General features: G+C 32.6%; 4 protein-coding genes and 1 long non-coding RNA gene across 7 annotated transcripts in view; 1 reads left to right on the forward strand and 4 right to left on the reverse strand.

The window, feature by feature from the left end:
* The window catches only part of LOC106110270 (tyrosine-protein kinase PR2), a 15,988-nt gene extending 14,638 nt beyond the window's left edge, over nt 1-1,350 (reverse strand). The window contains exons 1-4 of the mRNA XM_013292035.1: nt 1,207-1,350; nt 1,059-1,137; nt 285-465; nt 24-200 (exon numbers count right to left, since the gene is read on the reverse strand). Of these exons, the coding sequence (XP_013147489.1) occupies nt 24-200; nt 285-465; nt 1,059-1,137; nt 1,207-1,210 (441 nt within the window). The 5' untranslated portion in view covers nt 1,211-1,350. The remainder of the gene's footprint in view (nt 1-23; nt 201-284; nt 466-1,058; nt 1,138-1,206) is intronic.
* A 1,409-nt stretch (nt 1,351-2,759) lies between these two features.
* On the reverse strand, nt 2,760-8,526 carry LOC106110243 (probable ATP-dependent RNA helicase DDX53). Its single transcript, XM_013291993.1, has one exon. The coding sequence runs from the start codon at nt 4,834-4,836 to the stop codon at nt 3,145-3,147; it is 1,692 nt and encodes a 563-aa protein (XP_013147447.1). The 5' UTR covers nt 4,837-8,526; the 3' UTR covers nt 2,760-3,144.
* Nucleotides 8,527-9,544: 1,018 nt separating this feature from the next.
* Nucleotides 9,545-31,574, reverse strand: LOC106110244 (neurocalcin homolog). Of its 3 annotated transcripts, XM_013291995.1 has the most exons (6): nt 31,006-31,144; nt 18,574-18,656; nt 16,357-16,514; nt 15,876-15,994; nt 14,643-14,831; nt 9,545-11,978 (listed from the first exon to the last, which is right to left on the reverse strand). In XM_013291995.1, exons 3-6 carry the CDS (start codon nt 16,424-16,426, stop codon nt 11,784-11,786), a joined length of 573 nt encoding a protein of 190 aa, XP_013147449.1. In that variant the 5' UTR covers nt 16,427-16,514; nt 18,574-18,656; nt 31,006-31,144; the 3' UTR covers nt 9,545-11,783. The 3 variants fall into 3 exon arrangements, with proteins under 3 accessions (XP_013147449.1, XP_013147448.1, XP_013147450.1); XM_013291994.1 differs by lacking the exons at nt 18,574-18,656; nt 31,006-31,144 and adding an exon at nt 31,415-31,574; XM_013291996.1 differs by lacking the exon at nt 18,574-18,656.
* Nucleotides 31,575-33,506: 1,932 nt separating this feature from the next.
* Nucleotides 33,507-34,928, reverse strand: LOC106110233. Its single transcript, XR_001226068.1, has 3 exons — nt 34,642-34,928; nt 33,920-34,534; nt 33,507-33,779 (listed from the first exon to the last, which is right to left on the reverse strand). It is a non-coding gene; the product is annotated as an uncharacterized LOC106110233 (long non-coding RNA).
* Nucleotides 34,929-59,832: 24,904 nt separating this feature from the next.
* Nucleotides 59,833-72,089, forward strand: part of LOC106110280 (neuronal calcium sensor 2) — a 48,128-nt gene continuing 35,871 nt past the window's right edge. The window contains exon 1 of the mRNA XM_013292044.1: nt 59,833-60,480. The gene's annotated coding sequence lies outside the window, so the exon portion shown is untranslated. The remainder of the gene's footprint in view (nt 60,481-72,089) is intronic.

The raw sequence follows: 72,089 nt of genomic DNA on the forward strand, positions 1-72,089 counted from the left end.
TTTAATAGAAATATGAAACTTACTCTTTGATTATTGGTGGTCCAAGTACCCTGTTGCACCACTCCAAACTGGCCCATACCTAGTTCTTTACTGATATTTATATCTTCAATGGATATTATGTGTTTGGTTGGTACTTTAACATTTTCTGGGAATGATTGAAAGTCACTCGTATTGGAACTTTGGCCATGACCAAGGCTCATCTGTAACATAAAAGGAAATCTTCTGTTCATAATTGCTGTTAAACAAATTGCTGTCTCATCTAATAAAAACACATCAAAACTTACTGGCTCACTTATTCCGAGGGCTGCTAAAATTTGTTTAATTTTTTTTAAATATGGATTTGGAAAATATAGGGAATACAGTTCCCTATATCGCCTCAGCTCCGGTTTCGAAAGTCCAAGTTGATGCAAGTCACCATTTAAGACAAACTTTAACTGTGAAACTTTGGTCACCTTAAGTACATCTCTAAAAAGAAAATTAGAAGTTTAACAATAATTACGGACAAGATGAGTCATGAAGCATTGATTGTTTTCTACAATAAATGTATGCAGTTATAATGTCTGTGGCTCAATAACTAAATTAGCAGCTAATAACATAATGGATTATGGGAGCTGACAAGCCCTTACCGTTGGGAAAATGTAGAAACTAATACATTAATTTTTAATGTAAGTTATTTTATTAACCAAAACATTTTTAACACAACAATATAGTGTTTTTACTTAGTTGATTTACCTTCTATGTAAACATTTTCAATCTTATGACAACACTTTATTCCAAAATAAAGGCCCCTGAGGGCTTTCAAATTCACCTTACTTTGTTGTCTTAATATCCCCATTATATTTACATTAGCAAGGTTTTCATTTCGAACAAGGGATAGTGATCTCTCTTTGAATTGTATCAATATGTATAAGTTAAAGGATTCTTACACTAATTATTATTAGATAGAATATATTTCAAAAGTATAAGACCTGTACAACAAAATACGAAAAAATTGCCATGACACTCATAACTAAAATTAGAAATGCATGCAGAAAAATGGGTTTTTAGAGTTTGTCTACCTGAACTTCTCATAGTAGTGTTGAAGTTCTGCCTGTCGGAGAAATATTTTTAAATTCTCTTGATCTTCCACTGTGTTTTCTAAAATGGAAACGTACTGTTTAAGTATATTTAAAAAGTCTTGCTTAATATTTGTTTCGAATAACTCACCCATAATCAGAACTTTCAGATTAAGCAACGTACTAAACACAATTTGTTTCAATATTTTTTAAATAACAAACATTACACATACAAATTAAGCTATGTTTATGGTTTAGACAATTTATAAAGGCAAATCTGGATGTACGTCAACCACCAAACTACCAACAAAACAATAAAAAAGGCACTAAAGCGTGATACCAACACTGTAGCATGGAACCAACTAGGGTTGTACGGAACTCAGCTTCCGCAACCGCAAGTTCGGATCTTCCGCAAGAAATTATAACTCAGATTCCGCTTCCGTTATTTCTTATGCGGAGTTTTAACGTAGGTTAATTCACGTCTTTAACGCAAGGGGGCGACTAGTTGTGCGAATCGTTTAAAAAAAGAAAAAAACTACATGCATATTCCCTTTTCATGTTTTATTGTTGACCTCCGCTTCCTTCCAACCCTAGTCCCAACACTATAGCATGGTACCAACACTGTACTCAATCCATAGATAATTCATAATAACTAGAGATAGAGACTTAACCAAACTACTGTACCAACCTACCTATTTAAGTTTTATGGATTGTATGCATCGACATGTTTTGGTTTATTTTTTACTTAACACATATTTTACACTTTTCGAGTTTTTAAGGGGGGATGCCGACTCCTTCCCCCAGTTGAAGCCTATGCCTCAGTACCATACTCAAGGTTTTGTTCGGGTTTGTGAGGAATTCAAGGACTCTCCGCATTTCGGGCATTTACAGTAACATATACTTATATACTAAAAGTCAACCTTAATAGCTTGAGATTTGGGTTAATTTTACTATGTTAAATCACTGATCGCTATTGTATTAGAGGTCAGTGGGTCAATGTGTTCAAAGTCCTTGCGGTTTATACACTGTGCTGTGTCGGTGACGCCAACAGATGTGCATATTTGTAATCTGTGCGTATGTAACATGAATATAAAAGTAAGGGATGTTTTGAAGGCATGCCGTATTTAATTCACGGAAGCTCGTCGCATGGTCTGAACCGTGGTGGCTTGTAATGGAATTGCTGAATGCAGCAAGAAATGCAAGAGTTTTAAGCAACAGGATCGAAACTTGAAAACAGGATAACCTTATTTCGCGTTAGTTTGATTCATTATTATGTAATGCAGTGTATCATTAAGCTTAAATTAGTTTTAAGTCCGTTGTAGTTGTAATTGTAACTTGAATAAAAAAAAGTTATTGATATCTTTTAATATTTTAATGATTATTTGTGTTACATCTAAAAAAAAGAAAAAACATACAAGCGAATTGAGTACCTCCTTCTTTTGGGAAGTCGGTCAAAAAAGGAGATTCAAAATTGTATTATCAAAGTTTATGAAATAAAATGATTTATTGATATCTACTTATTTTTATAGAAATCCATTTTAAGATGTCATAAAAAATAAAAGTTTAGAAACACTTTCGATTTCAATTAAAAAATAGTTATGTTATTAAATTCATTTAGCAATGAAATAAAAGTCTCCATCAGGTCGTTTTTTTAAACATTTTCAATTACAAATATGAATAACTTACTTATTAAAATGCAATATATTACATTATATTTATACATATTCAACTTAGTGTACACAGGCTCATTCACAAGTATTATAAATTATTAGTTACATTTTAAACTTTTCTTCACAACATGGCTTCAAATTTTTATTGTAATTCTCGATTTATAAATGTCATCTTAGTTTGCTTCTTAGAATTTATTTATAAGTTTATGCATGTAGTTTAATATTACTCAAGTCTATGAAACTATTTTAATGCAACAATTACATCAAACCTTTTTGAGGCATGCACAAATACTTTAATAGATATCAATGATATTTGCATAAGAACATTTTAAACAAGAAGCACAGTAAACTTATGCAAAGTATTAGTGGATATGGTTAATAAGTTTATTATTTATTTATTTATTACAATTACAAGGAATCTATTCCCTATACTCGATATAACAAATTTCAAATTCATAGTCATTGGAACTTTCATTTCCTTCCTGCATCATTAGTTCAAATCTTTCGGCATACTTTTCCAATTGCTTCGCAACTTCTTGGTTTGCTTCTTTCAATATTTTTATTAAGCCATTGGCATGTTTCCAATCATATTGTGTCATATAGGTTATTGCAGTTCCTCGTTTTTCAGCTCTACCTGTCCTGCCAATTCTCTGTACATAATCTTCAAGGGTACGCGGAAAGCTATAATTTATGACATGTGTCAAGTCTTTTAAGTCAATCCCTCTGGAGGCTATATCTGTAGCCAGTAATATCTTAGTAGGACCTTGTAATATTGTGTTGAAGGCAGCTTCACGTTGTTTTTGGGCTAATCCACTATGCAAAGTGAGGTGTTTTATCCTTCTCGCTGCTAATTCTTTGGTGACATGTGAGATAGCATTTTTATTTTTACAAAAGACAATAACTTTGTCAGTTGGACTCATATTACTTATGAAAGTTAACAGGGCTTTGTCTTTTTCACCATCTCCAACAAACCTAATTGTCTGCCTTACGGTACGGACAGTAGCCAGCTCCAAGGAACCTACAGTGATTTCTGTTGTGTTCCTAATAAAATCATGTATGTAGGTCCTAACCCTTGGTAGCCATGTAGCAGAAAGCAATACCCGTTGATGATCCGGTCGGGCACTGTACAATGACGAACATACTACTCCCGCAAGCTTGGTATCAAACAATCTGTCTGCTTCATCAAAAACAATATAGGTAAAGTTGTTAGCATACAAATACCCTGAACAAATTAAGGTTTTGAAACGACCAGGAGTGGCTACAACTATATCAACTCCTTTATTAATAACTTGTATTTGTCCATATCGGTTTATTCCACCATACAGACATACAGATTTAATATCTTTATCTTTAAAGTTACAAATAATTCTGTGGGTTTGAATGGCAAGTTCTTTTCCAGGTACTAAAATGAGTACAAGAGGAACTCGCCTCTCTTCTTTTGGCCTGATTTGGACTCCAATGTGGATCAAAGCGGGTAATAAGTAAGCCAGTGTTTTACCTGTACCATTCGGTGCAGTTGCTATCAAATCTTCTCCTCCTAAAAGGATTGGCCAGGCTTGACTTTGAATTGGTGTAGGTTTTTTAAAACCAAGCTTTTCTATTTTTTCCATTATTTCTGGATAGTTCTTAAAGACATGTTCAAAAGATAACACTGGGTTAGGTATTGGTTTTAAATCTGGTTGTTGTTCTGGTGTTAAATTAGACTTGTTATCAATGGTTCTCCACACTTGCATATCAAAGTTTTCTCGTCTCCATTCTGCCGCCTGGCTAGTCGACATATTGCTCACTTGTGGATCTTCCATGTAAACACATTTCACAATTGGTGGTAATTGTGCCCATTTTCTTGGGTCTTTGGTATAACTGTCATCTAATGTTTTGTGCCGGTCATCGAGTTTACAACTTGCTTCATTTTTTGACATAGAACTGGTTGTTGCTACTTGGTCGTTATCCGACTTTTTATGAGTGCTTTCTCTTTTGACTGTGCTATCCACTTCTGACGATTCAGCCTTACTTTCTTGATCTTGATTGTTTCCTGATCTTCCTGATCTGATACCTGATTGAATCAAGGCAGATTCTGGATCTTTTTCCCATTGATGTTTAGAGTCAGACATTTTTTCAGAATTCAGTGGGTAATATTTTTAATTATAGAAAATTGAACTATTATTAGTTTTTAATATTCTCCAAACACAACAATTCTCAAACAACAACTACTAAACCAGGCAGTTATTATTACTGTTTTAACATTTCACCTTTTGATTTTGTGATTTCAAATATACAAGAGTAAAGAACTATTAATCAATATGACGCAGGTGCGTTTAAAATTTATCGCGTCGGCGCCCTCATCACGTATGTATTGATTTTTGCAAGAGTTGCCTGATCACTACAGTTCGAAAACATCTTGTGATACTAGGATATTGACATAAAAACAAACAGAGCCACAACAATGTCTATTTCAACAGGTGGATGAAAGATGGTAAATTAAAAATCTCGCCCTTACATAGACATTTTCGTCTGGTTTTTTGATTGAATTCGCTTTTTATGACTATTAAGTAAAAAAAAAAAACATAATGAAAGTTTAGATGAATGGATGGATGTAATTTATTAGAATTAGTAGCCTTATCGGCTGAACGGAACTTGATGATATTTAGCATAGCTGTAGGGTCTATAGTCTCCTTTCATCCCAGAAATAGTTGCGGCCCCAGAGGGCTACATTAATTTTGTTTTTTCACGTTTACTTGATAATTCTGCAACGGTTCAACATGTATGGCCCATATATAAAACAAAGTTTGGAGTAACACATATGATACGGTTCATCCCCGACAAATGTGTTTTCTCACGGATACTTAGGTATTTGTTTTTCAAAGTTCGAATGTTATTTTTTATTACGTGGCGACGAAATCGGAGAAGAATGAATAAAGTTTTTTGTTACTAAGATTGGCACCCACAAATATACAGATAAAAAGCAGCAACGGGTTACTAATGTTATACTACGATGACGAAGGTGTACGTAAAAAAAATAAACAGATATAAAAGTATTGAAGAATCTATCGCAAGATATTTCGCCTATGGGTATTTCATATGTCAAATTTAGTTTTTGGTTCGCCACTGCCCTTAACCATAAACAAACTACAAGTTATAGTCGTGAATTCTAAAACATTTGCAACATTTTTTGTCATACTTGCGCTCGTGGAGATCCTTTTAAGTGTGAGTAAATTATTAAAGGTCTATACGCGCCTCACGCCGATCTCACGTATGGGCGGGAAGGTGTCTCTTGGTTTTGAAACTAGTCGGTACTTGCATGGGACTACACGTGAGCTAAGTAGTGATTTTTAGTTAGTGTAGCACCACACCTTATTCAGAAAACTTGGTATGTAAAAAAGGTAAACTAAAACAGTAAAATGTTTGAGAGAAGAAAGATTTAATAAATAGATACAATAATTGTTTTCTTAAACAGTATCTGAACCTTAAGATCGATTATTAAGAAAATTATAATAGACAGGAATTACAAATTGACGAAACAATCAAATTGTCAAGTCAAAATCTACATTTCAAACATGCAATTTTTCTGTTGCACAAAACTTAAAGGGGTGCTATTTTATCATTGAAGTTACTTATTCGGAACAATTTGATATTGAAATATGTAGCGAAGCAAATTTTAATTACACAATATAAACTATAAAATAAAGCGACATGATATGTTTCACACAACAATATTTTTTCAATAACACTAATGTAAGGAGCATTGCAACGATTTCGATGTTTTCATAAATGTATAATTAACATTGTTTAATACAATTTAGGTTTCACTATTTTTGTAAAATGGATTCTACAAAACTTTGTATAAATGGTAAGTCGGGCTTCTGGTGTTCGATATTTGTTACAGGGAGGTAGAGGTAGGGCATTGCCTTATGTCTGAAATTATTAAGATGGCCTTATTAGGCCATCCATCTTATTAGATCTTAATCTAATTGACAAATAGTTGTCTTATAATGCTTTGAATTTTCAATCTAACAACCAACACTTACACATTTTTTTTTTTAAATATAATTTAACATGATTTCTTGAATTAATGCTACACATAAGCACATTTTATGATGATTTGTAATCAAGTTACATCAACGGAAAATCAATTTTAAAATCGTATCGATTTTCAGTTGATCGAAAGTAACAGCATAGTCAAATATGAACATATCGGAAGTTAATAAAAGTATGCAGGGAGAGGTGAATATCCTTTTCGGTGTAAATAGCACCCTGGTGTTTATGACAATATAAAACAATAGAGCACTTATACATGGCATATTCATTAACAAATAATGTAAACCATAAGGTGTTACAAAATTTAAAACATAATATATAAGAATCCTTTTAATGCGAGAAGACCTTAGGCACCATATAAGATTCAAGTGTTGATAAAGTAGAGTGAGGAAAGTTACAGAAGGTATCACAAGCAAGTGGGAAGATCAAAACTGTGTACAACTAGATGTAACAATATCCGTTAACCTGGATTGAAAAAGGGATAAATTTACAGATTATAATAGATGAATCTAGTCACCAACATTAGAACAAGTATTTGAAAGCTTTCTAAGTATAATGTTTGTAAAAATTAGCACCCATATAATGCTAGCAATAAACTAGTGGTGGTGCTTCTAAATATTCTAGTACACTTTTAAACAATATGAAAACTGGTATCATTTCTTCATATATTGTGTTCAGTATTCTTGTTACATTTTTAGTGGTGCAAGCCTGGTAATTTGTTGATAGCGGCTGTGTTACATATTCTGAAGCACAATCCAGTTTTCATTGAACAGCGGGCATGTTATATAGTATACACGTACATACAAATGTTTACAAATATACAAATATATATACGCGTACGTTTAAGGCACTAGGTGATTCGCTTTTACAATACTCGATGTTTTTTATTAAAATTTACCATCATTCCTCCACTTTATTGTATAAATGAAGTGGTCTGAGGTAGTGACAATTTAAAAAGCCTGACTATTTACTATCACGTTTATGGCTACAACTTTATGGAGAGAGGTATTTAAGGTATGTGTCGCTAAGATTTTTACGACGGTTTTCCGTATCAGCCGACGATAAATTCGCAGGCGAGATAGTATTTGCTATTCGCCAGACGAGTCGAAGCACTGAACGTTTTAAGCATTGCGTTAAAACGAATCACCCTAAGCTGTCGAACTGTTCGATTTAATAATCTCTATATTTATCATAAATTGTACAGGTACATATGGCTTACAATTACCAAAACTTGTTCTAATTGAATATCATGGTCAACAAGAACAATGCGCAGGGCATCTGGTCTTAAATTCTTTGAGGTATTTACTTCGTTGGTGAGTAGTTGGTATACATTGACTAATCCCCTAAAATTCATAAAATTTTTCATTTGAACATTTAACAATTTTTACGCTGTTTAAAATTATCTATTAAAATATTAATATCTTTTACATTACAACAGTACATTGAGATAAAACATATTGCTATCCTAAAAGCAATGTTTATATATAACGCATATGGGATTGGGCATACGCCCAATAAATACATCATGCTTAAAATATTTCATCCATTCCCATACATTAGCTATTTAACAGTTTCTCTATCAAAAAGAAAGCATTGTATAATTTAGAACAGATGTACATTTTAACAACTTCTTTAATTAGCCTCACACTTTTACAATATCATTACATGTCGTTGAATTAATTGTGCGGAAAAAAAAAAGGATTGTGCATCAATTACGTTGTATATAACAAAAACAGAGTCGTTTACAGATCCATTTTTGTACAAATGATATTTTTGTTTTAAATACTTATTGTCAGATTTTATAACACTATATATATTAAAAAAGCCGTGGATACTTAAAAATTAAAATTGATCCGTAATACATAGAACCTAATCACAGCATAACTATTGCTTTCCAGATGATACATACAAAACCTTTCAGAACTCTGACTAGGGCTTTACAATCATCTTGTAAATCGTATTAAAATTTAATAAAAACTGCCTGCGTAAGATAGGGTTTAAAAATGTAATTACATACTAAAAGGTTAAATAATATTAAACGAACTATTCCTAAACTACATGTAAATATGTAAGAAGTAAATGATAGTTAAACTAATTCTCACATTTAGATATCATAATAAAATTCACTGATTTTGTTTGATAGCGAAGAACCGGTAGAACTGACAAGCTTAGTGTTAAGTATTAGTTTTAATATGCAGTATATGAGGAAAATTTATTTGAATATATTAGAAGAACCCTTATTAAGTTAACGATATATAATATTTCCATAGTTAACAGCAAGGGAAGGCTATTAACTTCGATCAAAATTCATATTACATATTCCAAAGGTTTAAATACTCGGAGAGGATTTTACAAAGTAACACACAAAATACACGTTAAGCACTCATTTTATGACGGATTTTTTTAGCAAGTACACAAGATGCTATGAGTTTTTAAGATAGTTCTTTTTAAATATGGCAAGTGATGAATTTTGAGTTAGTACAAAATAATCGCTACTATTTTCTCTTGTATAGATTTTATGCATGAACGTTGTCGTTACATATTCATATAAAGCGTACACCTATGTTTTTAAACCTTTAAAATATTACACTTAAAATTAATAGCTACGCCTTAGATATGGTACACTCAGATATGCAATCTTACAATTTAGAATATAATCCATTAATGAAATTCCTAGCGAAACTAGACACTCGAGAAGACAACGTTTTCAAATGCGACATAAAATAACTCGAGAATTCGCTGTCTCTCAAAAGCATAGGTATATATTTCGCATGAGCCTCCTTATTTTTTTACTTACATATTATGTATATTCGATGTTTGAAAGCTAGCTACCTGAAAACAGCCACATTAAGGCGTCCCATAGTCACGTTACCAACTTTCTAGTTCAATATGTTTTGGGCTTAAACATGAAGTCAGATTTGTACAAAAATACCAGAAAAAGTTAAAGACTTGATCAATAAATATTTGCAAGAGATTAGTTTCGTGAAATAATAGTGACATTGAGATAATATTATTAAATAGATTAAGATTTTAAAGAAATTATATTTTATCTTATAATATTGTACAATATTGTTGGTAAGCACACCAATACCTTTTGTTTATGTGGTACATTCAAGCATGAATACTATGTGGTTAATAAAATTATATAGTTGCCAAAATCCAGAAAGAATAGGTGCATTTTTATGCTTTTATAGTAACATAGTTAACTTCGAATAGGACAGATTACAAAACTTATATCCAAAAAGAAAAAAAAAGTGTCAAAGTTCTTAAATCTTATGCAGAAACGACCTAGGTAATTATTTTGCTGGTGTTTTGTCCACATGACTTATTTCTGTTATACATTCTCAAACAAAAAGGGCTAATTGTACATATTAGTGTTATTTATATTACATGTACTTTTGTAATAAATTAAACTCGCTTAGTTCTTTTCGCTCCGAGATTCCGACGGACTTGGTCCGTTGATATTCAGCACTACACTATACAAGGAATTTATAATATACGCTTCTCCTATCTTGTCTTTTACAATTACAAAGAAAACGATTCCAATACTTTTGTACTTTTCCATTGAATCTACGTTTAACTTTATATTTAGCCCATTTTATGTTCTAACGTCACACATTTACGTCAAATAACAGCTTTTCATATTGATTATTAAAATATTGAATTACTTAATTTTAACAGATTACTCTTTTGTACGTAGGTAATCTAAAACATTATTTCTAATCGTAATTGTAATCAGATCTTTATGTTCTAAATGTGATTTAGAGAGTTTTAATTATTAACATATCGATGAAGCTATGTATTTGTAACCTATAGCATTGATGTTTATTTAATAATGTCTAGATACAATAAATTGAATAACAGAGATAGGTATAGGTGAAAATATGTTATCGCAACGACCGTAATAAGAGAGGTTATCAATAAATTTTAAGGTTCACTTATTTGATTGATAAACTCGATTTTACAATCATTTATAAGAGCTAGTAGCGAATTTATGATTTGAGGACAAGACGATTAAGGATTGCAACTATGTACTTAATAATAGTGAAAAATTAAATGTACCATAGTAATGAAAAACTAGTAGCGTTGTTATTGTCCTGATGTCTGGTTGTACAAGCGTAAAGCATAACATTTGTTTTCTACGTCATTAGAGGTGCGTTAAGATGTAAAGTTTTTTTTTATAAATATAAATAACCGAGAAGACAAGGAATACAGCTTTTCTTAGTGTTAAGGCACAACACGGAAGAAAGACAAATGGGAGAGATAATCTTAATTCTACAAATTTGAGGAAAGACTAAGTTGTGAGAATTAATTACTCAAGTAATGTGAGATTTTCCGGACTAAACTTTGGCAAATTCGAGTGAAAATATTAATGGAAAGGGTGCTTTTAAAGAACCTATGAGGAAGAACAGTGAAAAGGATTTGCTACTTCTTTACTTTCGAATGTATCTGCCTTACAACACTAAACTCAGTATGTAAACTAAAACTATGTTACTGGAACGCTAGTTTCACACGAGGGCATAATCGTGATGCAGAGCAGTAGACAGTGCAGTATTGCTATTTTATCTGTGTCTTGTCTTCGTGTGAAACTCATGTAAGATTCTTGGGGAGAGGCAATTTATCACATATTCGATTGTTAACCCAAGAAATGGTTACAAATTACAAAAATTGATTCTTAATCATCCATTCTAAATATTTTTCTGTAACATCTAAAACAATTAAATGAACCTATCAAATATTGTCAATTTTAAATACAATTTAACTATCTATAAATAGCCCTTGCGTTTTGAATAACAATACAATAAGACAACGGGTATATTGTAAAAGGTATAACTACAACACATATTGAATAAACTGGTATAGACAGCCAAGCAACAGGACAAGTCCCGTACAAGTCACATGCGGGGAAACTCTTAGCCGGGCACTAGCTTATAGAAGCATGATAAGTGATAATGTACAGATTAGGTACTATTTATAAGGTCAAATGTCCGTGTTTGTGACCGCGATATTAATATCTGGCGTATCACTCTGATTGTGGATCGCATTGCAGTAACCGGACAATAGAGGGGTCACTCTTAGCCCCCTCTATGAACTCCTCGAGGGAAAGCTTCCCGTCGTTGTTTGTGTCCATCTGACGGAAGATTTTGTCCGTCCTCTTCTCCGGTGTTGATTCGTCCTCTGGCATCTTCATAACTGATCCCACCATTTTATAAATTGCCTGGAATGTATTAAATATAATTTTAATAATAGTACTAATAAATCGTCTAACTTCGTCTATAATTAACAATGGTATTACTTTTTCTTTTAATAAAACTGTTCAATGATTATCTTAAACGTTAAATGTAATCTTATTTTAAAGTGGATTTTTTTATCCTTACAATCATAGAACAGTCGATTTAAAGTCAGATCATTTTTGATTTAATTAAAGTCGCAAGTTCAACACTTTAAGATAAAGAAAAGATTCTGTCAGGAAAAATATTAAACTGTCAGCAGAATAGAATCCGGCAGCTCTTTACCGAACGCTTCTACGTTGAGCTAACTCTAATTCCTTATTTGTCGACGTTATAAATCCGCTCTTAAAGTGTATAAAAGAATCATGAAAAGTTTAATGGAATGAAATTTCATTTCGTATAAATTTTTTTCGCATGCGTCATGAATATCTATTCACGCTTGCGAGAGCATGAAATAAAAGAAATTGGATCGTGCACCTTTATCAAGATTCACCGTCACGTTCAAATGCTGACGAGTAATAGTTTAACGGGTCTGACCCATTAGATTGAAAGCATTGTCAACAAAAGTTTGCGTTATTCCTTTATCATTTTTTTGCGAATTCATTTGATTACAAAATAAAACAAAATCTATGTGCATATCTTACTCGAGGAAATGTATCCGCGAACTTTGTGATACATGTAAATGTTGAAATTTTTCAAACTATTGCTTACTTTACATAAATGTATGCCAGAACTTTAACATTTTTCATGAATTATTCAAGCTTATTGGCAAACACAGTCTTCACAAGATAAGACTACGATACTACCAGATTACAAACTCAGTTAGATGAGTCTAGTGGAGTTGAGATGTAGCCAGAAAGAGATAATGAATGTTTTTATCAATGCAGTGGAATTGCGATCTTTACGAAATACAATGATAGGATTAGAAATAGAATATTCTGTTAGGGAAGAATGTTGTTTTAAAGAGAATGTTTGAGTAGAGTTGAAAAATGCACGCGTAAGTTGATTTGAATCACGTTAAAAGGATGAATAGAAGGAGATTAACGAAGGACATATATTGCGTGAAAGTAAGTGGCAGTGTTTGTTGCAGCCTTCGTAGACGTACTTATACCGTCCAGATTGATGAAATATTTAAGTAGGTATTGCTTCCGAAATTTTGCATGTATTAATGAACTAAAACCGAGAGAGGTGTATTGGGACCACGCCATATGGGTATCGGTGGTCCCTACCTACCCCTCCAGGTTATGGTTGAGTTATGTTGTGGTATATTAGCTGACGATGATAGTTTTGTATGGTAATATTCAATGATTTGAAAGTATGAGTATTGTTTAAAATTTACAATGTTCAATGTTTATCGATGAAAGAATTAAGTTTGTTAGAAACAGGATATTAGGTCAGTGAAAGTGGATATTTAATTTGACTAGAAACTCTATACCACAGCGAGAGCAATTCCTTTTAAATTAAATTATACAAGATTATTGAAATAAAATCTCCAAATCCAAATTGCTCTTAATTAATTGAATGAAGATCCATTTAGAAATGTTATAAGAATATAAATAAGAAGCTTAAATGGTAAGCGTTTGTTTGTTATTACGTAATTGCTCATTAAATAGACGATAAATTGTTAATCGTATTACTGAAATAAGCCCTGATATTATACAAGGAAAATCGTTCTATTCTGCGAAAATGTTTTTCGTATTTCAACGAGAATTTAAGATACAAAAGAAATACGTTATCTTATGATATTTCTTTTGTAATACCTTGCGTAGGTGTACAAATAACTTCAGATAATTATGTAAGTAAAAGAACATTCAACATTTTTAAACTATTGACCAAGTATCTTTTTCGGACTAGTGACCAGTAACCACTTATCGCATTGTGCAGTATAAATTTTTTTCAAAAGCATACTATGCTCTTTGTGTTCCAATTGAATACATAAGCAAGATGCAGATTAAACTAACTGTCAACAGGAAATTGGATTGGATAAGACTCAATTCTCGGAGTCCAATCTTATGAATACTTTATAATTTGATTCAGACTCAAATCAAATTGATGTTGCCACGTTCATGAGACTATTCAATGCTAGCTAACATGATCACTTAGTAAACACGCAACGAACTAGTCAGTGACGTGCGCGTCCTTCAAGTTAATCTAAGCTGCGGTCTGAGGCACCGCTCCCTGGTGCTGCTCGTTTTACAAACACTACCACTGCTCTACTCATAATATTATGAATTAGTATTACTCCTTAGTCACAATTAAAACAATTCATTCATAATTAATTAAACCTATTAGAAACTTTACATTAACGTGTTACGCTTGGAAAACATGTTCAGTTCTTTTTTTTTCGTTTTTACTGATATACAATAAAACAAAAGAAATATCATTAAAAACTAAAGTCGAGTGGTGCCAACTTAAGCATATTGCCACAATCTTACCTATAATATTATAAATGCGAAAGTTTAAATGGATGGATAGATGTTTTTTTAGAGTTTAAAGCCTAAACTGCTGAACGGATCTCGATGACATTTGGCATGGATGTAGAGGATTTTGAATACCACACGGACGGAGTCGCGGGGGAAAGCTAGTAAAGCTAAAAAAACAACAAAGTTCAATAACTTATAATTTATAAATAGTTAATCAGTGTTACTTACACTGACAATCTCGAGCATCTCCTGGCGGGATATGTAGCCGTTGCCGTCCAAATCGTACATCGAGAAGGCCCATTTGAGTTTCTGTTCAAGTTTGCCGCGCGACGTGACGCTAAGAGCACACAGGAACTCCCGGAAGTCTATAGTGCCGTCGCCGTTCGCGTCAAATGTCCGGAACACATGCTCTGCAAACTGCACACGAGACAAAACATCAAAAGATGTCTCTGACATAAGCTTACAATTGCTATTAAATTTATCAAAATATACGAGTACAAATATCAGTTTATAATATGCCGCGTCAAATTATTATCATCTGAACCTCACAATCTAGCGGCTACAGATATTTTGTATAATTAGTTGATGCCAATCTTAAATATCTAGCAAATTAGAAAGAAGACTGCCTTTTTTACATTAAAAATATAGTATAAGTGGATTTAAAAAGGGAATATATTTCCTCTTGATTATTTCATGCTTATTTTCCTCGAGGTTAAGGTCACAGTGCGGCCCTACGGACCCTTACGTATTAACCATAATCTAATTCTGTAATTAGATTGTGGTTGCGTCATATGGGACAGTATGGATTATTTGAAGAAGCTTAAGTGCTTCCAATTAAATTAACAGAATATAAGAGACGCATATGAGAGCTAAAAGTGGATTTATTGGAGAAACGATGAATAAGAAATATCCATTATAATGTTTATCCGCTACCTTCAGGTAAAAGTTACTTAACATCAGTTAACCTACTTACACGTTTACTGTCATATTCTACAAAAAAAAAACTTTTCTTATAACGTAAGACAGTAGATGTCTCCTAAAAGCTGGATGGATGACAGAATTCAATGGTTACATCGAAAAGAACTCGAGATAAAAATGTGACAAAAAGTGAAACTGACATATTTCCGCTGTTGATGCGGAAAAATATAAGATTATTTTTCTAAATGTCACAATAATTCTACCTTAGGGGAAGACATGTTACAATTTTAAACTCCATTTTGTGATATGAATTAAATATAAGGGTAAACATAAAATACGAAAGTTGATATATAAAGGTATAGTTGTAAGGAAATATCGTTTGCGGCATCTGAAAGGAGGTCAGTCATACTTGGCGCGGTCGACGTAGACAAATGCCTGGCGGGAAATGTGCTCTGATATCAACCTTGACCGGCACACAGCTTAGGACGATACTACGCTAGGATCGATAGAGGACCTGGCTCCGCTTATGAAATTTAATCTTACCTTACTAGCGTCCCCGTACGGAAAGAAGTTGCCGTATATTTTTTTAAATTCCTCAACAGATAAGTGGCCATTGGGACAATCCTTTAAAAAGCCTTTATACCATTCTTGTATTTCTGCATCTGTAACAAAGTAATGCTGTTAATTTTTCAATAAAATAAAGAAGTTTACTTGACCTTTGAAGAATAGAGGCAAAGCGTGTCAAGTTAAACTTTGATTATAATGCAACGCGATGTGCCCTACTCCACTGCGACAGATCGCAGAATTATACAATAAAAGAACGCTGCATTCGCGTTTGCCACTTTGAATTTCACATTATTAATACCACGTTAATGCGACGAAGCGTTAGATTCTTAATGCACGCATCGAACATACCCAAATTTTCAAAATTTCAACCTCAATTTCAAAATTGCAATATCTCGAAATCACCTTTTTTAGTTTGATCTTGAGTAACAATTAATTATTCAGATAGAAATATATTTACCTGAAAACTCAGTGTTCTGCTTCAGGTCTTCTAAGACCTCAGGCTTTAGTTTACTATTTTGTTTGCCCATTTTATTTATTTTCTTACTTTGTCTGCGTAAACTTCGCCAATACTTGCCGATGTCTTTCTATCGCGTTATTACCTTTAAACTTTGTACCCTACAACATAAGGGCCTAACATAAAGATATCTATGGAATTATAAAATCGCTTCTACTACTTGTACAAGAAAGCAACGAAGTAATTAATAGAAATAACAAAAAGACGAAATAATATAAAGTTACACGTGCAAGGATAGAAGTATATTAAATGATATAATTCGCATCGAATACACAGTTTGATAATAAAACATTTTACAAAAGCAGAAGCAAATATTTATGGTAAACTCTTATAGTTTTGTCAAGAAAGATCAAATGTACACGTAAGGTAAGTTTTGTTTTAATGTACAACAAAAAATGTATAGGTGTTTCTGAGAATGAATCAGGCATATTTCTATTTTATATAAAATTACAATACAAAACAGAAAATATACAAAGACTATGTTATTTTCTAACGTATAATGGTAAAGTTTTAATAGCTAATCTCTTTGACAAGTTGTTATCCAACGAGAGACCGATAGCGCTCTCTACTTCCTTCAGAGTTTATCTTGACTTCAAAAAATCTTCAATCGCCGCTAACGATGTTGCCGCAAAACTGAAAATACAGACAATCCCTTTACACAGAGCAGTTAAGTTTTAAATAGCTTAATCAATAAATGTTATCAAAGCTTAATCTAATACATGCTTCTGTATATTGTAAAATAAATTGCGCCTCAGCACTAGAAGTAACTTTTTGTATCTTTATGCATTATTGTGTAGTGGACAATTAAACAAAGTCAAATTTCACTATCCAAATTCTACCTAAGAATTTCGCGCACTATGCCTCAAATACAAGTTACGTACATCAGAATGAACTAAAGCAAATTTTACGTAAACAAACGACACAATAATGTCATATCTAAAGTGTCTACTGCTAATTTCAACTTATACAAATCATTCACGTCAATTCGTAGGTACATAATATAGAACGCCCAGCCTGGTTTATATATATTTTTTTAATTAGTTTGCTAACTTGGATCTTGTTAAAATAAAAACATTATTTAGGTTTGCAGCGATAGAAAACTATTGTTTGGAACGTAAACAATTAAAACCATGTTAAGTATGCGTTTCAAGGGAAAAAGAATTTTCGAAGAAATGTTAGGTCATTGTAATACTTCAAACGTTCCTAATTATCCCGGTTGGGTTTGCTCCCACATCTTATGTAACAACGAATAATAACAAAAATGCATTTGCTAACTCCCGAATGCCTTTCTCCGAAAAACGTTAAAAGCTCCATACTGGAAACTGTTACCGAAATTTTACCACAAATTACCTTCCGTCGATATATCTAAATCTCGCAAACCTATATTTAATTTATATAGGTTTGCCAGATATAGTGTATTCTGGTCCGTAAAAAAGTAATCTTAACCTTATACTTATCGCGATCTTGATTACGTTACCAAGGTTATGTGAAACTTTTAAGTATGTAAAGTATTTTTAACTTTTATTTATATTGTCAAAGGCAAAGTGAAAGTTTCTAAAAGTTTTCATAAAATGTAACCGAAACTAAATTTGTTTCAGTTTGTCTTAATTTAAAACTTGTGTTGTTTAAAAAGCGCGCGTATCACCTACTGTCGTTATTATATTTACTTAATTAAATTGACTTGACTTGACCTTTTAGTTTTATACTACCTTTAATCATTGTGTGATAAATAGAATTGGAGATACACATGTTTGAAAGTTTAATGCGCTCTCCCGTCAAATTTATGCCTTATAGTTTCCATATGTTTTAACAAAATGATACCAATTCCCTGTCTTAATTTTGTATTTATTATATATTTTTATTTAGCAGTATGTAAGTTATCTTTTTAATTTATAAAGCGCTACTACGACCCACATTGCGTGTTGGAATGAACTCCTACTTAATTTTTCTCTGTATTGCTGGTTTTTTAATAAGAACGAGTCGGTGATTGTGCAATCGATAAATCAGAAACAAAATATACTACTATTCACATTCGCCATTTAACAAAGCATTAATAAATTTCGCGTAATCAAGCAGAAAATCGCTTAGCAAGATGAGCTGGAAATCGCGTTGCAATTTGAGAGTCGTGTTTAGTTATTTAATTAGAGGTCAGATTATTACCTGAAGAAAGGCGCTGTATTTTTTTTAGAAAATGGTATTTACAGCGCAATAGAACATGTATCTCGTCAACCTTTGGAGTTAAGCTGGAAACAAAAAGTACTACAAATGTAGATACTTCTACATAAGAGGAAAATATACGGGTTCGTAATGCTGTCGCCCGCGTTTAATGAAATTAATTCCGAAGGAAGCTTTGTTACCCGCACAATTGGCAGCCGCCACGTCTAACTTCGCAACTTCAAAATTCAGTTTAGAGAGTACCGCTTCGGATGAAGAGATTTCGAATTATCACAACGGCATCATAGATACAATTTGTTTAGTTACCATTTAAACTTGTAATGTATACAGAAACTAAGAAATCTGCTAAATTCAATGGAAGAATATCTCATGGATTTACCCTAACTATTTTTGTTGAGAACGAAAACGAAGTTGAAACTAGATATAATAAATATTTTCGACACAAGTAAAAGTTTTTTTTTAATTTATTTATAGTTAAATTTTTTTAATTTAGTAATTGCAATATTTTAAACAAAATTATCGTTGCTATGAAATTACAACGAAATACTAACAAAGGTTAATTGTCAATTTCTAAAAATTATATCTGTAATATTTGTTTTTCATAATGTTTTACAATCGTACAAGTTGCGTATTACATATAATAAATAATGTTACGTTTTAATATTTCAGGCAAAAAACAGTTAGAAATTACATTTCAGTCTGGTGTAGAGAGATAAGCTTCGACGCCAGACGATCCGGTTGAAGCCTGTAAGCGGCACGTTCATTGAATCGTGGACAGCCGTGGGTAATATTGGGATTAAATACGATATAATAATTTATATCGTATTTATTTGACCCTCAACATAACAGCACAAACTACAATAATCACTCTTAGGGATGAACCTTAATTGCGTCTATTTAGTTAGTAACCAACTTAAAAAAAAAACCGGAAACTTGTAAAACGATTAAACAAAATATGTGAATAAAAACTTTAAGGAGACCAAAGTGCGTTAATGTTACAAAACTTACCTAAAAGCAAAAGTCACCACCACACAATTTAAAGTATAATCAGGGAAAACTCGCGATTTATTGAAAGACAGCCGTCGCCTAAGCCCGCAGGAGAGCGATTGTGAAAATCGTCCGCTCTCCCTGATATTTAAACGTTTGGAAACAAAAGCCTTCAAGGAATTATCCCGAACATCTCTACATACATTCGGCGTATCACATTATCTAGAAAATCGACGCGTGGATTTTATTAGTATTTGTTATTCAAATTTGCACACGCACGCTGTGACTATTGCTGATTTTTTTCTATTTGCTTTAGGATAGGTATAAAAGAAACAAGCCTTATTTTTAGATAAAACGAGAGGGGCAGGGGCCACACGAGCACAGTTTTTTTAGTGCTGTCATAGAAATGATGTGACACGGGCAAGTTTATTCAAGATAAGAACATTTTGTACGTGTGTCTTTATCTCATTGTATTTAAATTCAAATTTTGTGAATTGTCAATTACAAGGCCAAATTTAAGTTTTAAAGATATCCTAAAACGAGACCTATTGTGTCTTAACAAAAAAAAGACTATATGTAAACGCTTACACGTGCGAAAAAGAGTTCTCAAAACGAATATATATGTTTGTTCACATAGCTTTAATCTATCGATCGTCAGTGAAAATAAACTGCAACCGCTTTGAGGCTCTTGGAAAATAGAAAAGTTGGATAAAAATATCTTAACTATTTTCCCCTGTTCTTGTAAATGTCGACTGTGAAGTATATAATGATTTTATTATTAAAATAGAGCAAAAATAAAAATGAAACAACACTTTGCGTATATTTTAAAACTCGTTAAGAAAAGGTTAGAGGTTTTTATTTAGGTGATGTGGAAATTTATAAAAACGGTACATGTTTTTTTTTCATTTTTCAAACAGAATGAATGTGAAAATCGATAGTGCCATTGTTGTAATACTCATTATGATAGTGGAGACTCATCGTAAGTAAAATATATTTCCACCAAGCAATTCAAACCACCTTACGTCGGAACTTGAGCCAGAGTAATAACTAGAACGTTTTCAGTGCACTTGCTCTTTAAAGTAACGCACCTCGGTCAATAATCAAGTAAATTTAATCAAATGAAAGCCAAGGCACTTTTGATAACAAAATTAGTTAAAAACGTTGAGTGGATAGTGATAATATTAGAGTTGTCTCCATATAAAAACATTATTTCAACGTAAGGCTTATTGCGATGGGAATTCAATAAATGGAAAATGACTCAAGTTTAATTGCCATCGCACTTCATAGGCACGATGGGCTATCATTGTATTAAGTTATTACTTCTATTCCTGGCTTAGACTGCATATCGATATTAGTCACCATCGTACAATATGAGAAAATTGTGTTAACTAGTATTATCTTTACTGATCGAAATACAACCATATTTTTTAAACTTTGTTATACTTTATAAAAATTAAATGAAACTTACTCTAATTTAGTTTCCCGCTCCTACAACAATATGGAGAGGTATGTATTGTTAGAGATTAAGTTTGAAAGCAGTGAAGCTTTTAACTGCAACCGCTGTCCGGCTTAACTGTCAGGGACAGTAATTGAACAAAGGGATGCCTTAAACAATGATATTCAGTAAGAGGTATACAGTAAGTCGGCACATGCCGCATACCGACTTACTGTTTCATAGACTGAAAATAGACATCTATTTTCTTGTTAAAGGCTTATAACCAAACGGCAAAATTCAACTGATGTTTCTATAAGCCCTATGTCAAAGGACTCGAGGAAAATCGTAAAGCTCCTCGAGTATTCCGACGCAGTCGCTCTTTGATACTTCACACTATTGTGTGGAGGTTGAAGCGTCTCGCCAAGGTATTAACTATACCGCGAAAAGTAACAATCTTACATCCAGGAGAAATAAATAACAAAAATAACATTGACAACTACGAGTTGGAATAACTTTTTAGTGGGAGATACATAAAATTATTATATTTTATATAATAATTTTATTTTATATAATAATTTTATATGTATAAAGCAATATCTCATTCGAAAAAGATGGTATAAAATATTAATAGCCTAGGTTTTGGGGAATGGATAAAACGACTTTTATCGAAAAATTAATATTTGGCGAATGAATAGTATTTACTTAGTACTTTATGCCAAAAATACATCATCAGTAGGACAAGTTTCTTAAACATCATTAAGGGACCATTCTTCTAAGTTAATAATATTATTAAGAGACTAGCTGATGCCTACGACTTCATACCCTCAGAATTAAAAAAAATAGACCTCCAGACTATCATCTACGTCTATGCCAAATTTCATCAAGATCCGTTCAACCGTTTAGGCTACAATATCTAACAAATATCCATCCATCTAAACTTTCGCATTGATAATATTAGTGAGATAGTAAGAAGTAAGATATAAGTATAAGTATTAGTAAGAGTAAGAAGTAACATTAATAAGATTTACCAATAAATTTGCGGAGTAAGCGAACGATCTCATCATATGTCAGCATTTTTGTAATTGGTTTTCTCAAAGATAACACTTTCTTCTTTTGTTTGTATAGGCCTATATTGATATCGAGTGAAACGATTTATTTGATCATTATACAAAAAGTCACACTACAGAACAGATACGCATCACTGCGTTGACCTGGACATCTATCTTTCTAATACGAATCAGTATATTAAGAGTTGTGGAAGGAATATCTAGAATCTAGAAAAATATTTCATTTTTGCACTTGAATGAAGATCATTATAAAAATTCCTAATTGTTTAAAAACTTAAATGCAATGGTTATGAATCACAGCTCAATCTAAATTAGGTGGCAAACAAGCTGTTCACCCGCTGTTATAAATGGTTACCACAGTTCTCATAATTCCATTAACATAAACACTCGCCAAGTAAAGCCGATCACAAATCTACATTTCAAAAGATCCTGACAGGTTTTGTTCTTTTTCTTAACGTTCTTTTATGCAGTAACTACGTAGTTAAGAACTTCCTTGAATACCTATATCTAAAGTTGTCTTGCTATAGTGTCAGCACACTAAACATCTTATGAAATGAGTACGGACATACTATAGGGACAAACAAACGTCCTGTCCGAAGTTTGCATTTCTTTAGACTACTTGCTATATATCTTCTGGATATAAGATCCTTCTAATAGTGTCGCTCTTATTGATACCTGTCCTCTCAATAATTTACATATATTTGTCATGCCGTTAGCGCACCACCCGGCTTGATTTATACTCGTAAGGTAAAAAAATGGATTTACATCGAATTAATTCAGCAGTTGTAGAATTCATACATTTTTTACAAACAAATCACCATATTTTGCACTTGATTTATACCGTGGGAATATAACACGATTTTAGATTTAAAACGTTAAAGTAGTCACTTTTTAATTTTTCTGGTTCATTGTAAAATGGACTAATACGTGTGTTATTATGAGTTATTTGCGTAACAAACGTTTCTTACTAATATCGATTGTAAGCCATAAGACTGCAGTAGAGCTATTACTGCAGACATTTTGTTGAATGCGAAGCAATTAACATAATCGTCGCGTACTTTATTACCGTCAATTTTCTAAGACGCCGTGTTCAAGAAAATGTACATGTTGTAGCTTGAAACAAAGCCGGAAGGTTCGTGGAAAGTACTTTTTGGAGTTGAGCTCCATTTCATTAACAAAATAAAAGTATTAATTTTTTTCAATGTAACCTCTGTGGATGCTAAATAGCTTTAAATTAAGATAAAGAGCACATAAACTTTTATTTTCGCTTTTTGAAAAGAATGCTTTTATATGAATTGCACGCCTACCGCAGTGTTAAACATATCTAGGTGGCGGGACAATCTCGCGTAACGTAGCGGCTCTGCGTAAATATGGCTACTGCCAAAATTATGTTGAACTTTACATTTGGCACGCGTATGTGTGTCTGCGATACATGTTACGTTTTAACTACACAGCGTCATGAGCAAGTCACGGTAGTGAGCAGCATCCGAGCTGACTGCGGCTGGCCTGATTCCAGCTGCGACATACAACAAGGAGTGTTGGACTACAGTACCTCTTGAACCGTTTCTAATTCTGGCCCCTTGCTTTTATTACTTCGGTTGTCCATGGAGGCTTGACGATTCGTCTCCACGCAACGCTTATGTACTGATACAGGTTTATATTATTGAGTGAAAATGTAGAAGTGCCGCTCGGCATGTATCAATCTCAGCAAGATACGGCACGACGGACGACGCGACGCGGTATCAACGTGTGACGCATTCCGCGACGTAATAACACCGTGATTACAACGCCATGATTAGACGTGCGACGTGCGGCCCGCACAATAGTTTAATGTGGGCGAGCTAGAGTATAATTATACATTTGCATATTATCTAGTGGTTTGGTTTGTTTTGAAAACACTATCATATAGCTCATTGCCTTGACTTAGGTTATAGTAAGATCAGACATTAAAAATAGATTCGTATTTAAGATGGTCTCGAGTAGCATCGAACTATTGTGTGAGATTGTTTTTGTAATATTTATTTATTTCGTAGTATTTTTTTAGAAATTAAATACAAGACAGCTAAATTTACGACTTTTCCAATATTCTTCAAGCACAAACCTATTATTTAGCAAAGGTAAGAGTATGCAGTATTGCATTGGCTGTTTTTCTGTATCTCTTTGTATATATATTGTAATTTAGGTCGTATACGTAGGCGGTTTAAGTGCTCTACATTTTAATCTTATTGCCAAAGATCACAAGTTTGCTGTGGTACTAAAGTAGGAAGATATTTAATACGAACTGTAACTACAATACAAATTAGACAAACTGCGAATGTTTAAAATTAAATAGACCTGAACACAGACATCTATTGTGGAAAATTGGAATAAAAATTGTTATTGTATAAAAAGTATGATGATTCAGTTGGCTCAGTGAGAATATAAATAATTCGATGTCCGAATAGACGACTACTGCGGGCTATACTGATGTCATACCGTGAAGCGTTTTAGAACGATGTACGTACCACTTGTTTCATGACATCACAGTCACGTTTATTTTTAGGGTACAAGTGGAAGACAGCCACCAATACAGGCACGTGTTCTACATCCTAAATCTGACAAAGAGACATGGAAGCGCCGGGATCAATAGATTGACAAAAAGAGAGGTTCATGGAAAAATTACCACCTTCGTACAAAGGCGGTAACCGCAACCATTCAAAGATTCACTTTTATGACTTAATATTAAAATTGCTTCTTTATGTATTTCAAACCATATCATTATATTTTTATACGGACTTCAATATTCTACCTACTAACTTATATTCTCCGCACATAGTATGCGATTTATTGACTGCCTCACTCAGAGTAGCTTGATGGTCAGCGAGGAAATCTCTCAGTGTAGAATTATGATAAAAATGGTGCTAAAAGCTGCTCAAAAAACCACTAAACGACAAGATGGAGATAAGGGTGTGTGTGGATTATTTCTTTTTTCGGAATTCTACTTTATTTCTACATCAAGTACTTCTACAGCAATTTTGAAATCATTTATGTTTGGATTGATTAGTTGGTTCAGCCATGCTTGTACTACAATAAAACGACTAGTATGGCCACAATCCGAATACGGGTTACACCTTTATCGCGGAAATTTAGTTAAAGGTTAAACGACTCGTAAGCACGCGAGCAGCAGCTTTATTCTAAACCAGACTTGCATTTCAACTATAATAGTAAGGAGGATGTTTTTGAAATTCAATAACAATATTAAACCGACTACATCCTCTTAGGCCGTAAATTATGTCATCGATACGCATTTACTCTCTGCTTTAAATGTTTATGGGTGTTTAGTACTTCGACGATTTGTTATATATAAAGAAACTTGCCAGGACAAATAAAAAATAGAATGACAGTTTAAGTTAGTCAGTTCTGAAAAAACCTAAACAAATTAGATACAGGTATATTCAAGAAATAAAGCTACAAGATGTACTTTTCAGCGACGACGTATGTATGTATGCGTGGATGTGGAAAAAGCGATAAATATATAATAATCGCCCCAACTGTAAGTATATTTTAGTGCGAAATACTTGTCTCGGATATAAAACCTGTAGGCTTAGAAAATGACATAGAAGTCAAGACAGCTTTTCCATATTGACATGGTGGTGGTAATTAACTATTGTCATTCTGTTTCTTAAGAATCAGAAGTTTTCCGTTTGTCAGAAAAATACAAGAATCTCTTTTCATTAAGCATACATCTTCATGAATACACACAAAGAGCAACGTATTGAAGTAGACATATCATTGTACCTAATTTTAAAGGTCATGCAATTTTAAATATTATGAGATTACATCGCGCCCTCTTGACATCGAGCAAAGGTCACGATATCGCGATTGGAGACTACTCCGTTATATTAATACGTTAATGAACATTTATCCATAAGAACTCACTACACGGAGATGTTAACAGACTAGACTCGTAAAACGTACATTATATTAACAACCTCATAAAGCGTTTTTAAAACCACGCATGTACTTTTATGCTCAGAATGGAGCACTTACGCTTGATATTTACTTGGCAAAATAAAAAAGCGCTGTGGGCAATTATAATACGATCCCTTATTTCCAATTAGATATGTAACAAAACGACATCTTTGTTTTTAATAAAGCTTTCGTAACACGACGAACATCATTGTCATCCTCTTATGGGGATTCTGTTAGACGATCCGTATTTTTCACTCTTTTTTAAATATGTGTTTTAAATTTTATTCTGCTAAATCATAGTATTACTTGATACGGAATCTTTCTTAAGAATTATAGTGGACGAATTTTAAAATCTTTATTTTGTCTACGTCGTCTGATGAAATAAGAGTCGACATAGTTACATATTGAGAGTGACGCTGTTAAACATTATGCCTGCGGAATTTACACACCCATCGTTGTGAACGCCGTCACATGAACAAAGCGGCATTGTTGATTCTACATTTGAATACGCTTCTTTTTCATTTTCTATTTTCCTCTGGTAACTAAATTGAATGTTTTATATTTGTTCTTTATGTATTTCTAAAACATTGATTTTATTTAAATTTTGTGTGTGCATTGGCTCGAAGGCTGTCTTCAAATCACAGGGACTTTGCCATAAAACATTATTACATATCTATGTAAGTTATGTTACCTGGTTCCGAAGCGGCCAAGCTCTTACATAACTTGACCTGACCCGCAAACGACCACTAGAAAAAAGTTACCGGCAGTTTTTAACATTTTGTTTCGAGATAAAATTAAAAACTATATTGTTACAATACGAGCATTGGACCGAGTGCAGTATAGTGATCTTTGTTAACATGTGAACAACTGAAAAAAATAAAACGGGCTTCTAGTAAGATTCGTTAAAAGAGGATTTTTATCATAACCTATAATCATAATTTAAGATGCTTTCGGGCAATATTAAACACATAAATCAATTTAGTAGCAACTATTAAAAATATTTTAAAGCTTCCATTGAAATAAGTTGTGATAAATTGAATTTTACGTTAAAAGTGAAATACTAACAAGATACAAAATAGATTATTCACTCTAGCGAAGTTGATGTTGAAACAGAATACAGCCAGTTTGAAACATTTACCAATATAGTAAAGCGCATTCAGCTTAAATCGGATTATCTAGTTTGAAATCTGCCCCGACATTGATAAGCATTGAATATTGATAAGCTGGTTCGCAACAGTTGTTATGTACAATTGTGATATATGATGGAAAATACAGATTTGTTTTTAAATACAGGAGTAGAACAATAAATACTATTGAAGATTTTATGAAAATGAATATAATAAATAAATACAATAATTAGTACAAGTTCTAATAATTTAATTTAGTCCATGGAAAGTTCTCATATTATCTTGTTGCTGCTCAAGGCAAAAACGTATAAACCGCGTAGAATAAATATGAGCTTTGCGGTAATTTCACTAAGCGTATATAAAACGATCCGCATTTTCATCGCCGTACACGAGCACGAGAGATCGCGTCATTTTTCACGTTTGCGCATTTCTATTTTGTTAAAAGTACTCTCGTGTATAAAAACAAATAGGGTTAGCTACATTATGGTTTTATTACTAAATATTTTAACAAGCGATGCTAGATGTAAAATATATTAAATAAACTAATCAGCTTTATTCAATATCACATTTGTTCATTCATTGTCGTACTTGATCTTACTTGATACTTGATCGTACTTCAAATTATGTATTGCAAATAATTTCTACCAAAAAGTCTTACCGGCTGTCTCTGATCATTAATTATGAAGTTCAGTTTCATGACTAAAAAGTTGTCGTATTTTTTCTTTGAAGATGGAAGGTACAATTACTAAAGAATTAAACAACATCCTTTTGCAAAAATAATTGCGAGTAAAATTTAAATGTCTACTTTTGATAACCGTAGCTGTCACAGTAAAAATACCTTAATATTAAACGAAAAATACAGTCTCGTTGGATACTTAACTTTTTTAATGTGGTCGAAAAAAAATATCATAATATAATGCCTAAAATAACTGTTTTTACTTTGGTTGTGGTTTTGGTTCCAGAAAACTTTACTTTTTTAACGCATCAATATTTTCTCAGTAAAACCCAAACGTAACTACTACACTTTTACATTACCATGAGTTCATCGAACCTTAGGCTACTTGATCGCAATTCAGCTTGTATCAAATTTACAAAAGCATGTTCTATTCAGATTGGTAACGGGATCCATGCTTGTTAGAATTGGAAATACTATTCATTATTCCGTCCACTACTAGGGCAAAAGGAAACTATTTGTTTCTATTATACGTGCGATATACCACAATCTAGATATATGTACGAAGCGATTATTTTGTATGGAAAACAAAAAAAAAATAGAAAAATAGAGTCTTCTGTCTTAATGTATGAAGACAACATTAAAAACACAATTATCTAAGATGTACCATACGACCATATGTCGGTCTACACATGTACGTGTTTATGAATAGCGTTACAGCTTCAGCTGTATTTTGATTGAACGCACATTTTAAGCTACAATCAGTAGGTCATAAAAACAAGGAATTGTTGAAAAACTAACGTAACAACCATGTTATCTACTAAGGAACCAGTTAGATTTACGATTCGAAATTTTAATAAGTAAAACAATCCTACTTAGGTGTTTAGAGCGGGCGCACACTTGTGACTAAACCATAGCACAACTGTTGTGCGATTGTCGATTGTTTCGCAGTCAACTCAACTGCTTAGTTGCACAACTAAAAATCGCGGAGTGAGCTCACCTCCATATATGCTGAAAAGAATCTAAACGCGACTGAACAGTTTTGTGATATTTTAATTAAAGGTGTGCGCGCGCTCTTAATATCAAGCTTAGTTGAAACGAAACTTACAAACAATATTTAGTTCCAAGCATATGTACCTGCGCAAGATTACACTGTTAACTTCATTAAAAATGTATATGCTTTTATTTAAAATTATTTGTATTATACTTGCAGCTTCGCTCTATTTTGTTATTTTGTAATACAATATACATATTACAATTATTTAATTCAAATACGGTACTTTGATAAAAACTATGGTACCCAATAATCGGTTTAATTAATATGTTCATTAAATATGTATAATTTAAGCAAATAACAGTGCAATTAAACCAAGATTGGTTTCATAGTTATTCATCTTAGATCGATCAAATGCAATTTCGATTTCCTTTGGCGTTATTTTTTTAATGGAATGCAATCAAAATGATTGTGTAACTGCAGTGACGCAAATGTTCTACAATATTTTCCTTGATTGAGAAACAATCTTTATACGTCCTGGACTGTGTCCGCGTTAAGAAATAATTATGCAGCCTTTGTTCCTTTATATTGTCATCAAACTCTTAGTACTGCTATATATAAACTCGCCTGTTATTACCACCCGAGATTATTTTAAACGAAGGATAGAAATGTGCTAAAATGACATATAGAAAATTTAATTTATATATATCTTTTATTTTTATAACAAGCCTGGGAAAAGGTCCAGGCTTCTGACTGACTGGTAGACTGAGGGTGCTAATATGTGTACGGTATTTGAGTTTGCATCTCCGTGTTTCAGGTAAAATCAGTCGGACGTGTGGATAAATACGATCGGATCGGAAATACCTAAATTGCTGCACGACTCAACTATTCGATCTCTCCAATTTAAATATAATTCGGAGTTTACATTTTCGTTGCATACTAAACTGATACATTTTAGTCAAACGAGTGAACACACTAATGTTTAATATGACTATTTTTTACTCTATTGCGTACTAAATGTACAAGGTACAGTAGAATAGGGTGAGCAATGAACGAATAATAGCATAAAATATTGCTGCTTAGAATTGTATTCGTTAATTGAGTGTTTTTATTTTTAAGATTTTATTGTTATAACTGGGATTATAAATATTGAGGATACTTTTTTCGAGCCAGTCACCTAAACAATGTATTTAACGTCATCGCTAAACAAAAAGCCAAAAATGTTTGGAACTGACAATAAGTTTCGATGTCGCGTGCTTGTCACGTATTTATTCCTATATATTTTATCGTTTGTATTATAAGAGATATTGCCAATCAAATGTTACTTTGTCTAGGTTTTTTTTTTTATAAAAATCGTAGAATTCGTTGGACAAAAATTTGTAAATAGTTTTACTTATAATCAGATCGATAAAACGACGTAAGTCGCCAGCTTCTGCATTGGACTAAAATAGCTAATTTGGTGAGAGAGGTGATTTTTGCTGCTTACAGCTATAGTAAATCATATTTTAAAAACATTTTCACATAAAAATGAGTCTTTATAAAGCATGGCAAGTGTATGAAAGAAAACGTAATTTTCGATGTTAAAACTTAAACAAAAAGTTAGATCAGGGCCTTTGTAAGAAATTTATAAAATGAAAATCCATATTTCATATGGTTTATCACAATTTTAGATGTTTATTATTAAAATCTTTTATCAAAAATATAAATTATCATAATTATTATTTATTATAAAAATGACAGAATTCGCCATTTCTTAACTCAAGATTTAATTTTTTGAACAATAACAGTTATTCACAATTTTACATAATAAATTATTTTTAAAAAACCCCGTTTTCGTAAATAGCAAGAGCCTAGTTTATATGACAAATTACAAAGCAATTGTTACAAATGCTCATAAAATTTTGTTAAATAATTGTGATTTGTTTTATTAGAGCATTGTTATTTTAAATGTATAATATGTATGTAGATTAAAGTCAATGTAAAACTGATTTTTATAGAACATTAAACAATTTTTCGATGTTTTATTGATATATTTTACATTTGATATAAGACGATTCCATCTTGTTATAATTATTATTTAAAAAAAAAACTGGATAAAAGGTTAAAACGACAGTGATTTTAATATAAATAATCGAATTTATGAATGAAAAACACAAAAAAGTTGGTACAAATGTAGAACTTACCTTGTTGACTGCAACATCTTGTTGGCTGATGCAGTGATTAGTGATGCTGATGATTTTCTTTAACTGATTCTATTTGGCAATTCGTGTTTTACATACATTTTAAACTAAACTCTCCTATTATTATCTTAAACATTCATTTCTAAAATTTATACACATATGAAACTTAAAAAGTAGTTGTCTGAAGTTTGTATTTTTAGTTCGAACATTTAAAAAAACGTGTTATCACAAAAATCTCTCTTGACAAAACTATATTAGCAACATACAATTTTAACAGAGGATTACGTAATGAAAACTTAAACAAATATTACAATGTTGAAATAAACCACTGGTTATTTATTACAACAAATTAAAAAATGGCAAGCAATCAAACGCGAATATTAGTTTTGTTTCATTATTATAAAGTTTATACCTAATTTGAAAAAAATTCACATATCACTGAATGCATTATGTACCAATCGCCCAATTGATTTAAAGTAAATTATTCGTTCAAAATATATCTGTAACGAAGAATTAACAAGTTTAACAAATAGTCTTCACTGCATCTGCATATGGTGACGGTATGCGCCATATTTCCGGAAGGTTTTAAAGGTATTGCCAGATATATTAATATTCATTACACATAAAATAAATTATGATTTTGCCTAAATTCGACGTAGAAATTAAAATTCATAAATGAAACTCTTTATTTTTTTGAACTCGCTTACATGTAGTGCATTTGTTATATATTATTTATAACAAAAATAGAAACTTGTTTTCACATAACTATATAAAAAGTACTTTCTCTACATAAAAAAGTGACGATGGTTTTAAAACAAAAAAGGAAAAGGATAATGATGGGCAAATTATAAAAGCAATATAGCAATCAACATACGTCACCAAACGTCATTAAAAATGAAGTCTGAAAAGAATGACACTGACATTGACAATTTCAACATTTTTGTTTAATATTTGTTTCAAAAACATTTTTTTATATATTCTGAGGTACTGTTGTACTATTGTACTATACGGTATTATACTGTTATTATTAGTAGATTTGTTCTTTCTGACGTATTCCATGCCAACACTTACTATAGTTATTATATACGTTACCTAAGTAGAAATTGCCTATGAATGTTACATGAATTCAGAGTACTGACTATTTTACTTGTTACTTCTTACTAATGTTATAAATGCGAAAGTTAAGATGGATGGATGGATTTTTGTTAGAGTTTGTAACCTAGACCACTGAATGAATTTAGATGAAATTTGGCATAAATGTAGATGTTAGTCTTGAAGAACACAAAGGCTACTTGCTTTTGTGTTTTTAAATTTCACAAGGACAGGGTCGCGGGCAAAAGCTAGTTCAGAATTAAGTTACAATCATAGTCATAGTTAAGATGGTGTTGAAGTTACAGAAGAAGATTCAGGACATAATCACAAAAATATGAATTTATCCCTTTTTGTTTACTGTGTTACTGAGTTATAGAGCTTACTTTAAGTTTACAGATTGCAATGGGGTCTTAAATCGAAAATTTGAAGTTTTGAAGCTAGAAATATGAACAACATTGCAATGCTGTCTTCAGTTCAGACAAAATTGTCTCCACAATTTCCTTCATTTTGCCCCGCTCATAGATAATCTCAAAATGTTAATGGACACTGGCATGGTGACAGGCAAAGACCATGTGGTTAGTGCCTGAGTTTTTCAATCAATTTTGCACATTATACTTAGACTTATTATTTAGAAGTAAAATGTCTATAATTCAATATTAAAAGCCAGAATGAAAGGACCATGTTCTAATTTATTATACCTCATGAAGGAGCAGGCTTGATGTGTCAAGGGCTAATAAAATCAGTGAGAGTATTGATATAAATAAAACATACTTTCTCAGAATAATTATTATAATAAATTTATTTATGCTAAAACATTGTACAATACTGGATATAATACATTGTAATTACATAAATTGGAAAACACATTGGACTGAATATACACAAATTTACAAAGTAATCTATACTAATATTATGAAGATTTATAATAAATAAATAGGAGAATATTAATTATGAGTGTGGAAGGGTACATTGGTAGAGGTAGACCTAGAAAGAGATGGATGGATTGCGTAAAAGGTGACATGATCAAAAAGGGAATGATGACTGAGATGACGTATGATAGAGTTATGTGGCGGACAAAGACCTGTTGCGCCGACGCTACGGGAGTAGGATAAGGAGAAAGATAATGATGTTTTTACTGAAAAGCCGTTATAATATTGTTATACACTTGTAATTCTTCTATATAACAATATTTACTAGTTTTTACACTATGGCAAGTTAAATATATGTCAATGTGAAAAAAATGTGTTTTTTCAGACAATCCCCTATATCTAAGCCAATTTTATTGAGATCCGTTTAGCTGTATAGGCGACAAACTCTAAAAAAACTCCATCCATCCCTCCAAACTTTTGCATTTCTAATATTAGCAAGATTATTACAATTTTAGAAATGGAATTATACATATATTGAAATTTTTAAATTGTTTTCAATAAGCTTGAAAATTACAATAAATTAGACAGTGGAGTACTAAATGTAATTAATTTTGGCTTCCATTTTCAGAACATTGTACTTCTTAATTCTTTGTACCAGATCAGTTCATGTTCGATTTTAAGCGACTAGGAATTAAGAAATGATGGATATATGTATAATAGAAAATACATAGATATCCATAATTTCTTCCTCCCTAAAAGCTTGTCGACTTGCTGTTTTCATTTTCTGACAGATTATACTCTGGCATAAGGCACCACCTGTAAAGAAGTAGTTATAAAATATATATATTCTTTTCCTATCTATATTCACCCACAGCATCTGCATTCTAATTAAACATACTATGTATTTAAAAGTATTAATTAATGTCTTTTTAATCAAAAGTTGAGTGATTTCTTACCTTTGAGTTATAAGATGGGACCGAGCAACTTTAATCCATTACTTTGATGTCCAGCTTTAGGAATGAAGATAAGATAGATATTTGTACTATAATAAAATACATAAATCTGTCATTTCTCCCTTTCTAAAAGCTGTTCTAACATTTCTTCTATTTGTAAGTTGTTGATGGTCTGGTTGGATCTGCAAGTTATCAACAATTTGTATCATTTTATTTGACATTTGTTGCATATATGTTTTTTAAAAGTAACATTTCTATAACCAATGATTGTGTTACAATAGAAATTTTGATGCAGATTATAAAAATAGAGTAAAGCATCGAAGATCTTGTCACAAAGCGGAGATTTGCATACTCGCATTTGTTAACCACAATACCAATTCTGAAAGTAAAAAAAAAATTATTAGTACAGTAGTCGTTAGTGAAGGTGCCTAAAAATTAAAATCATATGTTTAAGGGTTTGGTGAGAAAAAAGGAAACAAAATATCAGCATCATTATTAGATTGTGCTGTCCTGTCTGAGGTCCCGCATTGAACTAAATTGTAGTAGTACATGGCCCTTCCTTTATGCAATACAAATTATTATCTCTTCATTGGACGCCATATTCAGCCTTCATTTCATCTTCACGAGGTCACCAGAGCACATGAAAGTAAAGAAACAAATATGAGAAAATATACTCAAATTGCACAGAAAATAGGCTAAATTTTAGTATTTTTAATTTAACTTACCATTTTTCTAGATAACAGCGTTATAAAAAATCGTACAAACTATAATCATCAAGTGTCTAGTGTCTTTCTCATCTCAATTTCAAATAATACATATATAAAGAGAAAATATTAAATAATTAAATTTTCAGACGCAAATAGCAAAAATCACAAACATACATGACAATACAAAAAAGGCACAGGCGCTCGTTATCGCCATAGGAAGCAATAGTTATAGATTGAAAATGTAGGAAAACACGATCGATATTTTCCTAGACTATAGGAAAATGTCAAAGAGTAACTGAGTTGCTTCTTTGACGCGACCGCATTAACTAAATAATCGCGGTTCGTGGTGTTTAGGAGAATTCAAACTAATATTAGATATAGCATTAAATGGTATTAACGACAATAGTCGCGATGTCGGATTAAAGTAGAATCTGTCATTTTCAAACAAAGAGTTAACCATTTATAGGATCAGTGCCCAGTGGTGCCACTGCCACTAAACAATGGCTCACTGGCACTTCCAAGCCCGCTCTAACAATTTCAAAAAAGTGCTACAATAAATTATCATCAATTTTAAAATAAAAGACAGCATTAGTTAGCACAACAGATTTTTGACATTGACAGGGTGGCGTTAGTGAGCTGTCATAATTTTACTTATTCCCACGGGATCAGATATTCTTGTCGGTCAATGCCTACATAATAACAGCTATGTAATGACAGATGAGACTATACTTTGGCAATGACATGGTAGTACATCCTTAACATTCCTTGAGTATATACTAGTATAGTTATTTATTTATGGCATATAATTTATAGAGACTTTATACTTGAGCCTATGCCTATTGTTTGGATGGGCATTAGGAGTTAGGACAGAAGTTCTGAAAACGAATGAGTTACTTTAAAACTCTTCACATTCTATGAACATAGAAGTGATGAGGATTTTTACATAGAATAGTATATCAAGTAACTAATGCATTATCATCATCATCATCACCACCCTTTATCTGCCTATTGTTGAACATACCCCAATATCTTCCACAGAGTGGGATCCTCAGTCTTCCGAATCCAACAAGTTCCCGACGTGCGCACTAAAACTTCGGTTTATTTGGATGGAGGACGTCCCACGCTCCAGGTCCCCTTCCGTGACCTTCATTTGAGAACATTAGAGGACATTCGAGGACTTTTATTACACGTGAACGAAAATACAATGTAGCTTTCAAGGCCATCTAGTGTTAGACAAGTGGATTACTCTGCTTTTACATTTTGTTTGTAGAGGGCAGCACTTTGCTACAGAAATAAAATAACGAAAATGTTATTTTTGTATAAACGTGGTGTACTGTTTTGTTTCAGTTTAAAGTAAATTAAAACTTCAATCAGAGTAATATACAATTATATGATGCAATGTGTACTTTTTGATAGGATGTTTACAAGTACTTACTTGCGCCAATGGTTAAAAAACCATAATGTGATCAAATATTTATGATTACAAAAAAGCTTTACTAACTTCTTGAAATTAACTTGTTAAACACGTTTATCTGTTCCGACAATTTCCTTAAAGAGTGGCACAGAGTTTTCGCTTCACGGATTAATATAATGATGGCTTACATTCGGTAAAGTACATTTGAGCGAAGTGTCTTATGTAATTTAATAATACGTTTAATTTCGAATTATTCTCTATAACTTAATGAATAATATGTTACTTACTATACTACTAACAGTAGACTATAGTAATCAAGTTAAGATTCCATCTTTCTCCCTTTCTATAATTTTCTCAAACCATGGTTGCCATAGAGGTTTTGTTGGAACATATAATAATGTATTTAAGACCATAATAAGAAAATAAATAAATCACGCACCGAAGGATAGTTTTGGTATAGCCGTAGGCTCATATATGTTAGTACAAATACAACCCTGTGTTTACACCAATCATTATGTCGTATATGTACATATTGCAAGACATAATAGTAAAATAAAATGTAAACTAATTATGCTAACTATATTCAATACAGAATTCTTCGCGAATGAATAACACAATTTAATTAGCTGGCCGCCCACAAAATTAATTACAAGGCTTCAATTTACTTTAAAAGCTTATCGTATCTTCGAGTTTTTAGATTAATCAAAGCTCAAGATTTATTATGTTTTATTAAGGTTAAGTGAAAGGTAAATTTATCAATTTCGCTGTTGTTTTCTTATCCTTTGTTACCTTGGGTATTAAACTGCGTATTTTAATTAGTATTTATAACAATTATAAAGGTATTATGTAGCAGAACACGGCTGGGGCGCGCACTAAATTATATAGTCAAGCGATGCCTTCGCTACAAATGCATCTGTATTCCGTTATTCAGTGTCAGTTCGAATTAATTGGAACCAACACACAATCAGCACAATGGTATAGAATTTCGCAAGGCCTTGATTGCATACGGATGTAGGACGTACACCGGCAAACAAGATTGTTCCGTTGAGAATTATATCTCATGTATCAGGAACAACAATGTCATCTTCATAATAATGCGAAAGTTTGGATGGATGGATGTATGTTTCTACGTATCTCAGATACAACTAAAGGGACCACTATGAAGTTTAACACAGCTGTAGAACAAATTAAAAAAACATACAGATGAATTGAGTACCTCCTTCTTTTGGGAAGTCGGTCAAAAAGGGGTTATATACTGATTTTTTTATGTAATAGCGCGCAGACGGAGTCACAAAGGCTATTAATAATGTAATTTGAATGATGTAACTATTGTAATCCGTCTTCCTGTGTTATGAACTGATGAATAAAGAGCAAATTATAGACTTTGTAGAAACTGTTGATACATAGGATAAATAACTAATTGAAATTAATTTTAAACTTTCACACATAAAAGTCGGAAGTAAACTTTGAACAAACGCTTATATTCATTAAACTGCCAGGAACTGCATTATGGAATTTACTTCAGGGGATGATGTGTTATCTAACCAGATTCCAATTTAACTTTGGCATGTGATGGTAACAGAAGGGGAGGACGGGGCAACTTTACGTACCTGCTGCAGTTTCATGAGAAACTTTTTTTTATCGAAAATTAATTAAACGATGTTTCATTGATTGTTTACTTTCTTCGTATAAAATTTATTCCATTGGTTGAACGACAGAATAAATTAAGAAAGTTTTAAAATATTACGAATCAATCGCTAATAAATATAATGGTCAAAAGCAAGGGATGCTTTCCTAGTAGTATTGTAGTCAATTTTGGAAATAACTAAGCAAAATTTATCTTTACCAATTTTAAGCTTGTTGTGGTAGGCTGGTGATGGCAATAATAAATCGCCTGACGGCTATGAACACGCTTAACTATAAGCGTATTGGCACTTATCTTAATGTCTTAATACGTGCAAAATATTAAAAGTAGCCAATTCGACAGTAGCCGCTGGTCTGTTTGGAATAAAACCACTACTTGTAGTATCTATTTAAACTTAAGATATAAATGGTCTACAAACATATTTGTATACTAACTTTCGCCCGCGAGTCAGTCCGCATGGAATTAAAAAAAAACAAAAGTAGATAATATATGTGTTCTATCAGACTATCTCTAACAAACATCCGTCAGTCTATCTAAACTTTCGTATTTACCATATAATAACTGTAATAGATTAGAGTAGAAAACCTTACACATCCTATCTACATTGCGTAATTTATCTTCAGAAAGATTTTCTACCAACTTTATCTTGGTCTATTTCGATCTTACAGTTAACTTTTTAAATTAGAGTACGCTTAACTACTTTAAAACTCCTCTAGCTCGGGAACTTAGTAATTTCTGATTGAGTTTCGTTTAAAGTTTGTCTTATAAATGCTTATGACTTGATAATTCTGTATCTCGTACAATTAAAATTATAAGTCAAATCGTTACGGTTTTTTATTTTAATTATTTCTCTAAGCTGAATATGAAATCTAAATTTAATATGATTTACTTAAATACTTTTAATTTCTTTGTCTTCTATCAATTAGGCCTGTGGTCGTCTAATGCAGAACAAAGGTTGTTTTAGTCTGCAGAATATTATATGAATGAACCGATTAATGATTTTGTATATGTAAATGTAGGTATCAAAACTTAAGTAATTACATTTTGTTCATTTTAATTTACCAGTAACATCGTATACCTTCTGCTAAATTGACTTTACCTTCACAAAAGGAACGTAAGTAACATTTTATTTAAAGTTAAAGAGATGTAGTGCAATGTTCTAATGCTTTAATGAAAACCATTTAGCTTCCGAGAGAATGAAGCCGACTTCGCATGCCTTGTTCTTTAGAAGTGTGAGACATCTAGATTTATCATTCTATGTCTTATTATTTACATTTTTATGTTTTACTACGGATTTTGACGAATGGAACATTAGTGTTAACGCATTTTGTCTCTGTTCTGTCAAAGGTGAGGGATGACAATATTGGTCGTATAAAATGTTTACCATTAAAAAGCTACGTTATTAGTGAGTAACATAGGCGGTATTTTTTTTTAATTTTTCAAATTCATGCGGACGAAGTCGGGAGCGACAGCTAGTGTTTTATAAGACCATTAATAATGTAACAACTATTTGTACTAAATGTAATTTCACAAATCACTAGACGTAAACGGCAGCTAATTAAGTCCTTTCGTTTAATTGCACACAGATCCTAGAGATATATTTCAGAATTAATTTAGTTGAATGAGCAAGTGTTAGCTCAATTATCGATTTGTCATAATATCTTACATGACTTTGTGCTTAAGATTTCACTAAGTAACTGAAAATTTGCTATTGAATTTAGCGTTTATAATAAACAGTTAAGTTTTTTTAAAAAAAAATATTGGTTGAATCAAGTAAATGGGCATTGTAATATTAACAATTCCGAGAAAATAAATTGTGAAAGCGTAAGCTTGTTATAGTTTATCTTTAAGTAGAATAACTTTAAGCTTTTAATTAAGGAATTCATTTTCCGTCAGTTCCTGCAACCTGCAATCCTCTTAACGAAATCCACGAGTCTAATTTAAATGCAGCTTTCATTGTAAATAAGGTCAGCTTTAATGAATGCAATCTACATTTTTAATTTACGTAATTTATATGTGAAACATTTTCATTGCTTCGGGATAAAATGAAAATCGTAATTCATCGATACTAAACAATATAAATAATAGGTGACGATTTCAAAAACATTACAAAAATTCAGACGTGTAAGATAAATATTAAAAAAAATTAATGATCGGTTTATATGCCAAATAAAGTTTAAATTTTCTGCTAAAACAAACTACCTTTCCATGTTACATCTTCTCAACAATACCTATACCCCTAATGGTAACCCTTTGTACAAATGCAACTCAAATTTAAATTAAACTGGACATTAACAAAGCATCCTGTGTTACGGACGGTACTTCCTTTGATACAATAATATCTACTCAAAACAATGGGCGCAAAGCGGCAACGTACGCTTGTTAGCATTTACAAGTTTGTTCAGGACTGCAATTCAATAGTCCCTAAAACTTTACTAATCAAAACTAAAATCGCATACAGACCTCCATTGTTACTTACACATGAGCTCTCGAAATTACCGGATGGCAGGGAAATAGTTTGTAAGCCGACAAACAGTTTGAAGTACCATTTGTGTAGTGAGTTATATCATTCAATTTATTATTTTAATGCAGAATTTTTATTTACAATAAAATGTATTTTTAAAAATATGGAAATTTGCAAGCAATGTGTAAATTTGTGGTTGGTCATAGGTTCATATGATCGTTATGAATAAGTTCGTAATATACGTAAATGTTTCCAATTAAAATAAAAATATGGGTACAAAAAATACCATATAAAGAGAATTAACGGGCAATAAAATAATCATGACGCATTTATATAATTTTAGATTAGTCGACTGTACAAATAGAATAAAAAGAAACTTTTAAATAGCAAGTGGTTACCGTTTTAAATTTCCGTCTGCATTAAAGTGGAAAGTCTCCGGGGCAAAAAGCTGACTTTTAGCTTATTCATTTGGTTTTTAATTTGTTTTATTTTGCTATGCTATTTGAATTGCGATATCTATAGTTAAAAACGCTTGACTGTTATACTAATATGAAACAGAAAACTGTTTGTATTTCACAGAAAAATAAAACATAAATGAACTCAGCATATAGAACTTTTCCTTGGGTTTCTGAAACTCCATTAATTTATTAATTTAAAATTAATGTATGACTAATTTCAATCATAAACCTAGATTTAAAAAAAAATAATTGTGGTTGTTAAGACTTTGTTTTTAATTAAGCTTGTTAGTATGAAATGCCACGTAGAAAAAATATCATTTACATTGTAGGCTTGCACCGGCATTGCCAAATATACGAGTATAGGTCTGACCACATTTTCTCACAACCATTACTTTAGTAGTTTTTCTCCTCATAAACATATAAAAACATGGCTTCTAAGTAGTAGAATAATTTCCAACATTTCCTCAAGAAAAAGTTATTTGAAACGAATTAAAAAACTTCTGCAGTTTCTTCGGTCTGGGATGCCACCTACAAGCTACTTATTCCTTGTGAAGCGACACGGGGAAGTCGAGAAATGTGACAGAGTTAAATATACTTTCTCAGCATTGATGTCGCAATTTTATATTTCAAACGCAAGTACTTCTATATAAATTCTAAAAGTTTTGAATCGAGTATCAGAATATTTCTTATCCCTATTCCTATACGCGATGTTATTTAACTAATTTGATTTAACTTATTCTCAATGTTTCGAAATATGCCTTATAATTTTCCGCTTCCAGAAATTCTTGTTGAGGGTAAAAATTAAGTTTTTTTTTAATGAAATAAGTCAGCAAACCAGCCAGCAGCTACCTGATAACGCCGAACAAGATGACCGCTGCCCAAAGACATCCGGCACATTCATCAGACGAAACGAAAATTGCATCCAATTTAGACTTGTCTTCAGTATGGTTGTGGTATTATACAGGGCGAGCCGCCTTATTCGGGAAACATATGTTGTTGTTGGCGTCTACCAATGTTAAAGAAAAATCTACGAGCATTCTAATTCGAGTAGTTTTATAACACTAGGACTAGAAGAAAAATCCTTAGCGCGTAAAAACACATCTGTTGTCAAAAAAAAAACTTAAGTACACTTTCCTATATCTACGACTTCGACCATAATAATGATAATTGATTTAAAATCAAATAGACTGTCACTTTATCGCCGAGTTTTGTGGCTATTCGAAACGATAGAGATCGAAACTCCGACCACATCTTAATGGGTGGCATTCCACAAGCGTTCCGTTTCGTCTTCTCACAACTTGCTGTCGTAACTACTTTGTGAAATTATCTAACTCTAGATTTATTATTGACTATACGATCTTATTTACTCTTACTTATATTATAATTGTGAATGTTAGGATGATTAGATGTTTTTATATTGATAATAAAGTTCCAGGGAAATAGTAAAACATTTTTCTGTAGTCTGTCAGTCAAATTTAACATGTCAATTTATGCCTTTAATAATTTCAACTACCTATATTATTGTATCAATGTAAATTCAGTACAAGATATATATAAAGATACAAAAATATCTGCAACGAACACATCCAACTTGATCGACAGGCTCGTTACTTCCAACCATTTTTATTCATCGGTGAAAACATTTTCAACTTTGTGCAATATTGAAAACGCACAACGTTGGTTTTGAACATTGAAGTACCTACACTTATGTATACATGTACAAGAATATAGATGCCAATTGATAAATGGCGATGAATAGTGTCTGGGGTCGGACGCTTCGGAGTATCTACTTTGAGTGCGCTTTAAATATCAAAAGTTGTTTGCGTTTTCATTACTTCCATTTCTAAAGGCAGCTTGAGATTTTCAAAACAGAATATCGATTTTCATAAAAAGTTAAAAGAGTTGGTAAATATGAGATCTACCTAATATCACAAGTATGTCGTAGACGTAACAAGACTTTTAAGCCCGTAAATCACACGGGTAGGTAGAATTGAGGATTTTCATTTGGCTCTAATTCACTTGGCTTAAAGTATGATACAAAAACATTTAAAACACCAAAGTTGTTATTGCTCAAATTAGTAAACATTTAAATAATTACATTAAAACGAATAAATTAAAGAATTAATTATTAATTACCATATCTAACAAGCGAGTAACATAGACTTCATTCTTTTTATCTAAGTTACTATATATATTCTCTACCTTTCCGAAGCTAAGGAAAGTCGTTTTATTAGGTATAAATAAACACCAAACTACAAGCAAGCTACATCTCGCAGAATTGGAAATTTCCTCAAGAAAAATAAATTGTAACAAGTTGAAGCAACAGCGGCGAACACGACTTCTGTATATTTTTAAAGGGAAATTCACGCTTCGGAACTTAATAAAGTTGAGTGAGAAAACTATTTCTTATCGCATTCAATAGGAATACGGAGATATAAAATGCAGGGCTGTAAGTTTGCCGGGTACGTAGGCAGCTGCGAGCTCCCATCACATACATTGCGGTGTTGAAAGGAACTCGTTCCACATTAGCTACTCAGCAGCTTTATAACCGCCACCCTATTTCGCAGACAACAGCATCTTATTACTTCATGCTTTGTACGAGAACTAACGCCAGAGTAATCACAACCGAGGGTGTGGGAAATTACTTTTTAAGTTAATTAAAAAGATTTTAGATTCTTTCATATTTATTTAAAAACTCTTCCTGCAGCATTTAAAGTGTTGTTTGAAGGTAACTTGAATAGTCACTTAGTATAAATTTACTAAATCTTCATTAAGAGCTCCTCAGGTGACCACTTAGTTTGAGTGTGGCACTTGACTCACTTAATATCTTGGATATCGTTCAAACTAAAAATATTGAGACGCAAAAAATGACTTACGGACTACTTCATGGTATGCCTGTATTTTTATTAATGAAATAAAAAAGAACATGACAATTCTGTAGCCAATTTTCAGAAACCGGGCATAAAAGTTCTATACACTAATTTCGTTTATGTGTAGTTTTTGTACGAAATACAAACAGTTTTCTTGAATACAATTAAATGGCTTTTCATTTTAGGTAGAGCGCGGCTATGATTTTAATTTATCTCCGTATTTTGTTCAATAGCCCGTCCTGAAATTAAGTTGTAAGACTTAGCTGATTGAATTTCGGAGATAAAGCCCGGGAATTGCATATTAATCCGCTCGCTTCGGGTTCCCATTCTGTTATAAACGATGCAATGGCCTGTCGCTTTGATTTTAATAACCTGCAACTTTATAAAAAGAAATGTTTTGAAATATATTTAACATTGTAAAGTGTTATTTTGTGTTTAATTGTTTTTTAACTATGAATCTTTTACCTTAATAATAGTAATTTTACATATATGTCAGATGTCTCAGTTTATATAGTGTTATTTTTGATTTTCCAATCGTTTTTGTGAATTATTGACGCGTGTCTTTTTAATGATTCTTGTAACAATACTCTTAATTGTGACTGCGAAATATTACAATTTTTGCACATTATAAATTAAATAGTTGTATTTTTATATTGACGACATTTTATTTCTGTTTCCGTTTCGGTAGATACAATTAAAATGTGAAAATATATCTTATGAAGGCAATTTTTCATGGCAAAAAGAATAAATCAGAAACATAATTAGTATCATTAAATACTGTAAAAGATATGGTGTAGTAAGATATTACTGTATTTTAAGAATCATAAATATAGACTAATCAAGAATATAAGAATACTTTCCTGGGGACAGCTTCAATCGCATTCTTTCTAAAGTGTGCAATTTAATTACAAAAATTATATCACTATTCGACTAAAAATATTTCTTAATCTCGAATTTTGTGATTATTGAAACGTTTGATTGTAAGTGACAAGTCGAAAGCTTTAGAAAATATTTACTTATACAACGCTCAATAAGACCGGCGACAAACTCAATTTCCTTTAATATATTTCAAATATCTAAAAGCGACTTCTGAAGCGAATTGCGTTTGAAAGATATTTTAAAGGCAATCTTCTTTTTATATAACATGGGAAAATTTCATGTTTTAAAATTTATCTATTCCTAAATTTCTGTAAACGAACTATACAAAATATGTTGCCGAGGATTAAAATCAATACTGTGAGAAATACATTTCGGAATTCCCGAAGTTACTAAATTTTTAATAGTTAAATTGATTTAAATATGGACATTTCCATATATCGGAGTATTTGCGACGATTCTTAAATAAGCACTTTGATCGAATTTAATTAGTCATGATACGACTATATTATTTAAGAAACCTGTATAACATTGCCTAGAGACTAGACCAGGGATCACGAACCTATGGGACACGAGACAACATTTTAGGCGCGCCATTTATCACGAAATTCATTATGTACTACGGAAAATGTTTAATAAGCGTTACGTTAAAAACTACTTTAGAAATGTTAATTAGCAAGATGATACGTAAACGTTCACCATCCCTGGCATTGTCATGCTACCTCCTTCACTTTTACCATCTGTTCTAAAAAGCTAAAAAACAACGTGGTTAGTAAAGTTGCGGATATCGAAATGATAAACGCCTACTAAGTGACAGACTAAGCGACAGTTCACTCTCCGGGTCCTGTACTCCAGCTACGCTTTGGAGAGTATTGTGATATGCTTATGAGAGAGTTTTAGTACCATAACTTTTTTCATTACGATATTTTGCTTCATGTAGCTATAAACTATTAGGTAGAAATCAACTACATTATGAATTTTACATACAAGAACTTTGTAACTAACTTTTACATATTTTATTAATCAAACAAATCCTAGATACGAATCTGTATTATAAGTTTAAATTAACATGTTGCATTATATCAGTTTAGAGTTGTTCACAATGCAACCACAAAGCTTGTCGAACAACTAGATCCAACTAGAAGCGTCTAACAGCCATTGAGGCTTAGAGTCCGTTCACAATGAACCTGCGAACGCCGGCATGTGCTCGTCGGATATATTCACAATAAAAGCTGTGTACGGGTCGACATTCATTGTGTAGGCCTTCAAGTGATTTTGTGGTAACGAGAATAGTTTGCCTTTGCTTGGGTACGACATCCGCTAACGTTCCTTTAGTGTGTGCGGTGCTTTAGGAAGTTGTGAGATCCGAGAGCGTATACTGCGCGCAACTATTTTAATGATGCTCGTTCGAGTGAGCCGCGCGTTTCTGATCCGATGCACTCGCGGCTGTTTCAATTCGCATCTACTCCACTTGCCTTTATTTATAGCAAATGAACAGAGATGCACATTCGTACGTTTTCAATCATGATTACAGTCAAATGGTTTGTTTATTGTACGTGATATGCGCGGTAATCGCTTTTTATAGATTTTGCTTCGCGAACTTTATACGAACGTGTGAATTGTGTTATCGATCATACGCTTATAATATCAATGTTAGAATAACGTACGCATCGTAACGGTCAAATATTTGGATTTAACAAATTAGTACTATAATCAATCCCGTTTACTTATTGCAATGCTCAATATCGAGATAGTTTAATTTGCAATGTTATTATCTACTACCAACTTAACTAGTGTTAGCAATTTAAAAATTTGAGCACTAATTGCATCTAGTTATTAGTGTTACATATACAAGGGTTTAATCAGATTTGGCGACGACTTAAAAGTCTGATGTTACCGTCACCCGTCTGGGATTTTCCGACGGAAAAAATCGTTTCTGTTCGATATCAATAATTAAATTCCTCGAAATGTGTTCGAATACCGTGTAAAGTTGATGAAAATGGGGACACAGGCACACGCGATTCCTGCTCGTAAATTAATACCAACGAGTGAAATAATGTAATACCAATGATTGAAGTTGAATCCCTTGCATGTGAAGAGATTTAAAAGCGTAATATGTTTCTTCAGAATAGTTTGTTCTTCTAGAGTGATAATAGGGTTTATTTCCAAAGGAATATATAATTTTCACATTCAGACGTATAATATGTATGTAAGTGTATATGTCCGGAAAAAAGAAACACAGACAAATAATAGTTAACTGGGATTCAATATCACGACCATTTCTAGACGTTAAGAAGCTTTTTATAGTTTCAATTTTTGTGATTTTACTCCTCATTCTCTATTGTTAAAACAATAATAAAAAATACCTGCTCGTAATATCTGTGAGCCGCTCAATTTCCCGTCCGATTCAACGGTTGCTAAAAATGTCTACTTGTCTGCGTAAACTGTATCATTGCAAAGATTTTAAAGCTCTCGATATTAAATTTTTGGAAAACTTCACAATAAAATTTCGAATATTTAGTTATAATTGCTTCTGTGTGTGGGAAGAAAGCAATACAGTGCTCTATTGCTTTCTATCAAATGAATGACACTTTAATATAAAAAAAATTATAGATGGTAATAACATCGCTGGTTTTCTCGGAAATAATTGGTAATTCATGTTTCTCAAAGCAGAAGTTTGAAACCGAATCGAGTAAGAAGTGATTACAAAATAATATACTTAGTTGACAATAATATCGTACTTAAAAACCCGATTGCATTCGCTTTAGTAAAATTTCGACAGTTTTAATTCCTCCATGTTTCCCCTATCAAATATGTCGCTCACATATTGAACCTGTATTTTTTGTGGAAAACGAAATTCGCATATTTTGATATGTCACGGTATAGCAAAAGACTAAAAAGGCATGAAAAGGGAACTGAATTTCAGATATCGGTGTACGTGAAATAAAAAATCTGGTTTCCTATTCAGCTTGTGATTCGAATGAAACGAAGTAATTTTTGTAGTGTTTTTCGATCGTGAGGGGTATTTCTGAACGAAAGAATTAGTAATATTATTCTTTAGACTCTAAATTTCATGTTTTACTTAATTCATGTGAACATTTATGTTTTAATCCTCCTTCAAATGCTTCACGTAATAAAGTATGATTTGACTTAAAACAATTATTTTAATAACTTGTACTAATGTTGCTAAATATCATCATAAAACTGCCCTTGTCTCTCCGAAGGATCCGCACAGTTCCATACACCTATCCGCCGTCATATCTAAATTCATAATATCCTCACATTCACGTATCGACTTTCGTCGATCCTCTATTCTAGCCATCCACATCTATATTAATATTTTCTTGTTTATATGACTATTATGTTAAGACTTAGCGGTAAGAATGCATATTATTAGTATAGGTGTACATTAGAATACGGGGACATTTTGTTAGTTAATCATTCTCCTAATTTAAGTAACTAAATAGGCTTATAAATTTCTATGACAATAAATAAGTAAATCTTTTCTTTGTGCATTATTACTATGGCGTTAGCACTAATAAAATATTTTTGCTGAGTAATGCTAGCGCAAGTTCCGCCTTATACATTATCGTCGGAGTAATTTGACATAAATTAAATGTCACTGCGAATGACGGCGCTTGAACGATTCTGTTGCAACTTCATCATAAACTGATGTTCGGCTGCGCTGCGCTTCGATGTAAATGTTTTCATATTAACAGCAATAAATTAGTTTAGATAGCTTCAATCTTTCGGCGAGCAAAATATGTATACAAAGGCAAGTTTATACATCAAAGAGGTAATGGAAGTAGAAGGCTTCTTGAAACGTTTGGAGTAGGACTAGAAGATAATAAGCAAGATAAATTCTAACCGGTACGTTTTCAGAGCCTCGTGCTATAGTGGCTTTTCTATACCCAGTACTATGAATACCACTAATTTGCATTGTCGGCAATTAAACCAATGAGTTGCAAATTTTATTAAAAAATATGTTTATAGATATAAATGCGTTCGCCACATGGCAGCTGAGATGAAGTGCGGTTTCTATCTTCACCATTCAAAGGAGGGCCAGTGACGGCGCGTGGTTCGTCAAGTGGTGACTGGAACAATAGCTAAGCTTGGCTTTGTTCCAAATCTTACCGCCTGCTACTTATATCGAATGGTCGTTTTAATAACATGCTGGGCATAACGTAGTAAACGTATTGATGATTGCATTAAACTTTGCATCGAGACTGAATCAATCATTACGTCATAACTGCGGTCAAAATATGAAATATAGTCTACATAAAGATTGATTTATTCACAATTTGATTGACATCTATAGGGGGCTTAAACTTTGTATGCTAATTAAAAAAAACAAAGTTATAATACTAATATGATGACGTTGCGTTATCACTGTAGTTGAAATATCTTCATATATATATATATATAAGGCTAACAATACACGCTAACGTGTAGAATAATTTCAGTTTGTTTGTTGGAACAGAGAATCATAAGTCTTAAGTATCTTAAGTCGAAAAGCTCAAAAAATTTTAGGTCAATGTTATAAAAAAATTCATTGTTACTACGTTTATTGTCTTGTTTAGATTTTCAAATAGGTAAATATACAAACTGTGTTCAAAATAAATAAATATTATTTACAATATGCTTTATACTCTGAAATTCAAAACCGCATGTAAATCATGTTTGCCTAGTGTTGAATTTAGTCTATAGAGAACCGGTGGCTGCATGTTTGCGGGAAGTAGATGAATGAACAGAAATCTACCGCAATTTGTGCCGAATATTTAGTGTTTAAGTAACCATACGAATGACTATACATTAATCGTTCTGAAAACGTTGCATATACGAGTATATAATTGTATTTTAATAACTTACATGTCTTTATGCGTACTAAACTAAACAGGCATAATTATTCACAATTATTCTTTATCTTGGTGTCATTATTTAAATCTAAGGACGTAAGTTCTAGTCGCTTTCATACTTAAATGATATACTTTTGAATTAAACTTTTTATTTTATGTGTACCTTGGCATGTTACTTTCGTTACACTTCACGTTTTACAATATCCGAAATGTTGACTAAAATCAACGGGAATGTTTGTATGAAGTGCTATCATACAAACATTCCCGTTTTAGTCAATAATTTGGATTGCAATCGCTTATCGGTTGTCCGGCTGTTTGTGATATCGATGTTTCAGCGCAACGTAAACACTCCTCATTCCGACTTCGTTTCATTTTGTATTATTGAGTACGATGAATGATGGTGTAAAATAGGTGTAGAAAAATGTAACATTGCAAGTACTTACCGGGTAGGGCGAGGTGGAGCGATCGCCCTGGGCTTAGGATACACAGGCTCATAATTACGCGCAACTTATGCCTTTTTCCAATGGGTTTGTATTGCATTTACAAGGTGTCGTACAAATTTCGACCAAGGTCCCGCAATACTTGAACCGGCCCCGATTGCAACTCATCTTCTAGTTATATTTAAATATAAAACATTTAAATATGAAATAAGCAAAGTAATTTAGTTATTTTATATAACACATACGATTGTGCGTGACCACAATTCAGCTTGATGGTAATTGACGATAAGAGTTAATGGTTATAAGCATTAACCTGGCAGAGCACTGTGTTAACTATTTTTTAAGCAAACCTTCCGCATAATATTCTACTCGGAGAGGTCGAAAGCCTGATGCGCCATACATAGTGAGGTAAGAACAGAGATATGAAGAGAGGGAAATGTTTAATAGTCCATTTTTCAACAAAGAAGAAAAGAAACAGTGAGCCTTATATGATTAATATTATTTTGTAGTGACATAAATTGTTTTTTAATTGTGTAAATAACTTGTTGTCTAAATATAAAATGATGGTCACCTAGTTCGCGTACACATTTTGTGAGTTTATTTAATCTACAGAATACTTAATGTCGTCGACAAGTAAGCGCACATTAAATATTTGTACTATATGATAAGGGTAAAATATAACTATTATATTTATAAAGGCGCGTGATTAGCAATTTTGCGAGTGCTCAGTTTTCACGTTACGTTCGCAGTATATAGATTTATTGTAGTGTTACAATTACCTATGTCTTGTAAGTGCGCGGTTAATTGGGATGTGACTCAATCAAATTACAAGAAAAAGTAAGACGAAACCCGAGAATAATTTAGGTGCGGTTGTGGTAATTATTTATAAGGGTACTAGTAAATGAAAATTGAAACGTTGCTATCTGAGATTATTTAACGAAAATACATCCATTACTAATAAATTAAATTCCGAGAACATGACCAGAACTGAATTAACATGATCCGTTGGCGAGCAGGGACCTTGTCAACGAAAACCGCTTGACCGCTGCTAATGAGGTTGGTATATGGGAGTACGCTAATTAATGGAAACTTTTGCATTTAAAAGTGCTTTTACTCATGTAGGTATAAAACTAGATTCATTATATTTAAGTTATGATATTATTCGAAATTATGAAATTAATGATTCATTCTTTCGACAGATCAACATTAATGGTTTAAAAGGATTTTTTACTCAAACATCAAATTAATTTTTAAATCGGAGATATTTTTTTAATAAACTAATAACTACATTATTAAAAATACGAACATCAAAAGTGCAAAAGTTCAATCGCATTATACGAAGTCCCTGAGGCCGCGGTGGCGACTTTAGTTGGAATAAGCTGTAAATATTTCTCCAACATTTATAAATCTGGCTTACATTCAATGTCTTACTATAAAATAGGTATTCTGCACTTTCGACTCGTGTGAAGATAAAATGTTAGTTACCTTCTTGTTCTTGAAACATATATCTTTCTTTAAATAAATTTTCTTTGTTGAAATTGAAATGTTTATAATGGCAATTCTAAGGAATTAGTCACGGCCATCAGCTGGTTCAAAATAATGTTACTGCATTATTTTGACACCATCTTTCGACCGCTGCTTCATTCGCTTGGGTTTAAAAAAAAACGTAAATAGCCAATGTTTTCTGCCAGACTGTTATCTACGATTAAGCCGAGAGTTTCATCCAGATTCGTTCAGCCGTTTAGGCTACAAGCTTTAACAAACATCTATACATCCATCTAAGTTTTCGAATTTATATTATTAGTAGGATTGGTAGCAATGTATTCCGAGATCAATTGAAGAGGATACTATATTTGTAAATAACAATCAAAATTAAATGTACTTTCATAAAGTTAAAATCAGATTTCAATTAACTGAATCAATTACAAACCTTTGTCCACGTTAATTTTCAATTGCAGAGTGTGTTCCCAGGGAATACAAAGTTACTCTTTATTTTCCCCGCAACAATTAAAAATAAACGTACAATTTCTGTAGCGTCGCAACCGGTTTGTTGTCGTTTGATGCCAAATAAAATATTAAAGTTGGGAAAAGCCCAGACCTTTCGCCGACGTTGTGACATTATTGCGTTTGAGTCTTTGTATTAATGCAAAGTACAATTTGTTAACAGCCGAGCGATTCTAAATTGTAAAAGCTCCGCCTACACCACGAATAGAAATTCAGTTACCTGCATAAATTGAGTTTCTAGTTTTTTTTTCCATTTCCTCGCAGAGAAATTCCAACAGCAGTTATATTTTTTATCAGACTTGCACGAGGGTAATATTTATACGTATGTTTGGGCGTTCTGTTATGAAGAAGAAATTGTTCTTGAAGGTTTAACGGTTATAGCGATTGCAGATCGTGTCAAACAGGATTTGTTAATATCACTATATATCCCTTTTGTATTAAAATACACAACATATACTGAATTTAATTTTACGTGAACAAATATTCATGCAATTATTTCTTTCCGGTATTAAAATAACGAAAGTGTTTATAGTCTTAATGACTGTACAAACAGATAAAGGAGAGACGAAAGTTTAGACGTTTCTAATGATATCTCAGTGTGTACTTAAGATATACATTTTCAGTATGTACAAAGGAATGCTACATTACAAGCATGTTGTGTAGATAATATTATATCTGATAACCTGCAATAAAGTAACTCATGTCCGCATAAATACGTAACGTTGCGCAGTTTGAATAGGACTTGTGAGTGAGGACTTGGTCTACGCAATGCCGTAAACTAAGATCAAATGTTTAGTTTAAAACCAACAACTGCAATCAACGTCATAATAAAATTCCAGATAGTTGAGGCTTTGGCGCTTGAAATCACCACATTTCGATATAACTTTAGCGCGGTGTTTACTAACACTGATATTTATACAGTTGTATTTGTGTCGATAGGTCCCTTTGAAGGGAAAAAAATGAAAAAGTCAATATTTTTCGGTAGTTTGTGTTTATAATAGAGTTGGTAAAAGCCGGTCTAGTTTTTAGCTTAATAACAGCAAAGGTCGACATTATTCGATATGTAAATTAGTTACATTAATAAATTAAACCGGAAAAATCCCATAAATCTTATTGAGAAATACCAAAAAAAAAATCTAATTGAGTAATTTTTTTGTACGATTTAAAATATTACTAATAAGTATAATAAGTGGTATTAGCTACATTTATCGAAGCTTTGCCAATTACATATAAAGTAATCTTTTTTTGGACTTATATTTTTGCGTCTGTGAAATATGTTGAATATGGTAGCTTAATAGAATTTTATTTCTATGTAAATGGATTTGAATTCAACATTTCCAACCTATACAGTTGGAGATAAAGGTCATTTCATGAATGAATAAATTTACCTATAAAATTCGTTACCACTAGGATAAGCTGGAAATGGTCTGCGCTTTTGTGACGTAGGATATTTTGAATGCAAAGTTCGTCCCGGTGTGCGGGAAATGGCGTTGAGTTGGTAACGGAATTTGCAAGCGACAGCCTCTCTAAACGAAGCTATGAACTAGTGCCCTTAAAGAAATAAGTGAACCGTTTGATTTGAGTACTTTTTTAAACGCACCGACGGTGTTTTGTGACACATTCACTTGCCTAAACGCCACATTTCGTATCATTGTTATTGCTATCACGCATTATTACGCTATCATTGTAAACCTAATAGCGAACTCACGGCGGTGTGCCAATGAGATTGCGACTTTGATTTATATCACATGACATTAAATGAATATTGGAACTTAAGGATGCCACAAACGAAACCAGTTGCATCCGTAATTCATAAAAATACCTGTACATTTGAGTGTGATGATTAACTATCGATTATTCTTTGAACACACACACTGCGTAACAGGTAGATATCAGCCTGACGCGATACTTAAGCTGATGCTGACGATGTAAGCTATATCCCTGTTGCTAGTGCGAAACGATTACATCAATTATTACATAACATAAAATGTATACAATTTTTTAGCAATTCAATCTATCCTAGCACTGGTCGGTCTAGAAAGACCTGCCACGCACTGCCGGAAATATTTTTGAGGGTGAATTTTGACCCTCAGTCGCACCAGATGAAGAAGTATGAATTTACTTGCCACAGTAAACGTGTTAATGACAACGTTATATCACATGACGCAAAATATCTTTAGACTTTTTAGCTATTACGAATCACCGGATCGAATAAAATGCTGTCTACATAGATCGTATGGCTATAAAGCCTAAGATTTTCGTTCAACAGATTTATTGCGCTGGTTTTTCCAAGCATGAATTGCAAAATAACTGCACCTTCTTTTATAACATCGCTACCTCCACCTTGCCTGAAATCGATACCTCACCATTCTTAGCTGAAGCGTCTCCAAAACGTATTTCACTCTGTAGACATCTGTAAGCAAATAACACAAACATTACCATAATTTCTAGAAAGCAATTCCAAATTGTTTTTCAAAATATTTTAAAAAACTTGATTTTGATAAAACACAAAGAAATTATCTTACTCGGTTAAATGCGACGCTATCTGCCTTATTTTTTTAAGATCTTGTAATACATGTAAACAATTTCAGCTTTATAAAACTCCTGGATAAAAAAATGTTAAACATGATAATACAATCTTTACAGTGCGTTTAGAATGAAATAAGTCCTTAAAGAAAAAATCATTACATTCTACATTAAATCATGAATCAACTTGGTATATCCTCAGTAGACTTTAAACTTTAACGGAACTAAAAGCAAAATATCAACGTGTCGACGATACATACCGCAACATCGACACAGATTTTTCTGAATACGTTCATAGAAAATCTAGTCGATATTCGATCATCGCGCGCGCTTCGAATTCTGTTTTCATATCCGCACAATAAATTTTCTTTTCCAATTTATCTTTTCACGTCAAAGCTACCGGCGCGGCGTGCCACGGCGGTGGCTTCTATAGTAGGCGGAACGTTTTATTCCAGGCGCATATTTAACTTGCATTTTCTTGAACCTGTCTCGTTGAATAACGTCAATTTTTATTTACTACAAGAAATAATAGATAAGACTGTTTATACAACTGTGCATTGTATATTGTACGAATGATTTCCACAAAAGAAAGACCATAATAAAACACACTTAAATGTTGTTATAATATTTCGGTAAATTAAACAAACGCTTATAAAGATACTTAAAAGTTTAATTAATACGTCAAGATTTAGTTACTTGGCTGCAACAATTTATATTCTTAGACGAATTCAAATTTAAAGTAAATTTCATGCACGAGATACAGCGGTCGGTAGCATATTGGGGAATACATGTCATTACACAGCAGTATACGAAAATTTGCATTGTGAAGGAACTTCTGCTACGACAAAATTAAATTTTGTTCAGACTTCAAATTTAGTATTAAATTTATAAAGCAAAATGTTTTTATAAAAATGCTATTAGAAATATTTTTTATAATTATAATGGATAATATCTAGATACAATTTTTATATTAAGTCGTAACTAAATTCGAATAATTTTCTTTAAGACGTCTCCTTTAGGATAGATTTAGTATGAAACATTTAAATTAAGAGAGACCACTGTGATATACTCTGAGTATGGCCTTAAATCTGTTGATAAACAGAAAACAAATTTACGATACAATATTATTTAGAACTTCTTGAATATGCGATACTGAAACATTGAGAGCCGGTGAAATGGAAGTTTGTGTGATTTGATCAAATCCGTCATCTCTACTGGGTAACTTAGAACGGATACGGGAAGTTAAGGATTAGCATTTGCGCCTGTCTCTACGTGCCAAGATGTAGGCGGTAAACGTGACAACGTTTTGTAAGCTAGAGGAAATTATTTTATAGCATCTTGATATCCATTTTATTTAGACTTTTTTAGATATTTACTTTATAGATTAAACTTTTTCTAAAGTCTAAAAATAGATGACTAAATCCTTTCATTTCATACTTCTGATTGTGTTCCTTAAAAAAGACAATAGTATCTATTTTTATCCAGCTTTATTCAATTGTATTGTTTTAAAACGCAAGAATTTACGGATCTTCCTCGGTTGGGAAAATGAGAATAATGTATTTTTAGAATAAGCTTTTCCTACTACGTACGCTACGTATTTATAAGGATTCATATTGTTTTGTAACCGCTAATATTCCCTAGTGACAATTGTGATTTGAATGTGTAAAACATAAAATTAACTATACTTTATGGTATCCACATTGAGTAGATTTATTTATTTAGTTCGTTAATCCAAATAGAACGGATGATAAACTGTCTGCAAAACGAGATATACGACCAGTATATATGGAACGTCGCTTTAACCGGCGCCAAACTTAGTGAGCAAGTGAGGCGTACAACTCGATCCGACACTAAACTGGTTAGTTGTCGTTTGTGGTGTTGCGATAAACAGGTAAGCGCATTTCGCGGCTTGTGTTCAAACTGTCGCGTCGAAACTCATACGGGTGGATCTCAAATTTCTAATCGCTCACCACACGAAACGTGTGGAAAACTTGTTTATAGGTGCTGTTATTTACATTTATTATAAATGTAAACATATTGATTAGCTTTTCTGTAACGAGATATGTGTTAATGAGATCGAGACAAGATAAATATTTGTCGAGGCACCAAGAGCTCAGTTGCCGTCTGCTACCTAATCCGATGCAATTAATGCACGTTCAATAAGTTTGTACAAATCCGGATTAAGTGAAATTGACGACAGAGAGTCAGATATACATAATATGTAAATTATAAGCATTTTTTAAAACTTCAAGTTATAATTATGTTGAAAAAGGTTACAACAATCTTGAAGGACTGAACATAATTTTATAGTCTTTATAGCCCATAGAAAACAAAAGAATCACTGATTTTATGCTTCTATCGCTACATATGTTTTGAAAGAGTGTGATTGTTCGAAAAACCTGGTCTAAAAAGTAAACCGTATTGCGATTTTGAACGTTGGCACACGTGTACGGCAGGTTGGCGCCGACACCCTCACCGAAGGGGGAAGGTAATTTAGTACACGATTCATTTTCCTTTTAAAATAGCAATAAATTCTGAATGCTTCATACAATATATACAAAGGAACCACCGGGTTTTGAAATTATTACTCACTGTTGCTATTTTCGTTATGGTTTTCTGACGATTTAATTTACTCAAATTAATTCTGATTCTCCTATTACTTATTAATCTCGATAGACTGGACTAATAATATAATTTTCCGAACATATTGCCAAATAATGGTTAGCATGATGTTTGGATTTAATGAGGAGTGAAGAATTGCATCGGATAAAGCGAACATCAGCAGAGTTACACCTAGGAAAAGATGGATGGACTGAGTCAAAGATGACATGATCAAGATGAGGTAACGAAAAATAATTCATAAAAAGAACGATAACATGGTACGTCGACTGACTGCGTCAATGGTATGAAGACAAAGACAAAGATGAATGGCTACAAAGTTAAATCAAAGTATTTTAAACACAAAGTATGTGAATAAAATTATGTCAAAGACAATTAAATGCGTTAATTATCACAGCAGTGTTGATTTTAAAACTTTGCAATCAGTATTATGTCGTTCTTCTTTACGTTGGATGAATACCACTGGCGACACATACTGTCGTCCCACTCTTTAGCATTAAAAAAAAAGAGGACGATATGGTTGTGTACAGGTGTTTCAGCAGTGGAAACTCTCTGTTAAAGGATGTATGTCAGGGAGGAATAACGACAGAAAGCGTATATAATTAACACACATATCCTGGCTCATATTAAAATTAACGAATGGGCTTTATTTTTTTACTGTTACTGGCATTTTATATAGAGATATATAAAGATATAGAAATCGCAATGAGTATTTAGGAAATTCGTGTTGTTTTTTTTATCTAATAGTAACTTTGTGTTTGGTAACGTTATTTAGATTTTGGAGCAATCCAAATGTTATGTAGCTACGTTATGAAATAAAAATTTACGGTTTTCGATTTGAATTAATGACCATAGGGAAGCGTTCTCGTGCCTTTTTAGTGGCAATAAAAAGTTCAAAGATGTTCTGCTGACTAAGAACACATGATAGCTATACTCAACAATGTTTGACTACCCACTCGGTGTTTCTTTTGTATAACCCAACGCTTATGGATGTTTAATTCTTTAATTTACTATTGAGTAAAACTGCTACTCCTCAGTCAATCTTAATAATATTATAAATGCGAAAATGTAAATGGATGGATGGATGTTAGAGTTTGTAGCCTAAACGGCTGAACAGGTTTTAATGAAATTTGGTACAGATGTAGATAATAGTCTGGAAGGATACATAGGCTACTAACTTTTGTATTGTTTTAAATTGCACGTGGACGGAGTCGCGGGCCAAAGCTAGTTTTGTATAAAACGTACAAAAAATCCTTGCATAACAACATAATGTATTATGGATTACTTCTTTACACGTCGCGTAGCTGTCCTTATGGATTAATCTAAAAATAGTACATCACAAAATTAGCTGGCACAATGTGATTTATTGTCAAGCGAAGAATAATATCTTTACTGTCATAAAATTAAAGTCAATCACGCTTGTTCCCCACGAGGCTACTGTGTGATACAGTTAAAATAGATGAGTTTTGTTAGGAATTACATTGAACTGTGTTGTGAAAATAGTCTTTCAATTCTTACATTTTTTGATATTTTACTGTACAAATATTCCGTTCTCGTAATAGATGTTTAAGAAAGCAGACTGTCGGGTTTGCAGTGTGCAAACTGAGTTCTAACGCATAGCCATGTCTTGTAAATAAATAATGTAGTTGCACTGCGTTAACAAGAGCGTCGTTGTCTGGTGCCATCGGCGACGACTACAAATTGCTCAAAGTGATCCCCGCTGTCTTTACGATCCATCCATCAACTTAAGTATTTAAACTTTATACTTGGAATACGAGATTAATTACAAGTCCAATTAGCAAGTAATATCCGTAGATATAGGATAGTCTTCATTGCTGATGGATCGATTGAGTATTTTGCAAATTGGAAATTTCCGAACTCACATGCCTCGCAACTAGACATTGTTTGAGTTACTATATTTCTTCTACACGCCATTGTACGTTTACTTTAAAGATTATTTTAATCTTTCCGAGAGATTGAACAACATCATGTTTGCTTTTACACTTTTTAGATTTGCTATCTTGCTTCTTTACAATTAACATAACAATAAGGTAACAATTGTAACATTTTCTTTCCATATGCCTTGTTAATCAAATAGTTCTCTTTATGATCCAAAGCATAATGTGAAGATTACAATATTTGTGAATTGCGATGATAGTCACTCTGTCGATTTATCCGGATTGGTTGTAACATCTCATTATATGAAATACAGTTAACATTATTTACAAAGTAATTATTTTTAATAGTATTGTACCCAAAATTTAGAATTTATATTGTTAAATTAATTAATGTTTTATGCATTGCTAATAAAGATAGAAAAGCGGTTTTCAGTATCAGTCTTCTTTTTATATTATAAAGGAGGCAAAAGAGTAAGTGGCCACCTGGATCTGCTGAAATAGCCAAGCACCCGCTGTTCCAAGACATCTGCAAAGGCAGACGCGTTGCCTAGCTTTCGTTGACGAAGGAGAACGCACACAGACAGGGATAATTCCCCTACCTCTGTGTCCCCTCCTCTGTCAAACCAACTTTTCTTAAAAGAAAATAAAGGGAAGGGGATGTGGACTAAAAGGCTTTCGGCGCGCACATTCTTCAGACGAAACGCGGAATGACTTTCGCTTGACGCCTGTTTATAAACAATAAATAACAATAGACTTGACTAGTAAAAAATAATAAATAAAACAAAACTTCTTTAAGTTCTTAGGTTCATATCTATATCGCAAGCATTTTAGTATCATGCCGTTTTATTTTTCGCTTTCGCTAATGTTCGACTTTAATTGTTCTAGTAAGTATGAAAATTTCATATTTTTTTTATAACATAAAGTGATAAGTGATGATAATATATAAGATTTTTAGAATTACCACAACTTATATATTTTGTATCCAAGGAAGCGATAAAATAGATTGTTTCAAAGTTTCTTAACGTCCATTTTTAATTTCAAGAAAAGCCGAAAATTAGGCGATATCAATATGCAAAGGAGGTTTATTTTAATGTAAAATTTCGAGTTGTTCGTGTGGAGGTTGCGGTGCGTGCCGATGATCGATGGTGTTGCGTGCGTTAAGACGGCGGCGGCGGAGAGTTGCGTGCGGGTGAGAGATCCAGGCCTGGGCTCGGATTCGCGCGCCGCGGCTTCAGCGCCGCAGCGCCGCAGCGCCCGCTTTGTTCCGTGCTCGGCGCCACGCGCGTCAACGGCACGCGCAATACCGCGCCGCGCCTACTCCCCGGCGCGCATGCCCCGTGCGATCATCGCGCCTCCCCGCTACGTCACGGTTTAAAATGAAATGCGGTTCGTAGTTTCAACCATTCGCCCGCCTCGCCGTCACAGTCGTACCATCGGTCGCCGCGAGAGGTCTTCACCGGTCCCCGTATAGTTTACGAGATCTGCGAGCTGTCGTCCGACCCTATTTTGTCGAGCACTCGAAAGGGAGCGTGGTAGCGCCGGTATCGATCTGAGCGCTTCTCGTGGCTGCTCGTGCACGACGCTCTCTCGGGATATTCGGCTAGCGGTCGCCGTCGGCGCCGGCCTTACCGCGGTGTTTACGCGCCGCCTCTACCCGTTTCATTCGCGTGATGATACTCGCTCGAGTTAATTGATAGCGCGCCGCACGCACCTGCAACTACACGACTGCCGACTACGACTGCTCTACTCGCGCCAACTTCATCGATTCACACTAACAAAAACTTTCGGTAAGTCACTTTCAATTATTTTAAACTTTTTAAATGTTTATTATTTCTGCGCGAAACTTTTTTATATTGTTGAATATGCGTTGATTTTATTTATGTTTTGTTATGTGTGTTTATTATTTGATTCTATAGATTTCATTTGAATTTTTCGACGCGTAACCGAATAGAGTGTTTAAATATTTCTTTATAAGAGTTAGCCAGCCATCTGGTTTGTAATTCTAAACTTAGATTGTTAAATCGTAAACCACAATCTAGGTATTTGTGGAGTGTTAGCTTCGAGGCGGCTACTTTGATAATAACAGTGTTTCAACTTTTATTTGTTTTGTTACGTTATTGTACCTTTTGAGTTTATTAAAACCTAGCTGTAGCCTACGACTTCGTTCGCGTGGAGTTTAAAAGGTCGATTCAAATGTACACCTACGTATCTATTAAGACATAAGACAAATCTTAACACGTTTTCAAAAGTGTTTACGACAATTTACAATTTTAAGGAATAATATCTCTCCATGTAAACTTTGAACCCCACTTTGGACTTTTAGAGGATGATTTGATTGGTATTCAAAAAAAATATTGAATGAGGTAGTTTTGTAGAAGGAACAACATCTCTCGATACAAACTCTGGATCCCCTTTTTAGATGAATTTCGTAATATGCTTTCTTAGTAGACGCCTACATGTAAGAGGAACCTTACTGTAAAAGTCTCTACAACCAGTAGTTTTGGCTGTGCGTTGATCGTTGAGTCAGTTCATACTTTTATATATATTAAAGAAGAGATAGATGTATTAAGTTACTACGTAGAATTCTATTAACATCTCTCTTGATTTGAATCGTCACAAAATAAAATTTAAAAGCTTAATATCACGCGATGTGGGTTTTAATTTTTTTCTGTGCATGTTCTAGGATTATTCAATTTAATAGCATGTTTTTCTTTTAGCACGGTCGTGTTTGGTTGATTTTCGAAAAAAAAAAATATGGCGAACTATATTTGGTACATTGTATTTGTACCTGCATGTATGTATTTTATTAATTGCAAAAGCATAATACACGGCGCGTACAATCGAGACACTTCTATTATATTCGTACTTTCGTACTTTGTGTCGCCGCCCTTTGTTTTAGAATTCTGGGCTACGTTGGTTTTCTTTTGAAGCCGAGATTAATAAAATTTAAACGATGTATTGTTTTGTAATAGCCTACATATTCTAGAGATTGTATTAATAAATGCAATATGTATCCATCTTCTTACTTAGTTTTTTTTTTTTAAATAAACGATACAAACATACCTTATTGGAAAATATTATGGTTAGAAAAGCGAAGAAGTGACCAATATCCATCGGCGCCTGCAACAAACAAAAAAGGAGTTTAGATGCACTTTTAACATTAACGAAAAGAAGAGATGTACATGAAAAAGGATTTTTTCGTTACTATTAATCACCTCTTCCGCTAGATCAATATGTCATTTCCATCGTCCTTTGAAAGAAGATAAAAAGGAAAGAGGACCAGAATTAGGTTATACAATTTAAATTTATAAAACACTTACGGTGTTAACTATACAAAACCCGGGTGTTTATAGCTACAGAAGACGATGTCCGTTGAATACAAAATAAAATACTGTTTTAAAAAATCGCTGACTCTGTTCGGCCATAAAAAGGAAGACGGCTGGAAAGAAGAGAACAATAGCAAACTTTACAATAAGTAAAGCATATGGAGTAGGCACTTGAAACCTATTCCTTATACCTTTTACTTTTGTTACGAAAAGAAGTGGAACGGTGCAACAAAACTGTTATAAAATAAAGAAACAGAGAAATAAAATAAAACAACAAAGCGGTGCATTAATGCTTCTTCGCGTTTTTAGCACTTAAATATATGTAGTCCATATTTATTCTCGAAGCTTTACAAGAAATAAAAGAGGTAATTTAAAATAAAACGAAAATAAAAGAATAGTATTTTATAACTATAGAGAATGAACAGAATTTTCTTTAAATGATTTCGTACGTAAATCATGGGAAGAGAGATTTGACCATTGAGGATCTTCGAGCTACATTAACACTTCAAGTATTTAAGTCCAATCCAATTTACACTTGAAGAAGCTTGTAATATTACAAATTGTCAAGTATTTCATAATTGGAGTTTTAGAATAATTAACATTTTCTTTTACTTCTTTTATTATGGGCTTTAACGTTTGCGATGTTTATCACTTTACCCGCTGGCACCGCGTTGCCTTTGTTGTTAGGTATATACTAAGCTGTAAAAGCGATCACTGGTTAACACATAATAAAACAAACAGCATTAACATCAAATCATGTAATTATATAACTACAATTTTGTTCGCTCTGCTCCGATGGAACGAGAAATATTAATACGATAGTGAAAAAATACAACTAGGAATGTAGAAAAAAAAATATGAAAACCATATCTTTAGAAGAAATTTAATATTTTTATGGTATTAAGAAAAATGTATGTTCAAAAAAAATGACCCTTACTAAAGGACATTCAAAAAATATTCAAACATGTATTGTTATTTCCATTACCTCATTGAGAATGAGGTAATGAATGAGACGTCAATGTGTTGAAGAGAAGCTTTTCGTTCGGATGTTTACTCAGCAGAAAGCGCAAAGTGTGACAAAGCTACCCGCCTATAACAAGCTAAAATGCCATTTGAAAGACGCATCGCATTTCGTTGAAACACCTTTTTGTTTAAAAATGTTTTACATTCGTTGAAAGCGTGGTTCAAAGTTAAAATAACTTCGTAACGTTAGAGGCGTCGCTCGAAATGGACATGTATAAATGAAAAATGTTTTTTCAATAAAACTTTTTGAAAGCTATTTAGTAGTTTTATTTGTTGTGGTTCTTGCTTCGGTGAATTTATTTTGTAAACTAACGAATGTAAGTTATGAAATTATATTGTTTGCTCGACCTTTCTACACTAAGTCACTGGCAGCTGAATAGAAAAACGACATTTAAATATTTAACAGCGTCATAAAGGCCATAAATTCAATGGAAATTTTGAAGAGATAATATTGTAAGGGTCCTTCAAGAAGCAAGCCTACCATTTCCTCAAAGGCCGGCAACGCATCTGTAGTTCCTCTGGTGTTGCGGATGTCCATGGGCGTCGTTAACCACCTCTGTGTTCCCTCCACTCGTTTATCCCCTTTTATTAAAAAAAAAATTGTAAGAGAAGTGTTTTGATTTCAGCTGTAGAATACTTATACTAAAACATATTGCTTTTATTCTCTAAAAGAATCAGAAATAACAATATGTTTTCGCACCATTCTTTCAGCAGTGGAAACCAACCATATCAGTCATCTTGTAATAATATGATATATGAAATAATTAATTATTTACGATCGTCATGATATTTAATGCTTTTACTCGTTAATTTTTCATTTCTCCCGAAAACTATTTTAGAGAGGAATATCAAAGTGATTTTAATTAAAACGCACTCAGCTTACTGTAACAATAAAGTGAGGCTTTTGCAAAAGTTAGCAATAATAAATTAAATTAATAATTAACAACATAGCATGACGGAAATTGTTTGAATATTTAAATTTTAAAATAGTTTATAGCTTGAAATATCTTTATTAATAAAAAACTAAATGTATCGTACATAAATATTGCTGTTCAATCTGGTTATCATTCTGAATCAGTAGGAAAAAGTGTGTTTGAAATATACGTTTTTAACTGGCGTTATATTATTAAAAAATTGAGTAAACTCTTTTGTCATTTATATTTTTAAGTGTTTAACTAAATTTTTTTTAAAAGGATAGTGCTTTGTTTAAATAGAATAACAGTTTTTCAAAAACTTATAACAAAGAAATCTCGAAAGTTCGTTACAATAGCAAGCGAGAATTGCCTACTATAATAATGGTTAACTAAAATAAGCTATTAAAAGCGTAACTTTATCCTTTCAGAGTAATATCCTAGCATACATTCAGAGAAAGCCAGTATTTTAATTTCTAGTACATTTTAATGAATCTTCTCTACCGATAATGTTCAAGGAACTAATTAGTAGAACTTTCAAATGCAGTCTGTAAAAGTTTTGTCTTCCCTGTTGCGGGAGTTTTATTCAGTTTGAATTTTAATTATAATTCTAAGAACATTTTCTAATTATTTAGTTAACGAAGTAGTTATGAATCGCGGAAAAGTTGCCAAAGACAAATTGAATTTTTCAGTTTTTGCTCTGGTGAATTCAGTTAATAAAGTTTTTTTTTTAATTTGCTCCTGGAATAAATTAGTCATATTGTAAAGTGAAGTTGCGGTTACAGCACATTAATATGAGTTTTAAAGAATTTATTTCTCTTGAATAAGATAACAGAATTTTTCAATTAAGATAATAGAATTAAACATGCAGGAAAAACATAGAAATCTTTTATTACCTGTAGCTTGGCCGTCCATTCATCGCATGAGAACATCAAGTTTCAAGAACATGAAGAACATAGCTGTTTAAATGTTGAGTTATTGGACTTATTAATAAATAATTAAAAAATACTAATCAATTGTTTTAATATTACGAGTTTGTTAAATGAGTTACAAAAGTCGATTTGTTTCGAGGTAGCGAGTAAGCGAACAATAAGCAAATAACTCTTTGTGCAAAGTTTCGTTCGCCCCTTGGGAGAATACTAATGACGACCTAACTCTTTCATTCTCTTTTGTGAGAGTCGTGCAAGCAAGTTAAGGAAAAGGCGTTTTCCTTTGGGACGACCCTGGTTTATATACGTTACCCTATTGTAGTGTTTTAACAATACTCAAAATTCATGTTTGCACAACCATACAATGCCATTGAAATAATGGCAACTACTAATAAATGCGTTAATGTAAACTTCGGTCACATAGTTTCAATACCCATAAAGGATGAAATACAATTTTGTGTTTAGTTAATACTTGAGAGAATGTAATCATTTTAATTTATATTTAGCCAATCAAGTTTCTTAACAATCAAAATCTTTACCTTTGTTTTGAGGTTCGTAGAACATCAGAAAAAGATGGAGCCCTAAAACATTTGTTTATTTGCGCTATTATTTTATTTGTGCTCACATTGATACGTTGGCATTGCATATCCGGATTTTGATATTTCTTTATAAATGTTTACGTAATATTTTTCGGTGCGTAATCTAAATTCGTCGGGAGCGTTTCGTTTCGGGGTCGGTATTGATCAAGGTAGGTATGCGACGGAAGATTTGAGTCAAGGTAAAGGAAAAGGTCGTCGTCCTTTGTTTCCCCACTTGTCTACGCGCCACGACTGCAAAGCAAGCCACAACAATTTAGCAAAACATTTCTACAAGGGGAATGTAATTTTGTTACAACTAAACATATAAAAATTAATATTAAATATATAGTAACAAATGTAATATGCGATTACTTGCAGATGTGCTTATTTTTATATTACTGATGTCACAAATGCTAAAATTTAGGTGGATGGATGTTTGTTAGAATACGTATCGTAGACGGATCTTAATAAAATTTGGTATAGATGTAGGTTATAGTCTGGAAGAACACATAGACTATTTTCTCCGGGTCTCGGGCAAAACTTTCATTAAAAAAAAAAAAAATTGTTATTCAAATATATCGTTTGGGCTAAAGACCTTCATGGGAATATCAGAATACCCTTACAGATAAATAATTAAACATATAGAAGAAACATATGATACATCGCAAGTTAAAGGAAAGTTTTTAAAGTACTGCGAAGTGGAAAGTTGAAGCGAAGTAGCACAGGATCTTAAGAAAATGCTTTTTACTATACAGCGATTTAAAAACATAACTTGTTTAATTTAATGTTAAACATTTCGCCGGTAATAGAAGAACTTTGAATGAGGTTATGGAGAATTAAATCACTTGTTGAATATTAATGCAAATAATACTTACATAAGTAGTATTTATATTATATTTTTTTATTTATGGGAAAGGCTACAATGTATACAACAGACTTGGAATTGGAACGTCTGTAATATCTGCTTACCTATATTTTAAATGGATTAACTGATTTTGTATCATGTACGAAATTTAACTAAAAATGTTGCGGATTACATTAGTTATAAACTAAAGCGTACGTGGGTGAAGTTACCAGATTCCCTTATGTTACATATAATAGAAACTGCTTACAGTATTAACGGTTCACTTCAATATACGTCCTTGGCTTATAATGTTAACTTTTCTCTTCAGTACCGTATCTTGAGGATCACGGAAAAATTGAAAAGGCGATATCTTTGAGATTGTAAAGTTGAGACTTAGATTACCTTGCGTAGCGACCGTGAGTTAAATATCATAAAGCCGCGTATAATACGGAATATATTCTTAAAGCAATTCTCAAGGTGAAAGTCACATTTATTAATTCAATTATTTCCAAATCCTCTATAAAAGATATAGTTTTACTAGTTGCGATAAATGTTAAAGGTTTTGTTTCACTCCCCATATCGCCCGGCATCTGTTCTATGTTGACGGATTACGTCATGGCCTTTTTAGGGGCCTTATGATAAAACAATTACTTAAATTCATTGCTTTCTCATTTGTTGAGACTTTAAAGTTTACTAGCTTTCGTCCGCGACTCCGTCCGCGTGGTAATGAAAAAAAAAATAAGTAGCCAATGTGTCCTTCCAAATTATCCTCTACATGTATGACAAATTTCATTGAGATCCGTTCCGCAATTTAGGCTACGAACTCTAACAAATATTCATCCATCCATCTAAACTTTCACATTTACAATATTAGTATGAAATATGATTATTAATTATTTTATAGCATAATTAATTTGTCTCAACTAATAAACAATATAGTTTTAAAATCTAACACTAACACACAGTAAAATTTGGGTTAGCACCAATAAAATAACATTTGACGCGAAGTAAAGTATTTATCAATAAGTGACTGCCATTGAGTGCACGAAGATGGAATACTGAAAGGAACATGCAGGTATGGATTGCGGCATCAATTGGAATAGCTCTTGATCCGAAATAGAAACTTATTTCCCCAAGCTTCTTTGAATAGGGCAACTGGAATTTTATTTTATTTTCCTCGAGGAGTTCTTGCGACCTGGCGTCTTTTGAAAACTGTTTAGCAAATCGTATTTTAAAGCTTTACGTTTTATTTGGTTTAGTTTATTTCAGCATTTTATGATCATTATTTATTAAACGAACCAGCTTGAAATATCTGCATAGCATAATTGCTTTAAAAGTTTTAAGCGTATTTATAATGTCAAAAAACAGCTTTCATTATAATTTATGGTTGTATTTTTACTAAGGAACCACTAACTATAAATAAAAAAACATGTTTCTAACTATCTCTACATTTTATAACAATATAACTAGTGCTATTCGTAATATTGTTTTAAGATGTCTTTTTTGGATATTAAACTTGTACGGGTAATTTGTTCATCTGTTTTTATTAAATTAAAACGATTCGTTTTGATTATTTTCATTGCATTGTTATACAAGCATTATCGTCAGTGACGTCGAGTGATTCAGTTTGCCTTTTGCAGTGCCCACTTGATAACTGAGTTCGATTAAAAGTTCACTTTTGTCACGCTTTAATTGAGACCAATAATGTCAATGGTACTAGAGTTGACAGAGATATTAATGTAATGTTTTACTTATTATTAGTGAAGATAAACAGATCTACGTCGGAAGTGGGCGTGAATAGGCGTTTATTGTGGCGCCAATCACACAAGATTCTTAGAAATTCAATTCTTATCGTACCGCCTACGTAATATAAGCACCATAGTCTATATCAATTAAGCTGTCATCGACTCATGGCTTATATCTTCCGACAGCATTTCTAAATGGATTAGCAGTAGTTTTATGCTGAGATGTATTGTTCAATTTTAGATTTCCAAGCATAATATTATATCGAACATCGCGATCGAAAAATTAGAATGTTTTTTTTTTCAAACTAAGAAATCAGTTTTCCGAGTTATTTAATCTATGATCGAGATTCTGCGCACACTTGGTTCTTGGAAGTAACTTAGTAGTTACATAGAAATATTTCAACTTATGTACTCCAGCTAAGGCAAGAGGGAGTACAAGTATAAAGTCATTAATAAATATGGTTATAATAAGTAAATAAGTTGACCTATGCATACGTAACTGGTGGACTTGTAAAGTTACAGTAGGAATGAACAATTTGTGATTAACGATGTCAAACGGACTAGTTATGCATGAATATTTTTTTATTTCTTTTGTTTTCTGTTTCGACATTAATTTAGACAATGTGAGGAAATACCGCTTTTATAAGAATGATAACATAGTAGATAGGTTAAGTCTTTATATCTTGATTGAACGCTGGCGCCCATAAATATCTGCCATGTCACATGAGATACTAATAGCAGGTCAACTTTTTGGGGATTGACTTCGTCAAGGTAAAAATAAGTATGCAAACCTTAAATTTTATCCAAATGACTATCACCCGACTATCGAATTTAGTTTCACAAAGACATCGATATCGAAACAATTACTTAATTAGTAGAAGGCAAAACTGACAATTACTAACTACTAACTTGTTTCAAAGCTCTTGAAACTGTACTATTAGTCGATCGCTTCTAATATCGTTTACATTATTTGTCTCTTTCTATCAAGCTGACAAATCTTACTGATATTATAAATGCTAAAGTTTTAATGGATCGATGGATGTTTGTTAGAGTTTGTAGCGTAATCGGCTTAACGGATTTCAATGAAATTTGGCTTAGATGTACATTCTGGGCCTAGATGTACATTCACAGTATATTCTGGAAAAACGCTTAGGCTAATTGTTATGGTTTTTTTTTTAATTCCACGCGGACGAAGTCGCAGGCAAAAGCTAGTATTTAATTATACATTTTACTTACGGACATGATTATTCATTCATACACATTGTGTATTGTGTAAATTATTCTCTTATTCCCCTCACTATAAGCGACAGTTAGGTAATCATGCATAAATCATACAATAGGGAAGGAAAAACAACATTAGAAAAAAACGACGTAAACGATAACAAAGAAAACGTCGCTCACACTCGCACTTAAGAGTGCACAACGAGCACGCGTCCTAGGCCGGCTCGGAAAGACTAATCTGTTTTTAATGGTCGTGTTTTAAAACAACATAGAGCAGTCTATATTTAACTGCACTTTTCCCGCCGTGTAATTGCATTAACCATTTTTTATCGCGTTTTCAATAAACAACCGCGCGCAGCCCTCATTATGCCTAGCTTCCTGCATATTTAATTGCGAGATTTAGGTAAGCTATTCTTACACTTCTAACGTTTATAATATTTAAATAATCTCTTACTTCTAATTACATTAGTAAATGTTTATTATCTCGTAAGCAAAATTGGTAGTTTCAGTATATATTTAAATCCAACCTAGATAATGCTTTACAAATATCGATTATCGGATTCGAATAAAGAATCACATTCTTTGTAGTCCGTAGTCTGAACACACTATTGGTGAATAAATAACTACTTCGTAACTCATAAATAATATCCAAGAAAAGATTTTACGTGGTTAGGTATCATAAATTAAAATTGTAGCAATAGCCATAAATTATTTTACCCAACGTATAAAAGCCCTTATTGCGAAACAAGGTTAACCTGTACATGGAATACTAGTTGTTTCCCGCGACTCTATCTCTGCGGAATTTTAAAAAAAGTAAGCAAGAAGGTCTATGCGTCCTTCCAGATTGTGTTATATATAAATACCAAATTTCATCTATTTCCATTCAGTCGTTCTGAATATACCTTATCACAAACGTCCATCCTTCCACCAAAATTTTGCATTTATGATATTAGCAAAATGAATAAAAAGTAAATTCTTCTTCAAACATTATCAATAGTTCAAAAGTTCAAAAAAATAACAATGTTCAGTTTCATTTCAGTAAAAACAATTAAAAGATGAAAAAGGGTCTTACTTTTTAGCTACAAAAGTGTTTGTGCGAAGGCGACGCCGGCTATACAAAACATTGTGAAAGTTCCAACAATGTTGTAAAGAATGCGGTCGAAAACAGAAAATTCTTGAAAACGCCGAGCAATGTGAAACTGATCACGGTGGAGATGAATAAAAAACGCGAATGAAAATATTTTCTTTTGCTGTATAGCAGCCGGTCATATTGAAACCGGCACGGCAGCGTAAAACCTAAATAATATTTGAAGAAAGCTGATAAATATCAAATAGTTATATTAAGAAATTTATACATTTAATGTAATAAAATTGGAGGGTCTGTTTGTAATATCGAAAGAAAAAAATCCAGATTTCGGGAAGATCATGTATTTGCATTGCTGATAATGAAAATCGAATAACTTTCTTTTGTCTGTGTGTATGTCCGCTAGCCGAGTTTGTTCCGGGTAATCCCCGAAACGGCTAGACCGATTTCGAACGGACTTTCACTGAAGGGTAGCTGACGTAGACGGGCGTGGTTGAAGTCACAGGCAACAGCTAGTTGATGCATAAAATTATAATTAAACTAATTTGTGTATATTTAGAACATTAAAAGAGAAAAAGAATAAAAACATTGAAAAAAAGTCGAAACATAGAATTATATTAAAAATACTGTTATTAAAAATACAAAGAATTTCAAGTTTTGTAAAAATTATTTCATTTTCATTATTTTAGAAATAGAGACTCGGTGGCTCCGTGGTTTGAACACTTGACTTGTAATCTACAGGCCATGGGTTCGAATCCCGCCATGTACCAATGTGATTTACGATGTTTCGAATTTTCTTATGTACATAATTTACCCGACGCTCTTACGGTGAAGGAACACATCGTGATCCAACCTGCACATACCGGCGAAAAAATTCAAAAATATGTGTGAAGTCAACCAACCCGCAATTGGCCAGCGTGGATGACTATGGCCTAGTCACCCCTTAATAAGGTAGGCTCCGAGCCCCTCGGTGGGGACGTATAGTATAGCTGGTGATGATGATGATGATGATGATGATGATGATGATGATTTTAGAAATTACCTTGGTTCAGTTTATATATTTTTTCGCAATGGATCTCTGTTCGACTATCGCGACTTCAATATATCCTAGATTACTTTTATACAGCGAAAAATAGGTATTATTAACGTTTGACGTAAAATCCGGGGATGTTTTATAAGTTTGAAAGATTCAGAAGCTTTTGTCTATGTCCACTCGGCGTCGAAACAGATGGTCCCATTTCGAAGTGGTTTTATTTCTTTGTGTTTTAGTGTACACTATACTCATGTACATTCTTAGCTTTATTTCGTGACCACAAAATTATTTCGGGTTTAAAATTTTAGACAACATTTTGTAATGGAAAAAGCAATTTCCTTCACAATATATGATTTGATTGTTTCTTTGTAATATAGCTAGTTTCAGCAGGTATTTATTTTAACGAATTTGTATGCAGACTAAATAACAAGGATCTATTAAAAGTGATGTTCGATTTTAAGTTAACGTAATTTTGGTGCTAATACTTATTATTTAATTGACCATTAAAAATGTAATTTGGGTATTATTGTATGAGTCAGTTACTAAGTAGCCGTGACTTTCTTATACTTAAAAGAATTGATGTCAAATATACTATTTTCTTTAAATACAAATTAAACCTTCAGATATAAAATACTATATCCATTTACCGCAATGAAACGTGGAAAAGTAATGAAAATATTTCATTACAGCAAAAGAAAAAGA

The sequence above is a fragment of the Papilio polytes genome, unplaced genomic scaffold (genome assembly GCF_000836215.1).
Source record: "Papilio polytes unplaced genomic scaffold, Ppol_1.0 DF820711.1, whole genome shotgun sequence".
Taxonomy (NCBI): Eukaryota; Metazoa; Arthropoda; class Insecta; order Lepidoptera; family Papilionidae; genus Papilio; species Papilio polytes.

Bases quoted from the DNA above. Each gene is read 5' to 3' on its own strand.
- LOC106110244 (XM_013291994.1), bottom strand. From the start codon at position 16,426: ATGGGCAAACAAAATAGTAAACTAAAGCCTGAGGTCTTAGAAGACCTG. The intron at 15,995-16,356 runs GTAAATATATTT...ACTTTGTTACAG, and splicing joins GCAGAACACTGAGTTTTCAG to ATGCAGAAATACAAGAATGG. The intron at 11,979-14,642 runs GTAAGTAACACT...AATACATTCCAG, and splicing joins AGATGCTCGAGATTGTCAGT to GCAATTTATAAAATGGTGGG.
- LOC106110243 (XM_013291993.1), bottom strand. From the start codon at position 4,836: ATGTCTGACTCTAAACATCAATGGGAAAAAGATCCAGAATCTGCCTTG.